General features: G+C 48.5%; 1 protein-coding gene across 1 annotated transcript; it reads right to left on the reverse strand.

Moving 5' to 3' along the window:
- Positions 1-15023: 15023 nt before the first annotated feature.
- Positions 15024-57440, reverse strand: Blk (BLK proto-oncogene, Src family tyrosine kinase). The gene is made up of 13 exons (XM_021658424.2): positions 56982-57440; positions 31218-31323; positions 29897-29948; positions 28297-28390; positions 27385-27483; positions 26111-26214; positions 22863-23009; positions 22395-22547; positions 21537-21716; positions 20404-20480; positions 17676-17826; positions 16881-17012; positions 15024-15732 (listed from the first exon to the last, which is right to left on the reverse strand). Exons 2-13 carry the CDS (start codon positions 31320-31322, stop codon positions 15527-15529), a joined length of 1500 nt encoding a protein of 499 aa, XP_021514099.2. The 5' UTR covers position 31323; positions 56982-57440; the 3' UTR covers positions 15024-15526.
- Between the last annotated feature and the right edge of the window lie 12427 nt (positions 57441-69867).

Consider the following 69867-nt stretch of genomic DNA (forward strand, 5'->3'; position numbering starts at 1 on the left):
GGGAGGTGAAGGTGGTGGCCACAAGGCTACAGAGACAGGAGAGGGACTGGAGGGGCAGGGGTGGACGGAGGGCCAGAGTTAGGACCCCCCCAACCTGCACCAGCACCCTCATTCTTTTCTCTGTGTGTATTTATGTGGGCAGGCAGGCAGAGGTGTATGTGTGTGTGTGTGTGTGTGTAGGCCATAGGACAACTTTGTTGTTATTTCTTAGGAGCCACCTACTTTTAAATTTTAATTAATTAATTAACTGATTAATTAATTAGCATATGGGGGTTTTGCCTGCATGTATGTTGGCACGCCACTGTGTGCCTAGTGCCTAAGGAGGCCAGAAGAGGGCATCGGAGCACCGGAGACTAGAGTCTTCTCACGGAAAGCAGGGTGTATAAAAACTGCAGTGTTCCTAGAGGGCTTTCCACCAAGAGGCCCTACAGTGTGGGTGTTGCGGGCCCACCCCCACACACCAAGGAGAGAAGGGCAGGCCTGGAAAAGGATGTGGATGTGGATCCCAAAGGGGAAGAGAGAGAGAAAGAACGAGAAAAGGAACTTGGTATCTGGGACCTCTGAGAACTGCACGACAGTAGAGTCTGCTCTCAATCCCCATGGGCCCCAGTTCGTGCTCACAGGTGAAGGCGCACCCTAAAGCCTGCTGAGGTGAGATTGACAAGCCGGGGTAGAGCATCCTAGCCACAGGAGGAAGACTCTTCCTCGATGAGCTTCTCAGAGGAACTGATACAGAATTGCTCCCGCAAGGGCTCCGGTCTTTACACCTGAGCTCCCATGCTCCTTTGGGACTTCCAACTGGCCCACCATGATGCTTCTAGAACCACGTGCTTACCCTGGGAGTCTTAGGTCTGCATCCCAGGGAGCAGCAGTCCCATAGCCGCTGACCCGTCCTCACACCTCCACCCATCCCAGCCAACTCCCTCAGATGTAAAGACCAGACGAGGTGGCTCACACTGAGTCTACCGTCTTCCGGGGCGGCTTCACCGGGAATGGGAGCATCCTTCCCTGCCAACAGTGTGACACTTCCAGTTCCCCAAACCCCAGACCTGTGGTCTCAAGGGCCACATGTTTACAATGAATGCTCTGTGTTATTACACACTTATAAACAAAACAGAGCAAAATATTTAATAAAACAGTTTCCTTCCCCAGTTGCTGTTTCTTGAGGAGAAACAGCTTTAATCAAGAAAAGGTTGAAGACCTGCATTTATGTTAATTACCCCCCCCCCCCCGTCCCTACAAAGGCAGTACTATAGAAACTAATGGCATTTCTTCATAAAAGCCAAGAGATGGTGAAGCCCACTGCCAGGTGAATGGATAAAGAAGATGTGGAAAGCTATGACACAGTCACAGAAAACATGGAGTCCTGACATTAGCAGCAACATGGCTAGAAATGGAGGACTTTATGCTTAGTGACATTAGCCAGGCACAGAGAGACAAATACCACACCCTCTGGCTCACTCACCCATGAACTCTAAAAGCGTTAATCTTGCGGTTAGAGTAGAGCAGAGGTCACAGGAGCTGTGTCCAGCTCAGCTCCTGGACTTGCCTCAGCTAGGCAAGTGCTCCCCCCACCTCACCCCCGAGCTACATCCCCAGGACTCTCCTTACTTTTTTGTTGTATTTACCGAGTTGCCCAGTTGGCCTTGAGCAATCGCTATATAACAAGCAGGCCTTGAACTTCAGTTCTTCTGCCTCAGCCTTCTGAGTAGCTGGGACTGTAGATCTGCAGCACCAAGCCCTAGCTTGCTTGTCTATGGAAGAAAGGAAGTCTGCCATCTTCTCCAGCCTTCATGTTTGGCCCACATGATACCCTCCTTTGCCTGGTCACAGCCATCACAAGCTCCCCTTTCCCCCAGTTCTTCTAGCCAGTGTTTCTGACCCCAAGTATGAACCTCTCTTCCCTGGGACATCCTTCTCTGGTACTTAACCTCTCTGCCTGGTGGGGACCTCAGCCCCGCCCTGAAGAGCTGCCAAGGGTTCCCCCTCCTGGGCCCAAGAAATAGGTAAATTCTCCATTTAGATGTCAGAGAAATTACCCAATTCCCACCTCACCAGCCACCTCTGACAGCTCTCACCACATTTGTGGTGATGATGGACTGAGTCTCCTTCCCCTGGAAGATATGCCCAGTCCTAAGACTGGATAGCAACTATCAGTGAACCATATATATATATATATATATATATATATATATATATATATATATGGGAAATTCTGGGTAAGAGGGATTTTCACACCTTTCAATAATCTGACCTACCGACCTGAGTCCTACCTGAGAAGCAAATGCAATTTGAAGCATCTTCCAAACTTACCTGATCATTGCTTCATTTTCTCAACGAGTTGGTCACCCAAAGGATTCCAGGGCACACACCTTGGGAACTGGTGACTTAATCCTTCTGCCTCCATCTGAGGCATCCTAACCAGAAGATGCAGAGAATGGTCTTGGGATGATGTGACCAAGGCTCTGGTGTTATACATTCTACCACTTGATTCATAACCATGAATCACTACATTCATATCCCCTCCCTCCCTTCTAGAGAGAAGGTTTCCTGATGTAGCCCAGGTTGGCCTCAAATTCCATCTTCCTGCCTCTACCTCTACAGAACTGAGTTTACAGGTGTGTGCCATTACACCTAGCTTTCTATTGCCATCATAACCTGAGTGTGCCTCTGCTCCATCACCTTGGAGCTGAGTGAAAACTCACAGGACATCCAATGAGGCCACACAATGCTTGGCAATGTGGTCCTTTGCCATGGCTTCACTTTTGGTAAAGTCATCCTCAGGTATCTGTTTCCTTCTTGTTTATGTGCATAACTTGTGAGTTTTGCCAACATTTGTCAATATTTTCCCTCAGTCCTTTTGCTGTCAAATGCCTTGACTTTCAGCTAGGTCCAGCCATCTCTAACCTGCTTTATTCTTAGAAACACAACCATAGAAAGTGGCTCCAATATGGTGGTTCACACACATGCCTGGTGGAGCCATTCTCACTTTACAAGGCCTCACAGAGACCATGGAGGAAGAGGACTCACAGATTCTCAAAGCATTTCATCTGCATTGATAGTAACTCTGAGGTGACTGGGTCCAGTTCAGCCCTGACTCTCATCCAGGACCTCTAGCCCTGGCCCCCAGCCCCAGCCCTGGGTATCCTCACCGGTCTCCTTAACACATTGCTTAGGGGGAAGAATTGGGTACTGTACTTGAGGTTACCCCAAGGGAGAATGTTCCATGGGTCATAGAGAGCTGAAAACCCAACTCAGGGGACTAGAGGGACCATTTTTCAGCTACTGCTGAAGATGCGGTATAATCATTGCCATACACAGACCAAGGCACAGAGACCCCGGGCAGTGAGTTCTGCCTCAGGCCCTCATGGCCAGTATGTGTCCATCACTGCATGTGAGCCTTATCCACAAGTCTTGCTGCAATGGACAGAATGTCTTTAGTCCCTCCATTAGTGCTGAATTAATGTGGGCTCTTCGGGAAGCAATTAGATTTTGAGAGTGGAGCCCATACGAATGGGGTTAGTGCCCTTATCATAGGGACCCAGAGAGCTCTCTGATCCTCTTTCTACCATGTGATGACACAAAAGGTGGGCAGGACTCCAGCGTGCTGGCATCCTGATGTCCACTGTTTGACGTGACAGACTTCAGTTGTGTGGAAGCCACCCTGTGAGACCTTGTTATAACAGCCCCAAGGGATGAGATGCCGAAGGCTCTTTTCAAGCTGTTGTCAAGCAACTGTGAGGACTACAGTTCAGATTCCCAGAAACCCACGTAAAGCCAAGTGGACATGGCAGCCCGCCTGCAATTCCAGCCTCGGAAGCAGAGACAGGGGTTCCCTACAGCTCTCTGGCTAGCAAAAGTAGCTGCATCAATGAGCCCTGGGTTTGCCTGAGAGATCCCGCCTTATTGAACAGGGTAGAAAGCAATCCAGGATACTCCTGATGTCAACCTTGGGTTGCCACATGTACAAGTATACAACTGCATGCATGTGTGCAAGCACACATACAGAGATACACACACATACACACACACACACAGAGAGAGAGAGAGAGAGAGAGAGAGAGAGAGAGAGAGAGAGAGAGAGAGAGAGAACAAGGTGTAAGAACGGCACTAGGACTGGTTTAGCCCAGCTCCAAAATGGCCTTTCAGCTTCCTTGTTCTCTTCCCCAGCAGATGCCTTCCAGACTGCTGCTCTGGCCCATCCCTTATCATCTTGGAAATGGACATTTGGAGAGGCAGAACTCACTGAGCGTTCTCTATTCCAAGGTCCAGGGGTGGACACTGTGCTACCCAGTGCCTACAGCTACTCAAGACTGGGTAAGAAGGAGCATGATTCTCTGCTTGCAGAAAAGAGTCTAAGGTTCGCGGCAATCCTGTGGAATCCATGGGGGAGGGGATATGAGAAACATCACGACAAGCTGTGGGGACAGAATTTGGGAGGGGGAGCATCTCTAATGCATCACACACACAGGTTCCGGTGGGCATATTCACAGGGGACCTGGTTCCTGGGCAGCATCTCCATGTTGAGATGCTGCAGACAGGCCCGAGGCTCCCGGGTGAGGGCAAGGTGCTTCTGGGTCCATGCAAAGCAGCATGGCTGTTTAGTGTTTACACCATCTCCTGTGAGATGAGAGACCTGAGCCTCCAGCCCCGCCCCTCCCAGCAGCAGGGAGAGTGGACAGCTGTCAGCCCCCGCTGACCTGTGTGACCCAGAGCTCTCACAGGGAGACAGTCTTAAGGTGGCTTGAGACCACCCATGGTGCAGCCAGCACAGGGTGGCCAGAGAGCAAAGAAAGAAATGGCAGGGATATTCCTCAAGCCTTGGGCCAGTGCAGGGCCCACACCTGAGGCTCTAATGGACAGGGTTTGAAACCCTAAATCACATTTCCCGAGCTCTTCCACACAGCATCCCATTTCCCTGGCGCAGGTACTATTAGGCTTCATATTGGACAGCTAAGGAAACTGAGGCACAGCACAGTCAGGGTAAATAACCTGCCTGAAGTCACTATTCTGCCAGGAAGAAGCAGAAGTAGGATTTCCAGGCAGGTCTATCTACCCTTGGAGCCCACATCTCCTTCCACAGGCCCCTGACAAAGCCCAAAGGAATTCCCCTCAGGACTTTATACCTAAGCCTGGGTCCAAGAACCCTTGTCTAGCCCAGAAACTTTCAGAGAGAAGTGAGGAGGCTAAGCTTCCTTGGGATTGGCAGATAGAGTGCTCATCACCCAAGTCTTCACAGCACACTTGTCCAGCCTCAGGTGGGTGGAAGCAGCTATAGACACGGCCATTATTTCAGGAGGGTGGTCACAGCTGCAGTGAAACTCCAGAGAGAGAGAGTTGTAGCATCACTAAGATGGCCAAGGTCATCTCCTGCAACCCCACCACAGTGCCTTTGAGTTGAGGATGCCTCACTGTAGAGAAGGGTCTGTCACAGGCTTCCAGGCTCCTCATCTCAATCCAGTTAAACTAAACCACACCATGTTGATGTATTTGCTTATTAGCACTGCCAGGGCTGGGGATCAAGCTCAGGGCCCCATGTAAGATCAATGCTCTGCCACTGTGCCTCAACTCCAAGCCCTTCAGTTCTTTTTGCCAATATGCATGGCAGTTCCAGATGGTCTAGCCCAATGCTTGAGAGCATCGTATGACCTAAGAGATTCTGATAGGAAAAAAAATAAAAGTCCCAACTGGAACCCTCATATCACACTGACTTCAGTGCCTCCCACTCAAATGAACTCAGCCGTTGGCAGAAAGATCCCCCAGTATCGGGGGAATGAGGTGCTCAGTCTGTCAGCCCGCCTAACCAACTGAGCTAAAGAGGAGCAGATACAAACCCAGAAATCAAAAGCCACGGCAGCCTGGTGTTTAATATGGCCAACCCCTGCACCTCAATTTCTTCTTCTGAGCCCTCTCAAAGGGGTGTAGATCAGAGTAACATGTATGAGGTCTCCAGCTCCGTGGACTGTAGCCTCCCCCTATCCATTTTCTCGGTATGTTCTGTCTTTTCTACCAGACTGTTTACAACTAGAGGCTTCGTAAGCACAGTCAGATTTGTTAGTGGGGAACTATGGGAGATGGCTGCCCTCTGCTCCAGTTCAGCCCTCTAAAACAGATCCTTGTCACCCACACATCCCTCCCCTAGACCTGTTCCTTATGCCATGCGCACTCTGACCCTCCATGACCTGCTTTCCTCTCCCATGACATACCCACCCTTTCACTCCCCATAACCCATCCATGCCTGTGACACGCCCTCCTTGGTAGCGTGCCCACCCTACCCTCTGACTCTTCTTAGGCACTGAATGGGGTCTCTGCATTGTCCGCTGCTCTGGGAAATGATCTAGGCAACATACAGCTGCCATCACTGCCTTCTGAGAGAATGAAGATGGTGGAGGGATTTCCCTGAGTCAGCCCTTTCAGGCTTCCGTCATTGTCCCCCACAGCAGGGCGACATAGCCTAAGCAGGTAGGAAGACTAGTAACGTCTCCAAACTAAAAACCAATGTGCAAAATATTTGGGTGGCAGCTATAAATCACAGAAGTGACCAGGGCACCACGAAGTCCTCCAGCACTGAACGCCTAAAGGTCTATGCTTAGACTTGGTGCATCATCTTCCCCTCAGAAATGGCAGCAGAACGCAGAGGGGGCTGAGATTCCAAAGTCAAGTGGAGGCAAAACTAAATCTCTGGGACTCGGGTGACATCTACAAAGACAGAATTGGGCTGTCTGGACTCCTCAGATTTTCACCCAGGATTTTGTCCAAACCCTAAACCCCTGCACACTTCTCTGAGAGGCTGTCCTACAGGGCCCTCTACCTAGAAGCCATGCTAGCCCTTGGGGTTGGGGGTTGGTGGAGCCTGAAAGTAAGGCTTTCTAGAAGATAAAGTTGACCCAAGAAAGGCAAGCAGCATTGCCAGGGGCTGGCTTTTGGAGAGTAGGCAGCCCCTAGACAACTTCAGCAAGTCCCTGGAGGCTCCATAAATTCTCACCCCAGAGTGAAAACCTCTGGCTGGCTGGCTGTTTTACACCAGCTTGGAAAACACTATTTCCCCAAGAACGGTCTCTAAGAAACTCCACTTCAGTTTGTCATAATTAAATAACTGGAAGAGACATGAAGGGCATTATACAGTTCTTTCCATTTTAAAATGAGGAAGTAGAGGTGCAGAGATCAGCAGTGACCTGATGACAAAAAGATGATGGTGAAGGTGATGGTGATGATGATGAAAATGGTGATGAAGGTGGTGATAATAGTGGAGATAATGGTGGTGGGAGTGGTGGTGATGACAATGGTGATGAAAATGATAGTGGTGATTGTGATGAAGGTGATAATGATGGCCATAATGGAGATAATGATGATGGCAGTGATGGTGATGATGAAGGGACAGAGATGGTCCATTTCTGACACTAGGAGCTAGGCTGGGCTCTTGGTACTAGAATTCCCGGATTTCCCCAAGCTAGCACACCTGATACTTTCTTTATTCCCATGGGAACTTTTACTGCTCTTGTCTGACAGTTGGGACAGTGGGGCGGGCAAGTGACCTGGCTTAGTGCAGAGAAGCCTGGGTACCATGAAGCCCTACCAGGACTTTGATTTTACAAAGCGCCCTCTCCACTCCCCTCACTGCCTCGGAGCTCAGTACACTTGCATTTGCAATTGACTGGCTTGCTAATGACATTTGTGTAAGTTCTACTTCTCCTTGAGACCAACTTCACTTCCAAGGAGAGAGAGACAGAGCAAGTCACTGGTGGGGTGAGGGGCACAAGAGGCACAAGACACATGGCATTGCTGTGACTCACTGGGACCTGAGCACAAGTCCTGGTCTGCCCATGTGTACGTGGCGACAGCGCCCTGGGTCCCGATTTGGCCACATGTTTTGTGGTCACTCAGTCCCTTGCCATCCCTGAGCATTTCTGCTTCCGTGAAAACGCACTCTGGGATCTCCCTGAGAGGACTATATAAAGATGTCACTGCTTCACTAAGCGGTAGGTACACAGTAGGGGCACATTTAATGTCTGGTGCCTAGGAAAGGAGAGAGACAAAATGACAGCTGTCTTTGAGACGTGCTAGGTCTGGTGGGTGCCTTCAAAAAGGCCCCTCCACACACAAGGACACTGACCCCAGCCCACCACACCTTTGCCTGGGGCTGGGAGACGAACTTCCTGGACCTCCCACCTGCTTTCCCTCGCTGAAAGAGCAGAATGCTGATAACACAGAAAGGCAAATGCAGCGGAAATGGGCTGATGTGGGGTGGAGCCAGGCTGGTAGACAAGGTGGGGTATTGAGCTCCAGGGTGGGACTCAACCCCTGTGGGGGTCACACCATCCATTCTCTGCCACCAGGCGAGATTGCACAGATCCATCCATCATTGCCCTGGCCTTTTCCTTCTCCAAACCCATTAGTGCACCCACATAGTAAGACTCTGGGAGGCAGGAGGGAGTGAGCTGACAACACCCTCTCCCGGGAAAGCCCACCCACCCCCTTCCCGGAGGCAGGAGATTCACTTGATTTGGCATCATGGGGCCCTTCACCTCATACTTCTGTAAGCATGAGGTTGACAGATAGAGTTGTGCATATAATCAGGCAAGATATTATTTCTGCTTCCCACCCTGTGTCGCTGGCTCACATCTTCCTCTCCCCACACGCTGAAGAGCCCATTCCTTCGAAAGCAGTGGCTTAACACCCCTGTCGCCATTTTATCCCTGAACTCTCAAGGCACTGAAGGCAGGCCCCGTTTGTCTCTCTTTGGAGAAAGGGTATGCTTTGCTGAAGGGGTAGCTTTCTCGAAGCACGATAGCCTCACAGGTGTGTGCGAGCACGCACAGGCTTCTGAGCCTGGTCAGAGCGCTCACATCACCTTACGACATCACCGGCTTCCTGCATCTTCTGCAGGGCGTTGTCCTGGCGCGAATACCACCTTGCTGTCTTGTGGCAGAATGTGGCACACCTGCGTTAAGTTGGCTTTTTCCCTTGCGCCGATGCGCCGATGCACCGACCACCGTCTCCGTTTCCAGGCTGTTAGGGGCTCTCTGGGGGCACTGCCCCACGCTAATCAACCCCTTGTCCGCAGGGTGTTTAGGAACAGGAAGCCTCCGCCCCCGCCCCCGCCCCCATCGCCACCCTTGGGTTTTCTTTGCAGTAATCCTTTGTTATACAGGCACTGCAAATATTTTCTTCCCCGTGACACTTACCTCAACTTTGATCAGAGGTCACTCAGGGAGTCAGGGCATCTGCTCCAGGCTGTTTAATCCATACTTCCCCCAACGCTGTCTGTAAAAGCTTAGCGACCTTCTCCCGGGGCTGCAGGCTGTGGTACCAAATGACCACTGCCACACCCAGCCCCTACCTGGCCTCTGCTTACAGAAACGCATTTGCCAGAGGGAGGCTGAACTTGGGATGGCCTTGCAAGCCGGCTGGAGCCTGGGCTTGTGGCAGTAGTGGGATTCTTTGTCTCAGCAATTCCCGAGCTCCAGCCTGTACCGAACCCTGCTCCACTAGGTTATTCGGATTTAATGTGTCACTGTCTATGGGCCGTGGACAAAGAGTAAAATGCTGTCTCCTCCCCACCCCCAATTCAATCTTATAGCACAATGGCGCCTTTCCTGAGCCAGGGGCTGGGGGGCATAGAGGGAAACAGACCTGCCTACCCAGCTCACCAGGGGGCAGATCCTGGCCAAAGGGGCCTTCCGCTACTCCTGGATTACTTACTCATACACATCCAAGCACTGCCTGGTATGTGGGAGTCGGGGTGGGGCGGGGTGGGGCCGCTGTGCAACACCGGGGCCAGAGAAGATACTAAGGAGCGTCATCAGCTGTCACATGGGAATCCGGGAGGTGAGTGAGAAACGGCTCCATGAAAAAAACGACACCAAGCTAACAGAATTCCATGATCACTCTCTGCCTGGGCTCCCCGGGTTGGCTGGCTGGTTGCGTGTGAGGCATGAAGCCTGCGAGCACACACACTTGCACAAAGCTGTGTGCCCGGCTATCGCCACCTCCAGAACAGGCTGATGTGTAGTCTCCTACTCTCTGGAGAGTAGAGGGCGCAGAGCCCAGCTGGGTCTCTGACAGACCAGGTCCTAGAGGTGCTTGGGAAAAGGCCACTCACAATCCAGGGCAATGACGAGGAGGTTAATTTTAACCGCAAGAGCAGACCGACCTTGGTACTGGCAAGGGCTCCAATCGAGATGGCCCTAGATGGTACCCTGGCCCCCTCTAGAAGGCAACAGTCTGAGATAGTGTACTCCCCTCGGCCTCCTGCCTCCCCCCTCCCTGCCAGCTGCTGGGCAGCGTCCCCTCCACCTCATCAGTCCTCAGGAATCTTCCTCCAACCTCGAGACAGGCTCCTGTCAGTTTGTCTGTGCCGCCCACACAAACCCGGTGGTCCGGAGGCCAAGGTGCAAGGTGGACATGAGGGAGAACAGACCAGGGGTTTGGGGGAGCTGGAATCTGGCAGGCTAAGCCCCTGGGGCTACTCCAGGGAGGGTGCTGTACGGCCTGGCTTTCCCCATTCAAGGGTGTCCAAGGGAAGAGAATATGAAGTATTGACATCCAGCTGCATGGAGAAGCTTGCGTCTGAAGCCTTCTGAACAGATTCCCCATGAGACAGAGAAAGAAGAGAAGTAATTGACTAGGCTTCCCCAGCCTAGTTGAGGCAGAGTCAAGGGGTGACTCCTTCATAGGTTCCTTCATGGCTGCAAGGGAGGCAATCACATAAGATGAGCGCTGAGTTCGGGCCCTGGGAACTCGGAGACCATCATCCAGCCAGGCTCTAGCTTTTTGTGTTATCTGGTTTCATGTCTCCCAGGACGCTAGCCGAAGAAGGCGCTGCAGAGTCCGGGAGAGACACAGTCCACCTGTTGGGGTCCCAGCTAGGGAGACTGGTAGGAACCCTAACTTCGGAGTCTCGGTTTGTTCCTGTGAAGAATAAGAGTAGGACTGCAGCCTACACCTGAGGGCTGCGGAAGTGGCCTGAGAAGAACATGTATGAAGCAAGGCACAGTGACACACCGGTGGTACACAGGTGCCGGGGGAGTGTCCCAGCATTCTTGTTTGGGAGCACAGTATCCTTGCCTCATGGAGGGGAGAAGACAGAAGTTCTCCTTCGGAGGGGCCCTGTCTTATTCCTGGATGTTTCTCCTCAGGGTTAAGTGTGACATCAGAAGGTGAGAAAGTCACCTCCTTCCATGGCAACTAGACATATGCCTTGTGTACCCACAAGTTTAACTCGACAGAGTGTCCTGGACACTACCCCGGTGATGTCAGGCAGAGTTGTGACTCTATGAATCATGGGATGGTGACCTCATGGAGAGGGACTCTTTGTGACAGGGCTGACAGACACTCCAGCCAGCAGCAGAACCTGTCAGGCTAGAGGGCCCTGCAGTGACTGCATCTCTCTTTCTTGCTTCCTTCCTGTCAATTTTTTTCATGAACCCTCAGCCTCATTGTTGACCTGTGGTTTGCTTGACCTCTATAAAAAATATTTTCTGGACCCTCATTAGGCTTGGGGTATGTGCCTCCTGCTCCCCATTTCTCATATGTGTGTTACCCTTCGCTGCTCTGGCTGCATCCTACAGTGTTAGGTATTCAGCTAGTGTCGGGAGTAAAAGCCCTAATTCCACTTTTTAGGGGTACAGTGGTAAATCACAGTCTGGGTGTCTCTTCCTGTATGCTGTCCAGATAGGTAAAGACATCAAGCCAGACTCAGCACAGGAAGGCCCTACAAACTGCAGCGCCTTGCTGGCCCAAGCGCAGCTCCTATGTAGGAGTGACGGCCCTAAAGATGCCAGCCTGTGCTCCTAAAGCGCCACCTAGTGGTTGGCTAGGGACAGAACTTCTCAGTGAGTGGCCAGTCTGATTGCGAGGGCTCATAAATGTCCATTTCATCACATATTTCCATTCTCTGAAGAACCCAGAGCTTGCAGCCATCTGTCAGGAAGAAGCTGAGGTAAATGGCTAAGCTCCAGGTCCTCATGGAAACTCCTTACTTGGCCTCAGTTTCCTACTTGTGAGAGGCTCAAGCTAATGTTGGAATAGACAAAAGGTTTCCAAAAAGCATTTTGGAGTGAGACTGTGGTCCAGTATCCGTTACAAGGCAACCGTGGAAGACAGACAAGCCAGCAAGGACTGTGTGAGATTGAAGGAACTCACTTCTCCCTCTCCTGACTGCGAGCTGCCTAACCCTGATGTTCTTTCTCCAAAGATGGTTGCCTCTTACCAGCTGCATGGTAAGATAACTTAGCCTCTCTGTGCCTCAGTTTCCTTTCTGTAACATGAGGACCTTTCAGGGTTGCATAAACTGGCACTTCATACTCAATACTGACTGCTTATAAAGGTCCCATTTGCTTGGCATGAGGAGTCTAAATAGTGTCAGGTGTCAGCCTTCCTTTAGCGATGTTCCAGACTCAACTGGGTTATAGGCTGTGCCAATGGGCCCATGGGAGGTCTAGGTATCTCTCTTGTTTCCTGGACTGTCTCCTGTACTGCGTCTCTCTGTCTCTTTATCAGTTTGAGACAAAGCTTTCGAACAAGACACAACTCTTGACTGATAGTGACAATTCTGAGTGGGAAAGTGAGCATGTGTATACCAGGTCTCCCTGGGGACATCTTGCGAGAATCCCTGGAGGCTCAGCAGTGGGACCCCAGGACAGCGTGGGGCTAGCCCATCAAGCCAAGACTGAAGAGGTGTGGTCAGGACCTGTACAATTGGGCCTCCCAGCCAGGTCTAGGGCACTCCTATGCCTAGCATCCAGGGACAGCAAAGTGCAGAGGCACTAGGCCTGGGGAGGTTAACTCCAAAACACCTCTGGGATGAGGGCTTCAGGGCACCAAAAGCAAAACAACTAGAGTTATTATAAGTAAGGGAGGACTGCCCAGAGCACAAGTCTTGTGAAAAATAAAACAAAGCTAAAGGACAGAAAGCCAGCCACATGTGCCGTGAAGATGAACTGGAACTCAGGACACAGCAGACGAAGACAAAGGATGTCTCGTCTGCAACGGTATATTGATTTCTCAGAATCAAGCCTCAAATGGCCATTTACTTTAGCAGTGGGGTCCTGAAGATACACACTTTCATAGCTGGGTTATCACAAAGTGTCTGGACACAAAATGTCTACATACAGACAAGTGGATGAAGATAGAGTGTGAGGCCTACTAAGTGGAATATTACTCAGCCTCGTAACAGAGTGGGATTCTGACAGACTCTGGCCCTGGGCTTGCTGTTGGGCACAGGAGCCCCAGCCAGCCCCACTCCATCCTCAGAGTGCCCTTCAACAGAGGTATGCCTCCACGATTGACACACAAGAAACCAGTTCCTTCCTCAAAGTCACAGCCCTGGAAAGTGCCGCCCGTACCCCCAGGCCCTGGATAGATGTGAAAGGAGCCCAGCAGAGTGCAGTAAGAGTGGATGGAGCCCTGAAGGGGGCTGCATGCCCAAGAAGGGGACCCCAGGAAGTGATTGATGGCCTGCAGTCACCCAGGGCATCCAGATCAGAGCCCCCAGGCTGTTCTGTGGCTGTAACGCTGCTATGAGCAGACATTTCTGCAACTTCCCTCTAAGACAGGCTCTGAACTAAACGCCTCTCACAGGTGGCTTGTCGCCTCGAAACCTCACAGTACGCCTGGTGTGTTCCCATTTCTCACATGAGGAAACTGAGGCTCAGAGGTGTAAAGCATTGTACCACATATCCTGAGGGAGCAAGTGCTTAGACTAGAACTCAGGGCTTACCTAAGCCCAGAGACCCACTATAACTCGTTTTGGAGGTGGTGTGTCCTGGTTCTGAATAAACAAATGCGTGCCTCAGGTAAGAATGGTCCTGGGGTCCCCATGCTCAGTTCGTATCCTTCACCAGAGCTCTGGGCAAGGTGGCAACCATCACATGACCAGCTGTCTCACATGGCCATCGCCCTCCCACTAGCAAGACAAGCCCAGCCTGCCTGCAGCTGATGTTTTCCCCTATTCCTATTTTCTCTGCTTCCCCCTTTCTCCTTATACACCCTGACCCCACTCTCCTGTGTCACTCTCTGGTGAGGGTGTGGAAGGCTCTTTTGTCCCGTATAAATTCATGAACAAGAACACGCAAGGGAATGTTTGTTCAGGGCAGGGAGAGTGTGCCTCCTTGTAGACTCTTCCTGGTCTAAAATGGCTCCAGCCTCACCTGGCCCAGGGGAAAGACCAAGGCTTTGCCAGAGAGCGAGCCAGCCTTTGGTGTCACCTCTATGCCAGAGCTGGGAAGAGCTGCAGGGCATCCACGTGGAGCCAGAATTCTTGGGCAATAATATTTCTCAACTGCTTACTCCGCTCGGCTGCCCAATTCTTGATCTTGCCCAGCCATTAGTGCCAGCTGCGGATGTTTAACTACGAAGCTACAGGCTGTGAGGGCTCGGTGAGAACGCTTGCTCTGCACTCGTGAGGACCCGAGTTTGAATCCCCAGGGCCCATGTAAAGTGCCAAACATGAGTGTGGGTGCCTGTAGCCTCAGCATGCAGGGAAGCTTGGGGCAGAGACACTGGGTGATTCTGAGGGCACAGGACGACTGCAAAGTGTGAACTCGGATGTAAACTGTGTCAATACCAGCCATTCAGGAGGAGCAAGTGTGTTCACTATTGCAGGGTGATATTATCTAAAAGGGTTTATGGAGAAGGGACCCTTTCTGCTTATTTTTCGATGAACTTAAATTGTCCTCTTCCCCCTCCAAGCCTATATAAACAAAATAGGATGAATGTGAGATAGAAAAACAAATGAGAGGGCCACCACACTTGGGGAGACCAGCACCCATCTCATGGTTTTCTGGTCCTGAGGAAACTCAAGGTTCCTACTTCCCTGGAGCCCAGGAGTTCCAGACACAGGTTTTGTGGGGTGAGATCGCCACCTGCTGGCCAGACAAGACAGCGTCACTCGTGCCCAGTGTCCTTTGCCGAGAGTTGGGGATGCACGGGGGTGTGTATGTTTTGGGGGTGTTCAGGGTGCTCCCCCTCTCTTACACAAATCTTGTGTACCACATCTGATTGTGTCACTGGTAGAGACCTGGAAAAAGGCAAAACTCTCATGACTTTATTATAGAAAAGTCCCAAAGTGCGGGGGCACAGCCAGTGGTTCCGGAGCAGCAGACAGGGAGCCACGTGAAGGTCAGGGAGGTGGGAGCTCTGGTCACGTGCCACCAGCCACCCTCTAGGTTATGACAGCCTTACTGTCCACTACTAACAGCTCAGACTCTGCTCTCAGTGCCCTGGCCGGCCCGAGCACAACCGGAGGTCAGTTCTTACACAATCCTTCCTTGTTTTACATGCAAGGAATAGGAGGCCCAGAGTCGCTAAGTAACTTGTTCAAAGTCGCATAGCTGGTGAAGGGTGGACCAAGGCCAGGGTGAACTAAAATTGGGCCTTGAGAGTCCATGTCCCGCCACGAAGCCACCTTTGTCTACCGGTTCCCTCACCCGAGAAGCAGGTATGCCAAACCTTGACAATACAGCCTGTAACCCGAAGCCAGCACCCCGTGGGAGGAGGCAGGGAGCCTGCAGAGCCCATTTGGTTGCTAGGGCTGCAGTTCGTACTGGCCCTCCGTGGCTGTGTAGAAGTCTTCCAGCACGGACTGGAGGAACTCAAAGGTGGGCCGCTCCTCCGGCCTGCCTCGCCAGCACTCGGTGATGACGTCACGGTACAGCTCCGGCGGGCACGTCTCTGGACATGGCATTCGGTAGCCGTGCTCCAGGCTGCGGATGACCTCGGGGTTGCTCATTCCTGCAGGGGGGTAAACAGGGTGCTTCAGGCCAGGGGGTGCCCCCAGCCGCCGGCCCTGGGGGCCGTAGACCAGCACTAGAAGGGAGAGGGCAGGCTCTGACACGCGGTGGCCAGTCTAACCCTGGCAGGTCACATAGGTGGCAGGATGGTACCACTTTGCCTTTTCAAATAGGGTCTTGTACAGCCCTGGCTGGCTTTGAACTCAAGAGAATCTGTCTCTGTCTCCCAAGTGCTGAGATTACAAGCTTGAGCCATTACACATCTGGCTCTGGGGCCATCTACCCTCTCTACCGGCTCCCCCCGCCCCTGTATGTGTGTGTGTGTGTGTGTGTGTGTGTGTGTGTGTGTGTGTGTGTGATTACTGAGAGCAGAACAATGGGCAAAGGCCTCCAGTGCCTATCATTGTCTTCATTCTTGTTGAGACAGGATCTCTTTGTGTTATCTGCCACTGCATACTCCAGTGGATTTTGAACTTCCAGGGCCTCTCCTAACACTGCCCCCACCTCACTGTAGGAGTGCCAGAATTACAGACACGCTCTGCTGTGCCCAGCATTACCCCTGGGTTCTGAGGAAACAGGGTCAAGTCCTCTACACTTACCTATCAAGCACTTTGCCCCGGAAGCCATCTCCCTAGCCCCAGTGTCATATTTAAGGATGCCTTTGGCTTTGCATTGTTTGGAGATGTAGGATTGCCCATGATCACAGGCAGCTTCTCATGGCTGTGACCAACATAAGTGTTCACTGGAGGAAGGTGCTGTGGGTAACAGCCGCAGCTGCTGACTGTACCCTCCTGACTTGGGCAGGAGTCCAGGTCCGTGCATCAGGACCAGACTTTGGCTATCTAATCCTGAGCGATGAAGGTAAGTGGGAAAGCTTGTCTTCAATCTACAACAAGCCATCCCTAGCATTCACCATGTTGGATTCTGGGGATCCATTTGAGCTCTGTGCAAGGAAAAGGATGAGGCCCTGTGACCCTGAGCAATGCTGGCAAGGAGACAGAAGCTCACAACCAGAATGCAGGTCTGGACTTTGGTCCCTGTGACAGGATCCTGCTCTCGCCAGTATGAGGTACCTATAGGTACTGGGCCTGGGAAGTCCCCATCAGGATGCCCCGGGAGGATGGTGTGCAGTACAGGGGCAGTGCCTACCTGGATAGGGAACGCGTCCATAAGTGATGATCTCCATCAGCAGGACTCCGAAGGACCACACGTCAGCCTTGATGGTGAACACCCCAAAGTGGATGGCCTCTGGGGCAGTCCACTTGATGGGGAACTTGGCCCCTGCCAGGGAAGTGCAGGAGCTCCAGAGACTGCCAACCTTCCACCCTCATCCCGCAGCAGCCCAAGTACCTTCCTGCCTGCCCTCACTGGGGAGGAGGTCTTGCAGGATGTGGGCACTGGATACATAAGGATATAGGAAGGCATAGTCACTTGCTACTATCCTAGTTCTGAAAAAACAGTGTTGTTGACACCGATGGGCAGTGGCGGTGAATGCCTTTAATCCTAGGCCCTGGGAGCAGAGGCAGGCAGATCTCTGAGTTCGAGCCAGCCTGGTCTACAGATAAAGTTCAAGGATAGTGAGGGCAACACAGAGAAAATTATCTTGATAAAACCAATACAACAACAACAACAAAACAGGGTCACCCCTAGGTGCTTCTGTCTGGCTTATCGTTTTGTTTGGTTTTGACTTTTTTGGAGACAGGGTCTTGCATATCCCAGACTGCCCTCAAACTTGATAGCAGCCAGGGATAACCTTGAACTCTTGATCCTGATGTCACCAGCCTCTCTCTACTCATCCCCAACACCAAGGAGACATACCAGGGGGCTCCAGGGAGGTGAGAAGTTTAAAAGCCTTTTCGTCTCTGTCTCTCTGTGTCTCCGTCTCTCTGCGTGTGGTGGTGGTTGGTGCTAGGATTGGGACTGGGGAGAGAGGACTGTACTCACCCTCTTGGGCAGTGTATTCATTGTCGATGATCCTGGCCAAGCCGAAGTCAGCGATTTTGCAGCACAAGGTCTCAGACACCAGGATGTTGGCTGCCCGTAGGTCGCGGTGGATGGAATTCATGCGCTCTATGTAAGCCATCCCTTCTGCGACCTGAGGGGACGGGCCCTTTGGTGAAGGGCAGCAAGGACGGAGCCCCAGTGTGTATGTGGGGCCAGCCTCCCCTCCCCTGCCAGCTGATGAGGAACAGGGCTGGGTGAGTAGAAAAGACAGGAGGCGCCCACCACTGCCCATGAGCTCAGGACAGCAGAAAAGGGGTCAAACAGCTAAGCTGACATCGCCACTCCTGTCCTCCCTTTCCAGGCAACTGTCTCCAAGGTTCTGTGGGCAAGGAATAGCAAGAGGAGGTGGGGCTATGGACATCCTCTATGAAGAGGGAGAAGAAAGGATGAACAGGGTGTAGGGGGATGGTGGAGAAGGACAGAGCTGCTCCTTCAGTGGACACTTTTCTCAGAGCAGCCAACCATGCCTTGGAATTACTAACGTCCAACATGCGTTGTCACTTCCCTTGGAGGGTCACTTCCCTGGGAGGTCACAGTTCTGACCTGAAACGTGAGAAGCCTTCTCTAGGACACAGAGTTAGGGTCAGTGTTGAATGAGCTGACTGTGGTTGCAGCCCTACCTCTGCCCCCACTCCTGCTAAGCACTGGGGGAGTAAGAGTGGAATCCAGGGGAACAGAGGCTCTTACAAAAGAGGAGCCTTGCCTGTCCCAACCACCTGCATGGGACCATCAAATCTTCAGTCACTCACTGGTGGACAAAGTGACCTCAGCTCTCACCTGCTCCTGCAGGAAGCCGACCTCTGAATGGATCCTCCTGAGGTATATATAGTAGCAGCTCCTCTCCTACGGAGCCACTACCCAACCCCTGGTCCCATGTCTTCTGTTTCTACATGTTTTGCCTTATGCACAAGTGTCTCCTCCTTTATCCATTTACCCCACTCAGTCATTATGCGTTTGCTGGTGTGGGGCTGTGGGGGCCAGGCAGTTGGAGACTAAACAGCTTCTCCAGGCAGCACTGGTGGTGTTCACTTTGTTAACTAACACTTACTGATCAGCTTTAGAAAAAACAAAACAACTACACAGACATAGAAGACAACAGCAGGCCTGTGGAAAAGATGCTACAGAGGAAAGGGGAGCTGGGGCTCTCTGTAGCTCTCCTCCGTGGTGTTCTGTACCCGAGGACACTAACAAGACTTGTCCATCCATTGGTGAGTGGTAAATAGCCCAAGAACAGAGCCAGTAACTCTTCTTGTCCAGGAAAACCTTGGTAGACATGACCTTTGGCAAGGGCGGGTCCTAGACTGGGATTCTGCAGACAGAAAGAGTCCGTCCAAGGCTGTATGCACAGAAGGTATGGCAGGGCACGGAACAGGAGCACCATTCTTGTGGCTGCAGAGGCCCCATGGAAAGGACTCAGTCTTTCTCTTTGTGAAGTGGGGTTAAAACAGAACAGACAAGAGGAGAGAAGGAAAGGAAAGGACAGACTTCTGATCATAAAGTACCTGCCTCAAAGCCAGTCTCCAGGGTTACTTTTCTGCGTCTATACTGCCAGTTGCCCCCATAGGTCTCTGCTGCCCCAGTGGAAAAAGATACTGTGACCTCAGTTCCTGAGTTGATAGCAGCTGCAGATAATATGGGTCAGGGTAGGAAGTTAAAGTGGGCAAGTGGGTTAAAGTGTGGGAAGAAGGCTCCCCTTTATAGCTCAGTGTGCGTTAAGAGAGTGTCTCACAGGCTGACCACAGACCACAGCTTTCTTGCTGAGAGTTCCAGTTTTAACAGTCACGCTCAGAGCCACCAGATGTGTCTTCCTGCCGGTTAGAACCCTCAGCTAGAATCTCTGGGGGGAGAAAGATGCTGTCCCATCTTGATTTCACTCTCTCCCAGCAAAGGCTAGAGAGTTCTATACATTTACCCAGAAGGAACCAAAGGCCAGTCCAGGACAACTGAGGCCTGACACTTGAAATTCCTGATGTGGGTGTGTGTGGTGGTGGTGGTGGGGTGTCTCTAGAAAGTTATGTTCCTGCTCATCCGGCTGGGTCCAGTTCCAGCACTGCACCAAGACTTAGGGGTCCTGGGACAGGATGGATGTATTGAAGAATGAAGTCATAGCAAACCATGCCTGCTTACATGCTAAATAAAATTCTTGCCTATTCGAAGGCTTTCCAAGTACTCATTGCCATCTCTACCTTCCTTATCTTATCCCATTGTGGCTGCCCAGAATTGGAACTACATTTCCCAGACTTCCTTGCAGCCAAGTGTCTCATTGAAGCAAGTGGTGTAGGGAGGGCATGTAAGACCAAATGTCTTACATTTGGGATATGTCCCTAGAGGAAAGAGGTAGGTTATTATCTCCAATCTCCTTCTTGCTGGCCGAGAAGAGGCGAGGTGGGTCAGATGGCAAAACTTCAGCAGCCACCTGACATAGTAAGGTGTCATTCCACGCTAAGATTCTTTGTAGGGCAGAAGACACCAGCAGACAGGGCCTCTCATCTGTTCACCTCTAGGTGTTTATACATTTAGTAATCACTACTTCAGGCTTCTGTCCTTCACAGCCCAGCCTACATCTGACCAACATAGCCTCTCAGCAAAGGATTCAGTATGGTCATGAAGCACGGGGAGGGGGAGGGTATCATGCCTCCAGGCTTCTTCTGCTTCTTAGCTCACCAACCTGAGCTGACATGTCAATCAGTCTTGGAAGGGACAATCTGCTACCTTCATCCGTCTTCAGAAAATCCAGCAAGCATCCTAGGAAAAGAAAGACAGAAACTACAAAGTGCCTAGATCCTGGCTCAGTTGACCTGACCTTATGGGTGAGGAGCCTCATGCTTCATAGAAACACTAACTCCCAGAATTCCAAAAGTTAGTTCTCAGCCAAGTTTAGGGACCAGTCTGTGGTCTCTTGGGTCAGCAGAGCTGGGCTGGAATGCTAAGGCTGATGTTCTCTCCCAGCATGACATTCCCACGTGTCTTCCTTGGTCCACTCACTCTCCTCCTTGACAGACTTCCCCTGAGGACCAAGCATTAACTAAACACCAGAAGAGAAATCTGGGGCAGGTCACAAATGTGGCTCCTTCACAGAGCCCACTGTCAGGTAGCTGTTCCTGAGGCAGGCACCTAGCATAGCCTGTGATGTAAACCTCCCTCCCCCTCCATGAAATTACTATAATTAGCATGGTCACACCGAGGACCTTTAAGAGGAAAGCTGATGTCAGAGCCATGAGGAATGAGGTCTCTTTCTCATTCCATCAAAGGCTGAACCAGGTCTCATCCCTGGCCAACTGCCCACCCCCCAGAAACAGGGTAGCAGAGGCCACCCTGCCCCATTTCCCTGGTTAGCCATACTGTGAAATGTCCACAGGCTTGCAAAAGTTCCCATGACTGTGAAGAGCTGCAACTGGGTTCATTAGATCCACTTTTGGATGTGCAGGCTACAGCCCTTCCTGCTTTGCAAGACTCTGTCCATCTTAGTGTGTGTGTGTGTGTGGGGGGTGTCAAAGCAGGATGTGTGTGCTGCAGCAGCAACAACAACAACAAAAAATGAGGTTGTGGAAACACGGAGCACACTCTGGGAGTGGAAAACACGCTCCAGAAAGCAACACTGGTGCTCTGGAAGGCCGAGCGTCCCCTGAGCCGAGAACACAGCTCTCTGAAACTACTCCACCTTGTTTCTCAGTCTCCCCTCTCATAAGACAAAGCTTACAGATCCCCCATAGGAACCCCCAGGCCAGCAAGCCCACCGCCATGCTCCGCTCTTGTTTCTGCCCCCTAAGCCCTGTCCTATAGAAGGAGAGAGGACCCCACCTCTGGCCATGTATTCAGTGACGATGTAGATGGGCTCCCTGGTGACCACGGCGTAGAGACGAACCAGCCTCTCATGCTGCAGGGTTTTCATCACGTTGGCCTCCCCCAGGAAGGCTTCTGGAGACATGGTTCCCTCCTTTAGGGTCTTGATGGCTACCTTCACGTTATTTTTGTAATAACCTGACAGGGCAGGAGAATGAGGAGCCATTCAAGCATCGAAGGAAGCCCTTCAACACAGATTCAAGCCCCATGCTATGTGGACCCAAGGCCTGAGCTGGAATATGCAGTTCCAGGAAGTAGGAGGATGATGAGAGTTCATATCTTGTGTGGGACACCAGCCTGACTCTGAAAACCCCATGATGAAGCCTCAGGTTGTGGTGGGGTTCATGCAGTCTGAGGACATGGGATAACACCCACTGAAGTGTGTAAGGCAATGGCTTGGACTTGCTCTTCCTGGAGATGCTGAGCCTTGGTAAGGACCAGGTCTGCAGCTCCAGATAGAGGCGCCTAGGTTCTGGGTGTGAGACTCTGGGAGGCATCAGAATGGATCTCTGAAGTTGTGTCCCAGACAAATGAACCAGAGCAGAGCATCCTACTGAGAATGAAAGAGGATTTGGCTTAAAATTTGGGAGAGCTGGACTCGATTCTCTTCTACCAAAGGAAGATAGAGTAATGTCGTGGGTCCTTTGGCAGCTGGGCTTTATTAGCTCATCTGTAAATGTACAAAACAATCAGCTCTGCCTCTGTCCCTCAGAGGCATCTCAGCAAAGGAGATGTGCTGCCCATATCTGCCTCCCACGGCCACGTCAGGCTCAGAACAGAGGGTCCAGAGAGGGAACTTGAGATGCCGCAACTCACCCATCCAGACTTCGCCAAACTGCCCAGACCCAAGTTTCCGAACCAGCCTGAGAGATTGCCTGGGGATTTCCCACTCATCTTGGGCCCAGAGGTTCTTGGGGGCTGGGTGCACACAGGGCAGGGTCAACCTCTGACACAAACCGTCTCCTTTTTCTGTGTCAGGGAAGAAAAGAGGGGCCGAAGGTCACTAGGGTAGACTTCCCTTAGGAACCACGCTGCCCCTAACTGTGCTCCTCTTTCCCACTGTGGCGGGCAGGATTTGACGTCTTGGATCTGCAGGCTCCGAGACGGCAGGATATTGCTACATTCCAAGTAGCCCCACACCAAGCATTAGGCTACTGATCTTGAAATCATTAAAGCTGAAAGTTGGCAACTCCCTAAGTCTGGCTGGGAGCACACCCACCCAGGTGATTCATACACTTTAGGAGCACACAATAGAGAGCCCAGGATTTCCCCAACACCTCTTACTAGAATAGTGCTGCACCAGTGCCTGGAGGGTAGGGAAGGTGGTTCGAGGGGAGATGTAATAGCCACCGTCGTCCAGAGAGCGGATCTTATAGTGTTTGACAATCTCCCCCTGGGTGGTGACATCCTTCACAGACAAGGAAAAGGCACCTAGAGGGTTAACCGACACAGGAGAAGTGAGGATCAGTAATGTGAACCCAGGGCTACGGTTGGGGCTGGTGATATCTGAAGAAGGTTCCCCAAATTCCGCATTTCGTTCTCAGCCATCTCAGCACAAATGCCCTTTCCTTTTGTCCTAACTCTGCTCTCCCGCAACACTCCTTATCGGCTCTCTGACCCTGACTTCCCCTCAAGTCCCTAAGCTGCCAGGGAATCAGGAACTCTGGAGCAGGCAGGACCATTTCTCATCCATACACGGGTCCTCTGTTGGAGTGCCTGGGATACTGAGAAATGAAGGGCCGCCGGAGGACTTGGAGCCTTAGTATCCTTGGCTGATGATTTCCCCAGAGAAATGGCCAGTCAGGGCCTGCAGTTCCATGCCCCTCCCAGAAGCATAGAAACCTATTCCCCCTTTGGGGAATTCCAAATTCACACTGTGGTTTACAGTCTATGCTGACATTTTCGTATAGACAAGGAGTTAACGCCTAGGAAGGAAGAATTTCCCACTAAGAAAATCCTTTCCTTGAGCCTTTATAAAACGCTCTGCCCAGCCCTGTGGGCACTTTATTTGCAAAGTGAGGACACTGAGTAGTGGTCACTAGGAGAGTTAGCAGCAGACTTGGGGGCACGAGGGGTGCACCCCACCCTTCCCCACGGACACACTTTTGAGGAGCAGTCCCACCGTCTGCCACGAGGGGTCAGGCCTGGACACCTCACTGAATGAGGACCTTTGATAATTGTGCTGATTGTTTTGGGTGCTTTCCTGTCATGGCTGTCCTCATCTCAAGACTTTGCTCCTCTTGTGTCTTTCCTTGTCAATCTCTCTCTCACGCAACCTACTTGCAAAAGGATGCGGAGAGGCCGCACACCTGTCCAACGCACCGTGAGCTTGCCACAGCCCTCGTCCCTGGATCTTAGCCCTAGACTGGATTCTGCAGACTTCCCCTGCTCGTTGCCTCAGTGTCTAAGGGCACAGAGCTGGCACTCCTGAGCTCACTGTCTGCACACCACCAGAGTGAGGACAGGGGCTTTTCTTGCCAGAATGCTGAACCTGTGTAGGTGCCTGTATATGCATTGCCAAAGCTCTTCTCACCTTTACTAGATGCAGCTCCTGTAGCTTAAAGTGCCCCAAAGTCCTGCCTACCTTATGGTAACGAGGCATTCTTAAAGAGCACCCCAATACCATCAGCTCCATGTCCATGGGACCTGGGACCTCCTGCCTTTGGGAAGTGTGTGGGCTGCCCTGGTTATACAGAGACATATCTATCTATCTATCTATCTATCTATCTATCTATCTATCTATCTATCTATCTATCTATCTATCTATTATTTTGGAGCAGGGTTTCTCTGTGTACTCCTGGCTGCCCTGGAACTCACTCTGTAGACCAGGCTGACCTCAAACCCAGAAATCCATCTACCTCTTCATGCCAAATGCTGGGATTAAAAGCATGCTTTAATCAATGTGTGTTTAAACATTTATTTATTTATTTTTATTGTATATGTTTGAATGTTTTGGGTACTGGGTGTCTGTGTCCTATATGTGTGCAGGGCTCAGAGGCAAGAAGAAGAAGAAGTCAGATTCTCTGGGATTGGAATTGCAGACATTTGTGAGCTGCCATGTGGGTGTTAGGATTGGGTCTGGATCCTCTGGAAATGCAGCCAGTTCCCTGAACCACTGAGCCATCTCTGTAGCCCCACCGTTTTCTTTTTAAAGTATTATTTCCATCCTTTTAACAGTTTTGACAGTGTATAAGGAGTTATACTTATTTTCACCACCACTACCTTCTCTCATCTCCTTGCCTCTCCCACTAATCCCTTCTTCACAGACTCTTTAACCCTGATAGTTGCCACCTACCTTCCAGCTAGGACACTAGTAGGTCCTCACATAAATACAAATAAGCAGCTGCTTGATAAACCAACGGATATCTGAGGGGCCACATGGAGCTTCTGGGGCAGCATCTTGCTTGGCTTGCAAATAAAGGCTGTGGCTTCGCAATGTGGGGAGGGACTCTGCTTGGGGAATTATGAGGAGCATGGGTGTGCACATGGGGAAATTCCACAGCGTTGAATGAAAAATAACAACAGTGGGACAGCACTGGAGAGGGCCAAAAGGAAGCTGATGTTAACCCAAGGGAAAAGGGAAAAAACTTCTAGGTAAGCTGATCATCTCCCAGGAAAGAAGCCAGTGGGGGAGTGAGCAGGCTCCTCTGTATCTAGGGTAGTCCACCTTCTGGTTGTAGTTATATGGTATTTACCTATCGCTCTGCCTAATTTATAACTGCTCACATTTTCTACATGCATTTTCCATGCTTCATGTTTTATAATAAAGAGAGACATTAAGGAGCTGGGGTGTAATTCAGTTGGTAGAGGGCTTAAGTAGTGTTTACGGGCTCTGAGTTTGAGTCCCAGAACCACCAAAAAAAAACGAGTGAGGCCTTGTCTCCAAAACAAAGCAAAACAAAAGACACCATGAAGGAACATCAACTGGATGTGGTAGGCCATGCCTGGAATCCCAGCTGTCAGCAGAGGCGACGGAGCCTTAGGAGGTTAAGGTCAGCCGGTCTAGACTGACTCTTTCTAAAAGGAGAGAGAGGAAAGGAAGGAGAAGCAGGGATCTGAGGCTGGTGGCAGCAAGTGACCCAGTTGCAGACAGATTTGGATCCCTGAGCCTGGGGTGTTGGCCCTGATTTCCTAATTCGCCAGCCGAGGCCTCGTCTACACCTGCACACAAGCCACTTCCCAACCTCCTGGGAGCTGCCAGCCTCTGACTGACACACTTTTTAAGGATTTTCTGAGCTTCTTGACTCTTTGGTTCCAAAATGTCGCTGGAGACCGAGGGCTATATTGTATTTTTTTTTCTCAGCCACCATCTGCCTCAGTTTACCAGTTTGTGACCACCATAGCCTAGGAGCTTTTCACTACCCATGCCATACACATCCCAGTAGTGCCGGCCTTGGGGCCAGGAGAACAGCTGGTGTGGACAGCCTCAAAGCCAGCTCCCAGGCCAGGACATGGGACAGAAGCTATCCAGAAGCCCCCTCCCTCCCACTTTAGACTGAGGCCTCAGTGGGGGACTCCCCAGGACCATGCACCTTTATTGCTCTCACTCTCTCTGATGAGGAAGGAACCGGCCTTGTTCATCGGAGCCAGCAACTGCCGCTCGGCATCCTTCCGGCTGATGGTCCTGAAGAACCATCTGGAAAACAGCAAGAGCGGGTGAGCCTCAGAGCTGGTGATACTACCTGAGACAATCCTGGGGTGTTCCTCGCACCCTGTTCAGTCAGACGCCCCCTAAGTCCCTGCAACCCCGTTCCGTCCCATCTCCTGTCAACTTCTAGGCTCATGGTTCCCCTGAATGAAATGAGAGCATAGGTTAGGCGACCACTAATAGAGGTCACCTATTAGTGACCTGATGTCACTGTGATTTTGCCATTTTCTTGCCATCTGAGTGAATGATGGCACCGCCAGAGGCTTTCTGGACCTGGATTCCTTACGAATCACCCATCTTCAGCATGGGGCTTTTCGGCACTTGTGGTCAGATCTAAAATGCTCCCTGCAGGCTTGCATGTGTGTGGTCCCCAGCCTGTGGTGCTACTTTGGGAGGTTGTGGAGCTTTTGAGATATGAGGTCTAACTGGAGGCCCTCGAGTGGCACCTGGGGCAACAAGCCAGCTCAGCTTCTTCGCTGGAGTTATATCCGCTTCCTGGTCCACTAAGATGCGAGAGGTACCCAGCTGTACATTCCTACCGCCACGAACCCACCTGTGTCTTTCCCACCATGGGAGACTGTCCTCTCTCCAACAGTGAGCCAAAAGGAATCCTTCCTTAAACTGTATTTTTTTTCCAATAGTGACAAAAGAAATAACTAGTTCAACACGGTTCTGGGGAAAATCGCAGGGCCCACAGTGTGTGGGAAGGAAGGGAAAGAGGCAATGTCACCACTGTGAGGTTGGGCATGCACAAGTCTCTGCACCAGGTGAGGGAGTAGGCTGACGGCCCAGGTGGGCCTTTCTCATGTGTGGAGGTTGGTGATAAGAATGCTGAGGAACCCTCTGAGGACTGAGCCCCAGGGCCTGTCTCTGGAGGTGGTGAGGAGTGATTGAAGGGCATAGAACCTTGCTATAGATTCTGGAAGAGACAAGACACTGGGGATAGTCGCATCCAGAGAAACTAGAAAGCAGGTGGCTTTTCTTTCAGATGGGAAGATGGACTCCTTGGCATCCTTCAGAATGGGAAACAGTATCTGGAGCCTCTAATTCCCAATCCCTCACCAATAGCCACTATTAAGCTCATTTCCTGGCCCTGCCATATCCAGAGTGCCTAGAGCAGCCCTAACACCTCTGGCTTGAGGCAATTTATCCACCTACTTTTCTACTTCCAGGGTCTCCACTGGGGCCACAAAGTTGCTGGGAACATAGCCTTCTCTTCCTGTGATGAGCGACCTGGCCAGCCACCAGTCTCCAGTGCTAGTGGGAAGAGGGAGAGACAGAAATATGGCAGAGGCTCACACAAGACGCGTTGGGCGGCTCCCAGCACTCCCCAACAGATTCCAATCTGGTAGGAGACTGGATGGCGGGGCCAGCCAGCCAGCCTGGTGGTAAGGAAGTGCTGTGGGAGTGTCACACCTGCTGTGTCAAGCATGAGACCCTAGGTCATGGTGCAGAGGAGGAAGGGAAGAGTGGCCTGAGGACCATGTCCTTTACTAAGCAGCCCATGTCTTAACAGATGATGGGACCTGTCCAAAATTTATGGGATGAGTTGGGACTGGCAAAAAAAAAAATAATAATAAAAATAAAAAATTTCAACACAGTTGCTGACAAGGGAGGAACTGGAAACCTATGTAGGGTTAAAGGTCAGGGCACTTATATGGGTTCAGCCCAAACCCACTGCAGAACTTTAAGAACCAAATCAGACCTTGGGGTTCCATGGTGTATGCCTGAAGGATGGAGGAAGGGAGGGGAAAGCACACAAGCAGGCACTGGAAGATGTTCTGAGAAAGAAAACAGGAAATAAGCCAAAGCAGGGTTACTCTGTCGGGGGTCACCTGAGGTTTCTTGTTAGATTTTTAACAGCAGCCAAAAGCCTAGAACAGAAACCACCGTGGCAGAAAGACGTAGAGGGAACAACAAGGGCTCAAGCTTTAAAAAAATGTTGGAAACAGGAGAGAGACATGGCAATAAAGTTGACTCTCAACAGGTGCCCCTAGGATGTGGTGGGTGGACTAGGGAGGCGGGCAATGGTGGAGGGGACCTTGCTAACAGGGGACAGTAGAAATTTACCTCTTCAAGACCTGGAGCTTCTCTCCCTTCAGTATCTGCAGGTCCCTGTCATTCACAGCGGCATAGTCAAACAGGGCCACCACAAAATGCTCCTCTGGAAAGAACAAGAAAGAGATGGCTACCTCCAGGGTTCACGACAAAAGTGGAGGCCTGGGGAACAGTGCGGAACAAGCCATCTCCTGGCTCCCAGGAGTGTTAGTGACAGGGAAGCCACATGGGACTACTCTTCCAACAACGAAGAGGGAATTCTCAGGAAGTGACACCAGACCCATGGCCACTCTAGGAGCAGGCTGACTCTTATTGCCTATCCCATCTTCCCTTCAGATCTAAGGACCAGACAAAAATTTGGGAGGGCAGCCACATGGAGGTAGCCATTGCCAGCCTTCAGAGGACTGTAGGCACAAGTCTGGGAGCCAGTAAATGATCTTGCATTCAGCTTGCCTCTGAAGCATAGCTCAGCATCCCTTCCTATCATCTATCCCAAATGTCATGTGACCACTCTAGCTCTTCCCTCTCTATGGTCTTGGTGCCCAGAGCTTCCTGGTGGCACCTCTGGCTTTCAGCACCTGGTCCTCGTGGCTTTGAGCCTCTCTTGGAGTGATGTTGATATGATGGTGGCCCTGAGTTTGCAGAAGATACAGGAGCAGGGCAGACTACCTTTGAAACGATCACTCTTTGACATCATGGTTCCCTGAACACCTGGCAGAATCTCTTGAAGACTTGTAGCTGGAGTGGTATGGCCTGAGGCTGGGACCTTTCCTTGGTGGGAGGAGGTTTGGCATGAATGACAGGAGTCCCTCACAGTGGTAAGACCCAAACTCTTTTGCTGAAGGTGGTCAGTTATTTCCTTCCCTTGAGCCTCCATCCTAAAGATGGACAGGGACACCTTCTGCTAGGAAGTGAAGGATCGCCTATCTGATGGGAAGATTGGTGTCCTTAGCCAGGCAAGGGACACCAGATGACAACACTGACCAGTTCTAGCACTTTGCTCATAAAGGTGAAAGACTGAGCTCTTCCAGGACAGGAGAGGTGTGTTACCCATAGCGACACCTTCTCCCTCTTAGAATACAATGGTCTGCGTGCTGCATGATCCACATTGCCTGTGAGTGAGTGAAGGAATGGTTTGTGTGGATGGGGGGTGGGGGATACTATGGAAGCTATCTCTGAATGTGGCCCCATCCAGGCGGCCCTGGTCCGTGAGGAGGCTCATTCATATGTGACCACCAGAGTGGAGTCTGGGATGAAGGAGGTAGCATGGGGGGGGCTAGACAGTTCCCAAGGGTTACTGATTGTAGATGGGAAGAGGGAGGCAAGAAGGTGTCTTCCGCATGGACCAGACCTCCCGAGAGGAAAGGACCCAGCAGCCCTGCTGCCCCGTGAGTTTGGGAGCTAGAGTTTCTAAACCAGGCCTCCACAGTGTCAGATACACCCCTGTAACTCTTTCCTTCATTTGTTCTCCTTTATAGCTTGTGGAATGTTGTTTTGTTTTGTTTTAAGCTCCCAGCTTCCCCCACTCCTTTCCAGTCCTACAGGGACCACCAACTGCTCTGGTTCTAACACACGAGGTGGCCTGGAGAGATGCTCTGATACCCATTCTTACCTTGATCTGGGTGCTGATTGGAAGGTGGAGGGGCAAGGTGGTTGAAGACAACCTTGGGCAGAAATATGCTGAGTTATTGAGCAGTCTGCAGCAAGGATAGATGAGAGAAAACTGGAGAATCAGTAGCCCAGATTACCTGTGAGGACCCCCTCTGAGGAAGGAGCATGGTAACTGCACAGGAATACTTAGATACTTTCTGTATGCACTACCCCAACTCCTTGGAGCAATGCTGTCACCCCAGGCCATGTGCCATCCTTGCCTTGACCATGCGTGGAGATGCCCAACTTCAAAGGGGGAAAAGCCCTGTCACCTCATTTAAAAACCTGGCTCTACTATTAAAGAAGACATTGAAGCCAGGTGTTTGTAGACGAAGAAAAATATTTTAAAATGTATTTCCCTAAAACTCAATAAATATTCACAGGATGTCTATCCCATGGGTAGACTTCTTCACATGTGTGCCCAACCAGAGCACAAGGATATGCCCAGAATAATAATAGTCACACAGAAAACATTTTTTTATCATGACAATAGCCATTAGGATCCGTGGCAGAACAATGAAATAAATAATGAGCTATATCTACCATGAACGGTTTGATTAAGCCTCACAAATGCTGTGCTGGAGCCAAGGACTCTTATCTCCCTGGAACTGAAGCCCAAATAAACTTTCATCTCTGAGCTGCCTGAGTAACAGGGTTTTGTTACTGTAGCTAAGGCAGCTACAAGAAGACCAGCTGTCTCGAACTCCTGCGACTTGCCTATGATGGACTGCAGTCTAGAATCATGAACTAAATGGATGAAGAAAGGGCCTCAGGGCAGAAGCTCAGTATCTCTATCTCTGGCAAGTGAAATAGTAAGGAATTGTCATCTTTCTAAAGTTGGTATGCATTACACAGCTTTTAAAAGTTAAGTTCTAGGATTTTATTTGTTAGTATGTCACTTCTGGAAAATAACTTGGCCTAAGTTTGAATTTGCTCATATTCTCATTCATTCATTTATTCATTCATTCATTCAATAAACACCTCATTGTTTGCAGAGTCTTGTGTGATACTTGGATAGCTAGAAGAGAGACCAGGGTTCATCTATGAAAGGGAACACTCAGCTTTTGCTCCCATCAGCTCTCTGTTGGGATTTTGGTAATGCTCACAGTGACAGAAAGGACAGGACATGGGTCCAGGTATGACTCCAATTGCCCCAAACTAATAGATTTGTGACCAAGCAGGAAATGAGATGAAACAGTCATCTAGAAACATGAGCCCAAAGGCGCTGGTTCAGGGAGTGCCTTGTGCCTTAGACTCTTCCCTGGAAGGAGTTGATCACTTACCAGGGGTGGCAGGGGTGGGGGAGCCTTGCTCTGGGTGTGGACCTTCACAGGGCTCCAGCCCCTGCCCTTCTCGCTGACCTGCCTCTTGCTGCTCAGCAGCCCCATCCTGCAGGGAGAGCACATGGCAGACGGTGACAAGAGACGTCCAGGCCCTGGATCCCTGTACCCAATCCCCTCCTGCTTAGAAATATGTGCCTGTAGCTCTCCACCTCAGAACATGGGGAAAGAAGCTAAAAGAGCTAAGCTAGCATCCTTTCTTTTTTTTTTTTCCTCAGTGACCCAGAGAGGGAAAATGACTGTGTTTAGGACACAGACATCACCTGGCACCGGTCCCAGTTTCTCAGAGACGGGAGCCTGACCCCCTGTCTGGTGGTCTGGGTTTTAGTCTTATTTTGCCACTGTCTTGTTATGTCACTGTGAAGTTCCCCTTCCTCCCTGGACCCATGTCTTCTCTGTCAACGGTGAGGTTTTATGTGAGCTTGTCTAATAGGGCGGTCTGCAGCTGCAATTTATAGATGAGGTGCTATATGCAGAGGACAAACTGACAGACGGTATGGCAGGCGCGGAAGACCAACCATAGCTGCCCGGTAACATCGGAAATTTTGTGTAGAGGTCAAGCAGAATTCCACCAGAGCAGAGGGAGGGTGTGCACCCATGCTGTTCCATGGAGCCTGACTTCATCCAGTAGGCACCAGCCCGCCTTCCAGGAAAGGATGGGAGGAGGGCCTGAGTGTGTGCACACACACTTTGTGGGTTACCTGAAGAAGGCTGGCGGATGTTTGTTGCTTAGAAACAAACTTGACCCCCATGAAGACTCTCACAAAAGCTGAAAGGTCCCTATCTGACACCGGGGAGGTGTTCAAAGCCCGAAACTCAGCTTCAGCCAAACAGGGGATGTGGTGAAGGCAACAGTTAAAAATCAGAGAGCAGAAGCCCTGCATTCACACCTGCTGTCATGGTTGAAGAGCACTCCACACTTCCAATTTTGGTATTTGCGATAGCATCGGTGCCTGGCTGCCATAGTCCTTGCGTCTGAAGCAAGAGAGCCAAGGAGGCTTTAATGTGGCACGAAGAGCGGCAGAGCAGCAGCTCGGATGCTGTGGCCAGCTCACACAGGAAGCAGGTGACCCTGCCAGGACAATTCAGGTTCAAGTTTGGATCCCTACTTTCTCCCCTATGAGGGATGCTACCTGCCCACAAAGCTTTGTGAACAAATCATTTCACTTCACTGAGTCTGTCTTCTTGCTGGTGGAAGGTTTGGGTCCATTCTTAGCAGACAAAGCCTTCTGAAGAAGATATCCTCAACTGCAGCCAAGAGAGTTGAGTAATGGACCTCCCATCCGGAATAGGAGCTGAGAGCTCTGGAATCCTCCACTCCATCTTGTCTGTTTGGCTTGTCTCCACAATCCATTTCCGGCTGGTCACAGATGTATTTTTAAATATTCTTTCCCGTGACAATTGGCTGTGTCTATTTGTGTAAAATAAGGGGAAAGTGCACCAAAACATTGAAACGATCGTGTGCACACCACTGCTCCTGGGTAAAAAGAGTTGTCCTGACACCGCTTCAGTCCCTCACTGAAGCGCTCCTGTCTAGTCTCAGGACACAGAAGGTGTTTGGGCAGGTTGACACATGAAGAGCAGACAGGTAGATTTAAAGTTCAGGACCAACAGCTGCTCCGTGATTAGCAGGAATGTTAAGTGGCCCACGGGAGAAACAAGGAACGAACAAAACGCAAAATAAACAATTTGTCCTGTTTTTGTTTCTTTTCTGTTTTGGATTAACACAGATGGCAGCCTGTTTTTGGATGCCGGTGAACTGGCGAGCGGCCTGTGGGGTTCATGATGCTTCCCCTCCCCAGGGCTTTCTAATTTCCAAGGTGGTCCTCAGGGGTATTGGGATTGTCTGTCTTTTCTTGGGGGAGGGGCAAGGTTTGGTATAGGAGCCTGAAAGTTTGGTACTGGATTGAAAGGTGGTGGTCAGTGGGAGTTCCTTGGACCCAGCAAAGCAAAGCAAAACAGAGCCCTTTGTGTGCCTACACTGGCACCACTAATCTAGAAACCCATGCTTGTTTTTCTAGAAACAGGGGATGTCTGCTTGAAAACGAATACCATGAATTAAGCTAGGGTACATGGCTTTAGATCTGCCTGTGATTCATACTTTTGAGGGGCAGGGGCTGTCTGGCAATAGGTGCTCTATTTGCCTCTCATGACACTCCACCCGGAGAACCCTGTTCTGGGGGCCACGCAGCACAGTACGAAAGGGTACAGAGTGTAATTGTTCACCCTCCAGTGAGTCACTTAGGAGTTCAGTGTGTTAATTGGAGTGGTGATTATTTCTATTCCCAGGGTATTATAAAGACTGAATTAGTATCGCTCATTATGAGTGCGTCTTAAAACAGCGCCTAACTCGCCTAAATATCTAATAGGCACTGTACCGTTATGCTAGAGACAAGAACAACCAATGGTCACAGTCCCTTCAGTAACCAGGAGAAGCGTTATTAGTCCCTTTCAGCAGATGGCACTTAGGGATGGCAGGAATCTTTCTGCCATCATGCAGTCAGGAAATAACAACCCAGGCCTCCACACAGATACGACTCAGAATCGTTCCCTCCACACTTGAACTTGACCCAGCAAAGCCATGGCAAACCAAACCGTGGCTCCCAGGACTCTACAACCATTGGTTCTTTGGGTCTCAAACATCCCATCCTTGATAGTAGTGTGCTGTGTCTTACACAGCAGAAGGTACAGGGCTCATCCAAGACTCAGCCAATACTTATCTCATGCTGGCTTCTTGCTTGTTTTGCCCTCGAGATTCCAATACATTTATATATAATGCGTGATTACTGTTCTCCCGCCACAACTTTGACTAGTTTCCATGGCCCTTGATTTATAAACCACAAGTCCTATATTTTGAACAAGTTCTATATTTTGCACTTTGCTTCCTTGGTACGGTTCATAGCATGCTCCTCTCTCTCTCTCTCTCTCTCTCTCTCTCTCTCTCTCTCTCTCTCCCTGTCTTATATGTGGAGCAAAAACCACAGGTTCCATTTGATTCAGATGCATTCTTTCCTGGTACAGACACTCGCTGAGGTGATGTGTGCTGTGTGGGACGCCCACAGTGTGGTGATGCTAAGAGGGGTCAAAGCTCGGGTAGCTGTCCCCTTATGTCCGTCAAGAATGTTCTCACCAATACTTCAGCTCATTTTTCACTGATAGTTACAAAAGCTAGTACCTTGATTTCGTAACCCATTTCACATTTGTTAGTTGGAAGTTGAGATTTAAAAAAAAAAAGCCAGAAAATGGGAACTTGGGAAAGACACTGCCAGTCATAATCCTACCACAGGCAGGTGTTTTCCAAAGGACATTTGAAGCAGGAAACGTGTTCAGATAATGAAGATTTTTTTTTTTTTAGCTGGATTGTAGAATGTGTGTTAGAATTATTTAAGGGAATGCAGTCCAAGTTGTGTGCAATACTTTTTAAAGACTTATCGTTTGGGCCTGGAGAGATGGCTCAACAGTTAAGAACACTGTTCTTTCAGAGGACTCTGGTTTATTTCCAGCTTCTACATAACCAGCAACTCATAACAACTGTAACTCCAATCCCTAGGGCTCTGATACCTTCACCTGTGGTGCACAGGTACAAACAAACAAACATATATATATATATATATATATATATATATATATATACATTTTTAGAGAGCTGATCACTTTTGATAGTGCCAAGTTGTCTTCCATCAAAGGATTAACCAACCCTGTGTCTTGGTTAATTTTATGTCAACTTGATACAACCTAAAGTCATCTGAGAGGAGGGAACCTCAATTTAAAGAATGCCTCCCTGGATCAGGCTGTAGGCAAGCTTTTGGGGCATTTTCATAATCAGTGATTGATGGGGGAGGGCCCACACCATTGCGTGGCACCACCCCTGTGCTAGTGGTCCCGAGTCCTATAAGAAAGCAGGCTGAGCAAGCCATGATGAGCAAGCCAGCAAGCAGCACCCCTCCATGGCCTCTGCAGCAGCTCCTGCCTCCAGGCGCCTGCCCTGTTTGAGTTTCTGTCCTGGCTTTCTTCAACGATGGATGTTGACGTGGAAGTGTAAGCCACATAAACCCTTCCTCCCCAAGCCGTTGTGGTCATGGTGTTTCATCATAGCAACAGTAACCCTCACTAAGACACCATGCCCGATTCTACTTAGCTCCCGAGTAGTCAATTTTTCTAGCACGAGCAATGGGCCTGGTAGCAAGACGTGGCTTTGTGCCATAGCACTGAGTGAGTGAGGACCTCTGGGGGTGTGTGTGGCCCTGTGTAAGGGGACAAACTATCAGTGACAGCCGAGGCACAGTGAGCGGAAAACCGAATCTTTCCTGCTGTGGAAATGCTTCCCACCCCTTACTGCGGTAAAGCTGGTAGAGAAGATTTTTCTGATGATAAACAGTTTGAGGGTTCCAAGCAGAACTTCAGGGTGGAAGGTGACCTGCTTCTATGGCTGCCTGGACATGCCCCTTTGTGGTGTTTTAGCCGTGTGTCACTCTGAAGCCTCGGAGAAGCCTAATGCACGTTGGATGATTATACGCACAAATAAAATTCCTTTATGTGAATCAAAGTTCTTCTTGGCGAGACAGGCCATGGAAACTTATATTTAAAAAAAAAAAAGCTTCCTCATTAGTGATCATGGAAACATATTAATGATCTACTCTCCTGTCAGCATAGGTACCCTCATATTTTGCATTAATAGCACAAGGCTCGTAATCTACTCTTCAGTGATTAGTTTCTTGTAACTTTTAACAAGTTAATGAAACATTAAACCTGGAGCTCATTAATTCTTAGTGGAGCTGGTTCTTTGTGTGGCAAAGGATTCTGAAACCATGCTTGTGCAGTAAGTATCTGACCCCAAGCTCCATCCCAAAAGTTCTGCTACAAGGTGGGGGTGAAGTCCAGGATCTGTATCTTAGGATGTGATTGGACTGATGCTACTTCTCATAGATGCTTTTATTTGTCTTTTCTTCTGGAGAAGGCCTGCAGCTCTTTCTTTTCATTTGCCATAAACAATGCTAATTATTTCTTGTCTATAAGTGAAATGCCTTTTTTTCTGTCCTCCATACAAATATTTCTTATATGTTGCTATATTTCTTGCATAGTTTGCTGACAGAAGAAACAACTTCTCTTTCTGTACCAGCTTGTACCTCTGGCACTTCCCAGCTTGCAGAATATTTTCCCGCACACTCCTTTCTTTACCCTTTTTCATCTGCTCACCTTTCTCTGAAATAATTATGAGAAGGACAGTCTTGAAAACCCAAAATAAATTACTGACAAATAAGATTGGATGATATGGATGGAGCTTGAGCTGGTGATCTAAGATACAAACAGAAAAAGAAATCAAAGCAGAAACTAATCTAGGAGATCAGGCAGGCAGCAAGGATGTCTACACTCACCACTCTGATTGAGTGTCATTATAGGCATCCTAGCAATAAGAACGGGAAGCAAGGAATAAATAAAGGTGCTCTTTACTCACGGACAGCTTGGTTCTTTGCATAAAGAAATCCCAAAGAATAACCAACAGATCTGCAGACCTGGAGAGATGGCCCAGTGGGTAGGGCACTTACTACCAAAGCTGGCAAACTGATTCAGTCCTCAGAACATGGTAGAAGGAGAGAAACGGCTCCTGCAAGTTGTTCTCTGACTCCCATGTGAGCACTATGGTCCCTGTGGATGTGTGTGCACACGTACACACTGAATAAGTGTCAATAAATAAAAATAAACAAATATAAAACTATTTTTAAAAATCCCCCTAAATCTCATACAAACAAATTTTCTTATGTACTTGCGATGAGCAATTGGAATTGAAATTTAAAAAAAAAGCACTCTCTACATTAACACCTAAGTATCTATATTTGAGTATAAATCTAATGAAATGTTTGCTGAGAGTATGTGAAACAAACTACACACCCTGATCGCAGAGCTAAGGAAATGGAGCTCTATTTGGTTCATAACTACGAAGGCTCAATCGCCAGCTGCGGGTTCTTGAGCACAGATGAAATGCAGCAAGGATCCTCGCCAGCAAGTTATTTTGTTGCTGTTAATGGGGTGATTCTCAAGTTTCTACAGAGAGAGAAGATCAGAAGAGCCGACATCTAAAGGAAAAGAGCCCATCCTACCAAAACGTGAGCCTTACTCTCAAGACACAACGTGGTATTGTGAAAGAATGGACATGAAGACCCATGGACACCATAACGAGCCCACTGCTCTGTGACAAATGACCAAGGCAATTCACCAGACCAAACGGCAGTGCCTCTTAAGAGTTGTGTGGGAGCACTGGATACCACAAGTCAAAGGAACACCCTTGTTACACTTAGTCAGGGAACAGCTCTCATAAAAATGACTTAAACCGGATCAGGAACCCAATTACAATGTATAAAACTTCTAGAAGACAACATGGGAGAAATTAGGAGCCCTTGTGTTTGGCGATATCTTTAAAATAACGTTTATTAATTATGTTGCCTGTCTGTGTGCATGTGTGTGTGCGTACACATGTATGTGTGTATGAACCTATGTGCATGTGTACCTTACCTCTGTGTGTATGAGTGTGCATGGTGTATGTGTGTATGCATGCATGTATCTCTGTGTATGCACGTGTGTGTTTGTGTGTGTGTGTGTACACACTCTTGTGAACATAGACACACCTATGGCATCTGTGTGACAACCTGTGGGAGACAGTTCTGACCTTTCATGATGTGGGTCCCAGGGTTAGAACTCAGGCCATCAGTGAGCACCTTCACCCCCAATAAATTTATTACCAACTTACTGGTAATAAATTGCCTATTATTTTTTCATCTTATTAATGATGAGAAAGGGTCTCGTGAGTCCAAATCAGAACTAGAACTCTTAACTGTCTTGCCTCCACCTCCCAAGCACTGGGGTTACAGGAATGCACTACCACATCTGGTTTGGTAATGTCTCTAAGTGAAACACTTACAGCGTGAGCCACTGGAAGAGGAAATTTACTGTTGGACTTCCAGTTATCAAAGAGAAATGAAAGACAATGAATACAGAGAGCCTGCACATGTATAGTCAGGCAGCATTACAAGTTAGTTTGCAATAGAAACAACAAAAAAATGTCCATTAACTATACAGGGATTTAAAAAATGGACGCAATGAGCCACGACATCTCCAACAATACGAGTGAGTCTTAAGAGCACTGCGCTTTGAGACAGAGGCTGAATACACAAGAAAACACGCCACATGCTGGGCGTGGGATACCAGCGGTTGCCAGGGATAGAGGATGGTGAGAGGAGCAGGATGAGCTAGGGATGGAGAGACGGTTTACATGTGTTGCTTTAAACCATAAAGTCAGTCACTGAGTATAAAAGGTAACTGATGAAAATGGAAGAGCTGGGGAAGGGAGGGCTTGGGTAATGGCAGGCCAGGAAAGAGGCCACAGGGCACAGGCCTTCCATGCCTTTATGAGTAGCTACCACTGAGGTGCTGGAATTCACACTGATTGGTTTATACTGTGTGTGGTTATGTGTGTAAGTGTAGAAGCCAGAAGGTTTCCTAAGCTGTCATTCCTCAGGATCGATCCACTTGGATGTCCTGGGCCACTCACCAAACAGGCTAGGCTGACTGGCCAGCAAGTCCCAGGGACCCACCTGTCTGTCTTCCTACCGTTAGGATTAAAAGCATTTGTCACCAGACATGGCTTTTTCACATGGAGATCGAAGAACTCAGGTTTTCATGCTTCTACAACAAGCACTTTAGGAACTAAGCGATCTCCCCAGCCTCTCAGACTCACTGAAGTTCTAACTGTAGCAAAAACAGATACTGATGATGGTGGCTCACACCTTTAATCCCAGCACTTGGGAGGAAGAGGCAGTCGGATCTCTGGGTTTGAGGCCACCCTGGTCTACATAGTGAGTTCCAGGACAGCCAGGGCTACACAGAGAAACCCTGCCTCAAGAAACCAAACCAAACAAACAAACAAAAAAGCCAACACCATTCAACCAACTCCCCCGGCCCCCAAAGAATCTATTATCCTTTGCTTCTAGGAGAAAGCCTTAAGGGGTGGCTGGCAGGCAAACTTCTGGTTTTCAGCTGACATCCTTTGGGGCCCATCCAGAAAAACAAAACAAAACAACAACAGAACTTTCTCGTGGATAGAGTACACACTTGTGACCCGAGGCTAAGTAACAAATGCATGGGTGAAAATTAGTTGTTCAGTAAAAGAGACGGGCACTAGGACGGTAAAACACCCAAAATGCATTACTGTTAAGCAGAGGAAATCCCCAGGTGGTTTTTATTACATGATCGAGATGTGTGAAAAGAATCAAGAAGGGAGCTTGTACGTATCTGAAGATGTAAAGAAAATATGTGGAAATCTATGGAATCAAATCAAGCTGCTGACAATGAAAGAGTTCTCATCTCTGCAAGGGCTGTTGCAGCCTTCCTAAATACCCTTGACAGAGAGAAAGCAAAACAAAGAAAACCAGGCAACCACTGGATTTTTAAAAAACAGAGTGCCTGTCCTGAACCCATCTGAAAAAGGCAGAGGGACAGGAGAAAGGCGATACCCTGCCTCCCGCCAGCTCCGCTCCCTCTTGCAGAATGAAACCTATTATGAATCAAATCAACATCCTCTCTCGTTTACACGGTGATTTGTTTTTACCACAGGAAATTCAGAAAATAACATGGGAGATAAAAATTATCCCCAACGCCATCATTCAGAGACAGCCATTGTTAACACTCTGGTATGTTATTTTCCAAGACCATTTTATTTTTAAAAAAGCAAAAAAAAAAAAAAAAAAAAAAAAAAAAAGGGATCATTATCTACATCTACATCCTGATATCTACATCCTGTTTTGTGACCTGCTTTTGAAAGAACCCATCATGGTCATCCGTTCGTGCTGGTATCTGCCTTGTCTCCTTCATTGCTTGTCTGTCTATCAAGCCTCTTATTATTAGAGCTTAGTATTTCCTGTCCCTTCCATTACACGCCAGTTTACATCCAACATCTTTTGCACCCCACATGTGTGTGTAAATGTCCTGGGTTGAGCTGTTGATGCTCACTAAATCCCTCCACTAATTTTTGTCAAGGTTAAATCCCTGCAGGTAGAATTGCAGGGGTATAAGCAGGGGGCTTCCTCCGCCAAGTCACAGCAGTGTGGGGACTTCTATCCCCCTGTAGCAAAGCTTCTCGCCCCCTGTCCTTTCCAAGTCGGTTTATTAAAAAGCACTCTTTACCCTTCAATTTCACTTTTTTTGTTAAGTAGATAATATACGTAGATAATCTGAATATTTGGAGATTGTACCCTCAAAAAGGAAAAGCCCCCAAAACCCCAGCAGCAGGCCGCGGATGTGGCCTGTTGGTGATTCTCACTTAGTGTGCGCAAAGCCTTGAGTTCCACAAAGCCTGTGTCGTGGTGCAGGCTCCTGATGCTGTTGGTTGGAAGGTGAAGTCAGAAGTTCAAAGCCATCCCCTGCTGCCTGAGTTTTCTCTTACATACCACCATACTTCCAACACCTTTCCCACCCCAGACACGTGTGTGAACGTCCCGGATTGAGGTTTTAATTCTCGCTGAACCCTCTCCCTAATTTTTGTCAAGGTTAAATTCCTGTGGGTGGACTTGCAGGGGCACAAGCCTCTGGGGAGCGCAGGGTGTTGGGAGTAAACTGGTGTGTAGGAGTTGAAGGCTAACCTAAGCTACGTGAGGCCTTGTCTCAAAGACAAACCGAAACCGCCTAAGATCAAAAACCCAAAAAAACAAAAAAAAAAAAAACAAAAAAAAAAAATCCAAACAAACAAAAAACCCCTAAAACTGAGATTACAGTAAGTAAAAATAGCTACACCAATGGAAAACCAGTCACCACTAACATAACCAGGGCCGTTACACATACACACATACTTAAAATATCCAGACCATTTATCTCGCTTGATAACTTAATTATTTCTGTGAACACTACCCTGTGAATTAAATTTATAAGTAAATATAATTTATTTATATTTATTAAATAATTTAAAATTAAGTAATTAAATAAAGTTTAATTTATACGTAAGTAAATAATAATTTTGGTGGAAGATTACTGCCATTCTACTTATTTACCATTAATTTATATAACTCCTACTGGGTCAAATAAGTTCTTTTCAACCTTTGGTGATTATAAATAAACCTATTGTAAACAAACTTGGGAAATATATATTGAGTGGTTTGTGCATTTGAAAGAATTGTAGGGGAGGAGGGAGTGGTTTATGGGGGGGATACAAAGTGAATTAATAAAAGTTAAAAAATAAATAAATAAAAATTAAGAGGAAGGAAAAAAATACAGTCAGAAAAAAAAGAATTGTAATTACATTTCTTGGTTGATGGACTGATTGTGTGTGTGTGTGTGTGTAGGTCAGAGGACAACTTGTAGGAGTTGGTTCTCTCCTTCCACTGTCGGGGTCTCAGGGATCGAACTCAGGTCCTCTTGCTTGGCAGCAAGCTCCTTTACCCAGTCATCATCTCAAACACCCTTGTGTAATATTGTTAAAGTTGTGATTCTGTCAGTAGGGTTCAGTATCAAAAACAGGCACCTTTTTTAAAGGCTTTTCATCTGTGATGGTCAGATTGATTTATACTCTCGGCACTGAAGAAAAAGCTATTTTTTACTTCCTTGTCAATGGAAGAAAGGAAAGAAAAAAAAAACCCTTGCTGTTACAGGAAAAGTGGTAAATAAGACTGCTGTAACGTGCTCTTATTAAAATCTATCACATTTATTAACCACAGTTTCTAGTGCTTCGACCTTGCTTTCCTATAATATACTGAGGTTTTTATGCGACACGTATGTACATGTCATTCTGTCGCATGGTGTAGAGCTTTTCTCAGTTTAGCTTTTGCATCTTTCTTTTGTTTATGGTGCGCTGCCACAGAGGCTCATTATTTTATCCACTCGAGCTGGTTGGTCTTTCTTCTCAGTCTTTTATGCAGAATGCTGTAACTGCTTGAAACTTGCTCACTATCAAAAGTAAATGTTAAAATGTTTTCCTCTTGTGCCTGTGCCCGTTGATGCCCCTCACACTATGACTCTCTTCAGACAGAAAAGGGATCTTGGAACTACAGCCACCATTGTTACTACCATCTCATTGGCGGCTGTTGGAGCTACCACCGGGGCATTAGCCATGAGTCATACTGGGCAGACTGCTCAGACCCTGAACAATCATTTAGCCAATGTAGCTCATGCCTTAGTTGTACATAAAGGAATTAATGCTCAACTAAAAGGAAGCTTGATGGTGTTCAATCAGAGGAGTGACCTCGTGCAGGAGCAAATTGATACCCTATGGCAAATCGCTCAACTTGGCTGTCAATGAAAATATGCTGGACTTTGAGTCACTAGCATATAACATGAGAATTTTTCCTGTGCTGCAAATCTGTCTAAACAATTGTCGAGCTATATTTTAGGTAATTGGACTGGAGAATTCGATACTACGATGGAGCAGCTGAGAGTGGCCATTGTCACAGTAAATTCTACCAGAGTGGATGCAGGACTAGCCACAGGATTATCATCATGGATTGCTGCAGCCATGAATCATCTGAAGGAATGGGCGGGCATGGGAGCGTTAGCAGGCCTTCTGGTGTTGGTCTCCTTGGTTTGCCTGTGGTATATATGCAAGATTAGAGTCTCACAACAGTGTGATGCAGCCATGATCATTCAGGCCTTTACAGCCATTGAAGCCATTCTCCCCAAGCATGGTTGGATACCATAAAAAGCTAAAATGTTACGCTCAGGATGCGAGGCTAAGCACTGCACTCAGAGTCAGCTGCTTTGGACCCAGAGAAGAGCATGTCTGGTTGCATGCGGGTTGATGCCCCAGGTCCCGCCTCTGAGAAAAAGGTATCGGACGGGTCTGATGCTCTTTGGGTGGATGACACCTAAATGAACATCGGTACAAAGTCCCAATTTATTTCTAATATCAGAGATCAGACCTCTACTCTTGCCTGATGCGTCTAAAACAAAAAGGGGGAACTGTAGAGAGCTGCGGAATGCTATGCCTTAAAGATGGAGCTGGTTTCTGTCTTCCACCTTCCCGATGGTGAGTGCTCTCTGTCATGAACAATTCCACATTTGGCTAAGGCTGAGGATCTGGCTTGCTTCCATGTATGTGGACCTATCTGCATTGCCCACGTGGCACGCCTGGGTTGGCTACCCAGAGGCTATTTAAGCTGTGGGCTGGCTTTCCCCAGGGTCCGAGGATTGTTCAAGGTTCCTGAATAAACTGCATTGAAAAAAAAAAATCATTGAGAGAATCACAAAAAAAAAAAAAAATGTTTTCCTCTTGCTTGTTATTATTAAATGTTATGCCTGCAGAAGCAGGCATGTGGAGACCCAAGGACAACTTTGTGCTGTTCTCTCCTTCCATGATGGAGAGAATTCCGTGTCCTGAATTCAGGTGGCCTGAGTTGTATTATAAGCGCCTTTACCTGCTCAACTGTCTCACGGGCCACAGAGATTTTAAACATAGGAAAACAAACAAACAAACAAACTTGCAGCAACAATGCCACAGTGCTAGTGTAATTGACACTCATAATTCATTTTATTCACTTTGTTTTCTTCTCCGACCCGTCAATTTTTGTGTCATTCATATGGGCGCACAAATCAGTTCGATCATTATCTTGTCTCTGTTTCTCCCTAACAGTGATATTTATCCTAAAGTCGGTGGGCGTTCCATCATGCTGGTTTTCTTCACAAATGGCATGTGCCAGTTGTCATATATATACATACATATATATATATAGCTATATCTTTTGCTTTGTGTTTGAGACTTTTACAAAAATGGCTTTATATTCTATGCAAACATTTTGTGATTTGCTTTTGTTTTTTAAATCGTATATTTTAGAGGTTTAACTTATTTTTTGCCTAACTTCTTCCAGCACACTAGGAGTCACCTTGACCTTTCTCATTGTGTCACTTTATTCCTACTGGGCAGCCATTTAGAAATGTCTCCTCATTTCCAATCCCAACTCAAACAACACTTTACCTAGAAGTACATCAAACAAAGGTTATGCAAACTTGGATGGAGATATGAACTTTGTTGAAAGATACTTCAAAAGTGTTTTTTAGGAGAGGAGAGCGAGTCATTGGTTGCTAGCTAGGGCTGCAGTACAGAGATGAGCCTTCTCCCCATAGCCTCCAATAGGCGAATGGGTTGACTGTCACTATTCTAACAGAAACTGTACAAGATGTTTCTTAAACTTGGTGGATGATAGAAATGATCGAAGATAGAAAAAAATGCACAAAGGAAAAGAATAAGATGTCAAAGAATTCAGTAAAGGCTGCAATGCCTTTGAGCTGGCAAAGGGGTTCACATAGGGAGGGACAGAGACACACAGACACATGGGCACCCATGCCACAAACACCACACACCGCACATACGGAAGCATGCTAGACACCAGACAGACACCATGGATCACCCGAGAGAAGGACACTCAGTGAGTGCTGCTATGACAGCTGATGCTTCCATCAAAGCGTGAAACTCTTCCCTCCCCTCACAGCTGTGCCCTAATATCAAATCGATGTCGAGGAAAGATTTAACCATCAAAGGCAAACTTTAAAACTAGTGGAAGGGAGGATAGGAAACTAAATGAGGGTGATCATTGAACTAGAAAGTCAAGAATGTCATAATGATAATATTAATAAGAATTTTAAAATCCCCCATCTTTCTCCTAACTGAAATCCTATCACATATTCTTGTCTGTTCCTCAAGGCCTCCTGGCTGTCCTCTGCACAGAATCACACATAGAAACTATCCCCGCACAGAAACCATGCAACTTCTTATTGCCAAGACTTTATTACTTACTCTTTCCAATTTATTTTTCAAAAATAATTTAAGAATAATTTAGAGAAAAAATCCTATATTAATTTTATTAGCATTATATTTATGATCATATATTATTTTTAAGTTATGTTAATTTATGTATGTGTGTTGCATGCTTTCACACACATACCACACAGACACTAATCATAAAAAAGGAAGCATTTCTCCTTGAAATCAATAAGGTGAATTCATGTACAGTCTCTCCCCCTTTCTTACTTTGAGATAGGCTCTTACTACGTAGAACACACTGTTCTCAAACTCACAATCCTCCTGCCTCAGCTTTTCAAGTGCTGGTATTAAGGTGTGACCTCCCCACACCTGGCTTGGCAGTTCATTTTTTTTTTTTTAATACAGCTCAAAACATTATATAAAAATAACTATGCACTCATTACAAAGATGAACGCTAACACAGGAAATTATACAGAATAGCATCTCAGTGGTTTTCATATACAGAGGCAAGCTCTTGATTATTTTAATGTTACTTATTCCTTTTTGGAGAAATGTGCGGGGGTTTTTTGTTGTTGTTTGTTTGTTTGTTTGTTTCATTAAAAGGGGCCTGCGGGAGGAGAGGTACTGGGTGGGGTGTGGCGTGTCCTGACATGACAGTTTGCAAACTCCAGCCCATTTGCCGCTGTCTTCGTCTCTCCTTCCACGCCTGGAATGTTGAGATGTAATGTTGAGATGGTGATGCTTAGTAGCTCACAGCATCTCACAGCTCCGTAGTGGAGCTGAGCCTGACAGAGCTTCTGCGGTAGCACTCACTGGCGCTTAGCCCACGAGACTTTGCTTTATTATCCCTCAAATTTTTATGGTGAGCTTCTTTCTTATCATGCAGACTTTAACACGCTTCTACAACTATCCTTGCTGTGCGTGTGTATACTTGTCTAAGCATTTGCATGTGTGCACTTGCCTTCAACTGACGTGTGCACTGGAGTTGATTACTGCATCTCCCCGCGCTTTCTTTAGGCTTTCTGGGTTCTCAGAAGGAGAACCAGTTTGAACCAGTTTCTGGAAAGTGCTTCAGGATCCCTGACCCAAGCTTCCAAGCTGCTGGTCAGAAAGGCTGTGACAGCAACCACTGCCTCCTGTGATGGCATCACGGTCTCTACCTCCCAGGGCAATCCCAGACATGGTGTGATTCCTCTCCACAAGGATCCCATCATCCCTCAACGAATGCTTCCGAGAGCTGGGATGCAGACAAGTATTGGGGCCAGAGAACTCATGTTCAGAATGACATGGGAGGAGAGCCAAAAGAAGACAGTAGCAAACAACAGTCATTCCCAGCAGAGGCGAGTGCTGTAGAGAAAGTCAATCAACCATACCAAAGGGGCTGGACTGCTCAGATAAAAGCTCTTCTAGAGTCAGATGAAAGTCATCACGCTTGGGTCTGAATGGCAAGGAAGCATTGCTGGGCAGGGGGGAACAAGAGGCAAAGCTTAAGTGTGGGCTCAGCATCATCTAAGAGCAAAGGTGGCACACTGGAGGACAGGGATGCAGGGATGACAGAGGAAACGGGGAGGAAGCCCAGGAGGAGCTGGGATTTCATTAATAACACCAGGATGCCCCACAGTATGCTTTTAAGAGCCGACATACCTCTTACAAAGATCACTGCAGCTGCTGCGTGGAGAAGAGATTGGGAATGAGAGCTGAGGGCAGCGGTCCTAGGCAGGCGGTGAAGCAAGAGGCTGTGGCTGGAACATGGGTGCTGTCAGCGGATATGGGGACATGGATGGAAACAGTGAGGTGCCACTGATACCGACAACGTGTGATGACCTTCGAGGGAGGGGCCGGTTGTCTGCAGCGGGAAAAGCTACCTCAACCCTTCTGAAGAAGATTAGAATCTGTGTTCAGAATCAAGAGTTCCATCTCCTGCAGGCATCTGAAACCCCAAACACAGAGTAAACCCATGAAAGCAAGAGTCCATCTAGGCAGTGTGAGCTCGTACACAAGCCATGACTGAAATGCAATTGAGCCCCACAACTCCCCACAGGAGCCTGATTTAAGAGTCTGTGCCTTGTGCATAAAGGTAGCTGGTGCCATGTGAGACTCAATGCTGGGCAATGCAGTCACCAGCCCCCCTGGGACCTGGAGGTGGAGATGCAGTTTTAGGCCTGATTCATGAAGCTATTGGTTGTTGCCCGAGTCTCTTCATCCAGCTTCAGTGTCTACATCTCTGAGGGAACCCTAGGGTGCTTCATCCCTCCATACAATGACAGGGTCACAGAGCCAGCCCAGCCCAAATCATCCTCTGACGACTCTTGAAGCCCTGACCTGCTTCAGGAAGCACACACTCTTCATATCATGGAAAATGTGCTTCTTGGCTCCCCCGAGTCTCCCCCTTCTCTGACAGGGGACCCTGGAATCAAGTCCAGCTGATTGGGGATTTGGGTAATGGGACCGTCTCTATGCAATGGGGCCAAAGGCCGTGCCAGCCTCAGTCCTGCTTTGCTGACCACATTCTCTTCCACACAGTACCCACATAGCATCTAGGATTTCTCTTTTTTTTTGGATGGATGAGTTAATCAATCAATTGACTGGTCAACCCAGAAAAACCCAAGCATGATTTAAAATGGCCACTTCTTCACCTCCCAAACACCCTACTGCCGCACAGACTGTACACTCTAACCTACAAAGACAAAGGCACAAAGAAGTCGCTTATCTCCAGTTGGAGTCTGTCTGCACACTGGCAGGGGTCATTAGCCATTCCTTGGGGCTGACACACCGACTCAGTCACAAGCTTGCTCTACATCACCGCATCACGGATGGCCGAGATGCAAATACAACCAGCTCACTTTGACGACAGGACCGCTTGCTGTATTTTGAGAAGTCTTTCCTTTCAGTTAGGACTGCCCGTTTTCAGTAGTCGTAACTGGGGAACTTAGCACAGATTTCAGGAGGAGTGGGAAACTGGGTGTGTCCAAGCTTGGTGCCTCAGGCACACACACTTAAAGGAGATCCAAGACAAGATTACAGAGGAAGGAGATCAGATGCACCTAAGAAGTCACTCGGCCAAGGAGTGGGGCAGGAGAGTCTGTTGTTAATAAAAACAGCTATCTGAAAAGGAAGGAACCTACCATTGCCATCAGGAAGCCAATGGACTAACAGGCTGACATATTCTACGGGGTGGCTGAGTATTTGTGTTTGCTCTCTTGCATTTCAGAAGGTTTATTTTTGCCCCTCCCGCCTTAGCTGATAACATTTCAGTTGGGTGTGTACAGCTCACTCACAGTAGGTACAGCCATCACCAGACACGAGCAATGGTGAGTTATTTCTGACTCTCGGGAGAAAAATGTGAAGCTAGTGGAATCCAGTTTAGTCTAAAAAGGCCAAAGCATTTTCTTTAACTAAGAAGCATACTTACAGGGCTGTGGATGTAGTTCAGTTGGTAGAATGCTTGTGTAGCATGTACAAAGCCCTGGGTTTGATCCCCAGCACCTCATGAACTGGTTATGGGAGGTGGAAATGGGAGGATCAGGGGGTAGGGATGGGAGGACCTTGAGTCAAGGTCATCTTTAGCCTCACAGCAAGTTTGAGCTTAGTTCGAGCTACTTGAAACTCTGTCTCCATAAAATATTTCAGGGCTCACAGTCTCCTCAGTGACTGTGATGAAAATGAAAATATTGTCCCCAGAAAATATGCTTCCCATAACCATGCCCGCTCTAAAATGTGACCGCTTTTTATTTTTGAAGTATACTAAAAGGGCTTATGTTTATGCTTAAATGTAAAATTAACATATAAAAACTTTTAAAATGGAGATTTAGGGACTGGAAAGATGGTTCAGTGGTTAAAAGTACTTGCTGCTCTTACAGAGAACTTGTGTTCAGTTCCCTGCGTCCATATGGCAGCTCAGAACTTTCTTCAGATCCAGGGGATCCGATGCCCTCTTCTGGACTCCGAGAGCACACACCTGGCATATCTCCCCACCCCCAGAGAGAGAGAGAACTTTTTAAAATTGGAATTTATATGCTAAATTTGGCACCCCCTTTCAGGATCCCTTTTCCTGGCAAAGGCTACACCAATTCACAGACTTCTGATTAAGAACAAACTAGCCCAAAGCTCTGGGGGTTGTTTCCTTATGAGTCACTTCATTTCCCAGGCAGGAAACTATGTTCTCTGGCCAAAGACCACAGCACAGCACTGGCCAGCAAATACGGTTGTCAGGGAGCCAGATGACAGAGCATGAAACTCTCAGCCACCGTCGTCAACACTTACAATGCGGCTCAATGCCAGCCCCATTCTGTCCCCAATAAGCATCTTGTGTTCCCAATTAATTGCCATTCCTTGGAGAGATTAGAGAAAGACGGCCTTCGGTTGCATGATGCAGCTCAGAATAGCTATTTCGTTTTTGAATTTCGGCTCTCTGTGTAATGGTTAAAAAAAATTAAATCAAAGCAAGCTAGAAGTCCAACATTTATGCAACCTTGAGAATGACCAAGAATGTGCCAAAGAGTCACAGGAAGATGCTTATGTTATGATAGAAAGAGAAGGAGAAAACAGAATCAAAGTAATGTCCCTCACACATCAGCGATAAACTATACCCACAGTAAATCAAAGTGAGCAGATCTTAGGACCAACATAAGCAAATGCCAGCCGAATTGGAGTTCCTGTCTGTTTTCAGCATTACCTTTGGGGTTACATAATTTTTACAGATTTGAAGTCAGAAGACAAAGGATACATCTGTGTCAAATTAGCCTCCCCTCCCAGTGGCTCTCCTTCCCTGGTCTCAGCCGCCTTTTCATTCTGTGGCTTCCCTTGAGACTGAAGTAGGCAGCACCAGGGCAGAGCTAGCAGAGCCCACCCCTACTCCCCCTACCCAGACTCAGAGGCCACAAACCCCAAGCCTAGCATCAGAAAGAGCAAAGAAGACAGCACCGTCAGCATTTTCAGTGTTCATCCGGGTTCCCTTCAGACCCCTCCCGGCTTATGTCCTCAGAAGAGACTGGCTCCTGGAAATGGGGGGTGGGGCAGGGCTCCCATTTCATGGGGTTTGTGAACTAGACATGCTGTCTTGTTTTTCCATGCCAGCAGAGCCTCTGGTGTTCACATTCACATCACACACAAACAGACTGACATTGGGAGTCAGATGTAAACGGCTTGTCTGCGGTGACTGATCTGGGGTGAGAAACGTTAGTCTCTTGGCTGCCAAGACCCTGGCCTGGCTCAGCTTCTGCTTGCATCTGTGGTCCTCATGGTATCCCCATGAGAGCATGAAGTCAGCTACTCCCACAGAGGCTACTGAGAGAAGACTAGATAGGTTCCTAGAGCAGGATCGGAGGGAAGGAGACGGCTCCAATGGAGAGAGGCTCTGAGAGCTGGTTAGGGGGCAAGGTCAGATCTGAGTGAACCTGCCCTCAGGTCTGGCCTCTGAGCCCTGCTGACCTCCTCTAGTTGGGCTCCCAAGAGCTTTTCTCTCGTGGCCAGCACTTCAGCTAGGGGACATGAGCAAGAGTGTAAGGGGCCCTTTCTACTTTCTGACCTCAGGGTTCCTTTCACCTCTGGACACACAAGTGACCTGGATTCCTTTTCTGCTGGCCTAAAGCACAGAGAGGGCCTGGCGGACAGTTCCAAAGTCCTATCATTTGGACTCCTGTTGGAATGAATGATTGACATGCAAGACTGACTTCATAACCACTCTCACTTCCGTGCTCCTCAGGCCTGGCATGATGTCTGGGTCTCTGACAGACAGCTGCAGCGTTGAGAGCCAGAGGCAGAGGACTGTGGGGAGAACTTGACCCCGAAGGTGTCAGGGTCATACGGAGGGACCATTTCGGGGAAAGAACTCACCGGGAGCCTGAGCTACCCTGTAGCCCAGTGGAACACTAACAGCCCACAGGGCAGAGAAGCAGGCTCAGCAGCCTCAGGTCCCCAGGCAAGCTGGTGCCAGAGTCCCCTGAGGGTAGAAACTCCCTCAGCCAGGGATTGTAGGTCGCTGCTGGTGGTCTCACGTGAGCATAGCCCGGGGCTCATCACATCCTGGCTCCAGACCGCTCAGTCTCTGTGTACAGGCCATGCTGTAGCCTGTCCTCAGCCCTCACCTCTATAATGATCCACAACACCCCTCCCCAACTCCCATTCCCCCACCTTCCCCTCCCAGCCTTGCCACTGTGCTAAGGTGCAGGCTAATGTTGGATCCTAAGGACACAGCCTGAGTGCATCTCAGCCCTGCTCCTTCCTGGTTTGGGGCCCCTGGACAGGTTCCTGCTACCATCACAGGGCTGTTTGGGGGCCGGTTCAGAACAGGGCATCCTGGTATGTTTCTAGGTGCCCGAGTGCTGACCACTCTTCACTGTTTGACCTGAGTGCATGCTGTACCCTCAGAGCCATTAAGGTCTGATGAGGTGGTTGAGAAGGAGCTTAGTTCACCCCCCTCCCTTGAAAAGTACAGTGGGAAACAAGCTCAGAAGAAGGAAGTTGCCCAGCCAAAGCACCAGGCCAGGTCTCCATTCTAGAAGTGCAATCTCAGAGACGAATGAGCCCAGTAGGGCAAAATACACCTTCAGCTCTCTCTCTCAGCTTCTGGCTCTTCCTTCAGTCTTAACCCCAGGTGGCCATCTTGTCCGATCTATATCATCAGCACCCTTTGTCTGGCCGATCCTAAGCTGCGGCTCTGCTATATGTGTGTATGTGTGTGTGTGTATCATCATGGACTTTAGAAACTACCCCCGTTCTCAGGTCAGCTTCCAGAAAGTACTCAGTAGCCTCTAACCTGAGCCTTGTACTCTGGCAGGGCCAGTGGGCCTCCACCTTCGAAGTCTCCTTACCCTAAACCTTTGCTAGGCATATGAAATTGGAACAGGACTTTGTCATCTACAAAGTTCACTCTCGAGAACTGTGCAACAGAGTTACATAAATAAATAAATAAATAAATAAATAAATAAATAAATAAATCGATCACAAATCCCACCTCATAATGCTTTAATTACATTTATGGTTTTGTGTTGGGGCTGCATTCATAGCTGGCCACAGGCTGAACATGACTGCTTTTGAACATCGACTTCCTAGTTGGGCATGGTGCCGCACACCTGTGATCCCAGCACTCAGGGAAGCAGAGGCAGGCGGATTTTTATGAGTTCCAGGCCAGCCTGGTCTACAAAGTGAGTCCAGGACAGCCAAGGCTACACAGAGAAACCCTGTCTCAAGGAGGGGCGGGGAAGGAGAACAGCGACTTCCTCTAAAACTCCCATCTGCAGTGAGGTGATGCCTTTATCCTCAGCCAGCATGATCACATCTGCCCTTCTCAATGACAGGCCCTGCTGCACTCAATAGTTTCCATCAGCACCCACTCGCATCTCGACACCTCACAATGGCCCAGCTAGATGCCAGAGATCTAGGATGGATCCCAGGGGCAGAACGGGTGCCAGGATCTATCTATCTATCTATCTATCTATCTATCTATCTATCTATCTATCTATCTATCATTTGCCTGTCAATCTATCTATCTATCATCCGTCTATCATCTATCTTCTCTATCTCTTTGGAGATAGAGTCTTACCATATATCCTTGGATTGGGATTCAACAGACCACACTAACCTTGAGCTCACGGAGCTCCACCTTCCTCTGCCTTCTAAACACTGGGATTAAAGATGTGCACTGCTATGTCTAGGTGCTTTTTTCTTTAAAAATATTTCTCCTATTCGTTCTCCAGCTCTACTCATCTCGTCTGCTGTCTCTTCTCTACCGTCTGCCTATCTCTTTCATCACTTCCCGAATTCCAAGCCTGCACGTATGAATGGGATTGCCAGGCCTGAGCACCAGAGAGCAAGTGTCCCTGCCCATCCCAGAAGTTAACAACACTCTTCGCCCTTCCAACAGAACAGAGCCATGCCATGCTGGAAACCTGCCCAGCCTCCTGCTTCCTACTGGCAAGGCGAACAAAGACCTCTGAAGAGAGCACCTCCCTACGGCATGCTAAGCGCAGGACAGAGGAAATAGGAAAAGTCTCCCTCTGACCCAGGAGATCTCCCTCTGACCCAGGAGCAAGAGGCAGAGCTGCGCCCCACCCACAGGAATTGAGCGGAAGTCATCCATCTGCGGACCACGTCAGCAAACCTTGCTGCCTAAAGGAAGTCTATGCAAACCCAAAGGCTCTTTATGCAAGAGTGCACACACTGTACCATAGACGACACCAGCCCCCAGAGGCCCTTTTCCTCATTCCTTGTAGGCCTTTTTCCTTCACCACTTATTAGTGGCCTCTAGTCAACAGCTACAGGCTCAGAGAGCTTGACGGCGCCAGGAAACACATCAGAAGCCCACAGTCTTGAAGGTCAGAAGTGATTTAACCCATGAAGCCCAGAAAATCGAAAGCTATTATGGAAACCACTGTGGGTTTGTGAGCACAAGCATTCCCTGCATTTGTTGTGCAGACCAGTCATGTGGTGTTTTTCTCTTATTGGTCCTGGGCAGCATCCCAGGTGTCTGGTGTACAGAGGCCAGCAAGATGGGGATGTCAAGGCCTCCCAAGAACTTCTTGCCACAGGGTAGGGGAATAGCATCCTTTTGGTGAGGGAAGGCTGGGAGTCCCACTGTCACCTTGAAGGAGACTATGCTTTGCAGTAGAACCTGTATTCTGCCTTGTGGTTCTGTCTTGGGGTGTGTCTGGCGCCCCGGTCTTTCCTTGGAGGGGGCTATGGCTACTGTTTGACATGTAGGAAGCAGAATGCAATCAGGCTAATGTCTCACTCTCCCCCAGTTGGCAGGTTCCACAGCCATGTCCCTGTTCAGACCTCTGTACCACATTACCCCAAGGGCAGGAGAATGTGCCAGAATTTAGGGACGCCCCTTCCCCTGTATGTGTGGAGTTCACCACAGATATCAGTGACAATTAAAGCTTGGCCCTTCCTCCTCCAGCTCTCTTCCTCATGTCCTAACCTTCCCTTGCACCCAGCATTTCATTCTTGCTTCTTTCGTACAAGAATAGTTTGCAAGCCTGGTGGCACAGGCCTGGATCCGAGCCACTCAGGAGACTAAGGATGGAGGGCTGTGAGTTCCATGCCTGTCTGGGCTACAGAGCAAGGTGAAGGACAGCCTGAACACTCAGCGAGACTCCGTCTCAGAATAAAAGGAAAACAAGGGCCTAGGTTAGTTCAGTGCCACAAAATGTTCCTAGCAAGCATGAGACCTTAGGTTCAATCCCTAGTCATGGGGAAGAAGAGAAGGAGATGGAAAGGGAGGGGAGGTAAGGGGGAGGGAGGGAAACAAAGGAAAGGAGAAAGGAGGAGAGAAAAGGGAAGGAAAAGGTGGGAGAGAGAAGAGAAGTGGGGGTAGAGAGGACAGAAGGGGAAGGGAGGAAAGAAACAGAGAAAAGGAAAAGTGGTTTTACAGTACCTTTCATTAGCCCAGCACCATGCTGGGTGCTAGGGCCCAGAGGTGCCTAAGGAAAGCCTGTTTCTGACCCAGGAGAGCTTACATCTAAGGAGGCTGGTTGGCAGACCTGCAAGGCAGAGCCGAGCATATGCTGATTTTTGTGGGGACAGATGAGGACTTGGAGCGCTGTGAGGAATAGTTCTAAGAATTTGGGGGGAGGGGCTGTCCATGAGAAGGTAGGAGAGGATTCTAGCATAATGCAAGATAGCCCAGAGCAATGTGAGCTGCACTAGTGGCTCAGGCTAGGTTGTAAGCACTGCTCTTCTGTTTTGATTTTCATCTCAGTGCTGTGATTCGCCTCTAAGTGTTATCTTCCCGCAACCTTATTGGTCTTTTTTTCTTCCTCTCCAGCTTCTGAGGCATCGCTAATCTGGCAGAGGCATCGCTTTTGAGGAAAGTGCATCTGCTCTGCCAGGCCTGCAGAAGATAAGCTGCAGGCTGCTCTGTCCTCCAGCCCCTTTCCACACACCTGAACCTTAGCGGCAGGCCACTGGCTGCTGATGGCAGCCTCTGGTCCCCGTGCTCCACCGTTCACTCAGACGTGAGCATTTTCAAACACAGACCGGAGCTGCTGGGCCAGCCACGGACTCCTGAGGGATAGTGCAGCCCAAAGGACGACTGGCTCCGTTTGGCTGAGAGGCGCTCTGCCGCCTCCATCTCTGCCTCCCATCTCCTTCTTTAAGAACAACTGGGCTCAGGAAGGCGAGTCCACACCGATGGTGAGCATGGCAGAGTGAGTCAGGCTGTGCCCAGCCCCACAGCCCCTGACGTGAGGCAGGGCTCAAAAAATGCACACCCAGCAAAAGGCAAACAGAGGAAAAACACAGTGAGGAGCAGGGAACACAGTGGTGGTCTTGGAATAGATGGAGGATCTGAGAGAGAGACAGAGACAGACAGACACAGAGAGAGAGAGAGAGGCAACGGCCTCCTATGTTACAAAAGGTTCAAAGAGAAGTTTCTTCAGGAGTACTGCCCACATGGCCGTTTCTGTACTGAGGCAAGAATGAGAACAACTTTCTTTTTTTTAAAAAAAACTTTTTATTTTGAAACAATTCTAAAATTGTAGAAGAATGGCAGTCACCAGAACTGATGATGCTAATACGGATACAGTGGCACCAGAGACACTAATTTCTAACACTACCACCCCTGTTTGCTCTTTTTTTGTGTGACCATGACAGTCTCAGAGGTTTACACACTGTAGCAAGCCCCTCAGCTTGGACCTGTCCGGTGTCTTCTATAGTTGGCGGTGTTGCAGGTTTGGGGAATGAATTGCATGGTGGCAGAAGTTCAGGGCAGCAACGCGTCTTGTCCCTGGTGAAGCTGATTTTTGGTCACTTGGCTAAGCTGAGGCCTGTAGTGTCACCTCCTGTACAGCTACTGTCTGCGCCTCTCATACTCTAGGCCCAGCCCCCCACCCCCACCCCCACCCCGTCAAGGTCGGGGGAACTAGCCTTCCCACCTGCAGGCTTGTCAAGAAAATCCCTCACAGTTCCAGGTCATGGCAACACTGTTCCTTCTGTTGTGGGCCAGTGAAGATGGAATCAGTGACCAGTTGCAAAGTGAATAGAGAAGCTGCCAGAGTTTTAGAACTGTGTGTCTGTGCGTGTCCGTGTGTTGTTCGGTACGCCTTGAGGTTTTTTTTGTTTGTTTGACAGGATTTCTCACTGGAGCAAAGATCACGGAGTGAGAGAGACTAACTGGACTCCGAGCCCCAGGGACCCTTGTCCCCGCCTCCCCAGGACTGAGATTACAAACATGTGCCACCCACGGCTAAATTTTTTACATGTGTGCTAGGGGATCGAACTCGTGTCTTTGTTTTCAAACCAAGCACTTCACTGACTGAGCTGTCTCCCTAGCCCAAGTCTAAGATATATATATAATATATATATTAAATATATATTTAATATTATATATTAATATATAATATATATAAGGATATAATATATATAATATATAATATATATTAAATATATATATATATTTAAATCCTTTTAAAACGTGTTATCAACTATTCTTTCCTCGGGTTGCCTTTACTGTCAAAACATTTCTTGGCTAAAAAGGTCATTATGAAGTCAGTTCCACCATCCCACCTCCTGAACATCCAAAAAGCCAGACAGTTTCATTCAAAAACAAATAAGGTAGAGAGAGCGACAGCCAGACCTTGACCTTGAGCCAGATGGTGTGTGTGTCACCACCGACCTTGCCGGGCTCTGCCCAGCGGCTTCCTTTCTAGCAGGCTGGGGGACCTGCCTGCGGCCCCACAGCTGGTCTTGCCCGTCCCCAGCTACCTTGTCCCACAGCACATGTCCTCTGTGGGACCTTCATTACCCTTTCCTCCTCAGAGCCGCAGACACGCAATCCATCCTGGGTGGGTGAGCTTTTACAAATGCAAAGACCTCCCAGGAACCAAACAGCGGGTGCCTTCCATAGCCTCATCCCGCAGAGCACACAGATGCCATTGTGACACCCACAGTTCCTGTCCACTGGCCCATCCCTCAGAGCCCCGTTCACGTCATGGAGAGAGACGAGCTGCCCAGAGGCCAGCTGACAGACCTACCTCCTGGGCTTCAGTAGCTTCTCACCATGGCTCTTCAGATCTCTGGGTGCACGTGGTTGAGAAACCTTCTAGCAGTGACCAGGAGTTCTGGACCCAGTTAGGAAAAACCAGTCCCATCCCCAGATGGATTCTTCTCCTCTCAGTGTGCTTGTGGCTTCCGGCCAGCAGCACACAGGCATGTGCGTGCCCCTTGCTGTGATCGGACCTCCATCAGCCGCCCCAAGGAGCAGCTCAATGTGAGCCCCACCCTCCAGCCAAGCCTTCTGGAGGCTTCTGGTCCTCAGCCCCAGAGGTGTTCCTGAAGAAGTTCCACAGACACCTGACCTTCAGCCGCACCGGTCATCATGCCCTCTGCCGCCTCAGTTTTCTCAGGGGTTTTGGTTTCGCCACATGATTGGCGTCTTCCCTCAGCTGTTTTGTCAGGGGCAACACACCTCCAACTAACTCTAGGAAGGATTTTTCAGTGGGCTCTGTCCGGGCCACCTGTGGGAACTAGGGCTGTGTCCTCACAGTCTGTTGGTTTCGCTTTGCTTTTAAATGATGCTAATATTAGTGAGGTCACAGGAGACTGTGAGCGTTCAGTGGCAGGATGGGTGTGACTAGAGTGTACAGAATTGGTGCATAATGTACAAATCCCCCATGTTTGGTAGTGCTGGTGCCAGTGTGTGATTCTGGCCTCAGAGTCTCTTTAACTGACCACTTTATTTGACAATGAAAACTAAGAGAAGAGACAGTGACATGACAGGGGAAGGACTGTGACACCATGGTTGGGTGTATCCTTTCCCACATCGGTCAAGGGACAAATGGAGCCAAGAAGGTTGTTGAGAGGAGCTGCTGGCCCAGCTGGCATCATGGACCATTGATCACCTGCTCATTTAGGCCTCTGAGGGAGCCAGAAGGAAGGTCTTTCCTTCTCCTTACTGTCTAAGAGCCTTGATGGAGTGTGCCATAGGTCTACCAGTTTCTACATCACAGGCCATAACCTGTCTTCTTCTAGAGCTTGCTTTTGGGGAGTTTAGGGCTAAGAGCACTCACTGCAAGTCCATGCAGGAAAGAGCTATCAGAAGCTCTTTGCAGTGGGGCATGGATCTCTTGGGTTCTAAGGACTGTTGTTTGTCCCCAAAAGTTTGAAAGGAACACGTCTAAATGTTCCTGTCCAAGTATTTAGGACAGAGTAAACAGCCGGAGTGTTCAGCTGCAACAAACAGGCACACGCATGTGAAAATCAAAGGAACATCTCATAAATCATTCCTCAGCTGTCAGTTTGTTTGTTTGTTTGTTTGTTTTGTAGGCACGGTTCCTCATTGGCTTTAAACTTGCAAAAATGGATAAGATTGCTAGCCACTGAGCTCCAGGAATCCTCCTGTCTATGCTTTCTCCAAGCTTGTATCATAAGCACACACCAACTTTTATTTTTAAAGTGAGTTCTGAGGGCCATACTCAGTTCCATCTGCTTGCAAAAAGAGCACTTTTCCAACTGAACTATCTCCTCAGACCTTGAGCAGAGAATGTTTGGACCACTCTTGTGCACCTGAACCTGAGGCTAGGGGAATATGAAGGGAAGTCAGGGATCCAGTTTCCTCTCACACTGGTTCATCTATCCAGGGATAGAGTGGGGGAGATGGGAGGGTTTGCTGAGAGGAGAGAGATATCGATTTTTTTACAGCTTTGGCCTTGGTATAGTCTAAGGAAAACTCACCCTTCTGTTTAACACAGATGTTGGAAGTACACACACACACACACACACACACACACACACACACACACACGGATTCCAGCAACCACTCAGAAAAGAGCAAGGAAATGGTGTTGCTGCTGGCTTCAGATGTCTGAGAAGTGAAAGCTAATTTTAGCCATTTTTACCCTCACAAAGTCTCAGGGCCCCTGAGAAAACTGGCGGGGAAAGGACCCAGGGGAGATGGTAAAGGGTGAGTATCAGGTTAAACAGTTATAAAATGTCAGACATTTTGTCAAGTTAGGGATCCTCCAAGAGGTCTTTTCCAGGAAGGACTAAGAGCAGACCCTAGCTCTGATGTTCCTGGATCTGTGTTCAGCCTGGCTGCCTCCCTCAGTCATTTCCCCCCTCCCCCATTTATTTTTGTGCGTTTGAGGTGACTTATGCAAAACTCAGGGCTCTCTTTCCATGACTCTACACCAACCTCCTGATAACAACTCATTATAGTTAATGTGAGCAAGAGAATAGTCAAGTTGAAAAAAATGTTAAGATAACCCAAGCCAAGATTCAGCTCAAAGATGGTGGCATGAGACATGAGAGAGTATATGGAGGCAACAAGTATAATATTAGAAAAAATTGTCAACAAAACAAACACAAAGAACACCATTCAGATGGCTGGGAAATGACCAGTCATTAAGAACTTCTATGGTGCCAGGATGGCTACTAATCTTTGGCCTTATTGTGTTCCCCATCCCCCAGTGTTAAGGAAAATCATAGGTTTGTTAGTACCCCATGGTAGGCTTGGTCCATAGGCCAATGAAAACCAAGTAGAGGAAGCAGGTTTGGGGTGGGGGGGTGAGTGGAGGAAAAAGCCTGCAGTTATTGGGTTAAAGGTTATGTATATAGTTGTAAACAAGAAGTGGGAAAAATTGCAACCTTCCTGGAGTGAGGTTATAGCTTTGATCCAGGGTGAAAAGAAACTCATCCAGAAGTGGAAGATCCTTCAGGCAAGGTGGCTGTGATGGAGCCAAGATAACAAAATCTCTTTACACACCCCAAGCAAGCATGGTTGAGGCTGTAGTGGCTGGGAAGGTGGGGGAGGCCCAAGAGAGTACAGCCAAAGTGAGACCAAAGAGTGGTGGGAGGTCTTGATGTACCGCTGGTTCTCCAACCACGCCCGGCTCGGGTAGCTGAGTGCGGAGGACTTCTTGTTCAAGATGTCTGAGCATGCTCTGTTAAAATGATTGTCTTATAATGCAAAAAAGAAACTAGACTGTTGGAGGGATCCAGACTAAAAAGTAAAGCAAAAGGGTTGGAGAGATGGCTCAGTGGCTAAGAGTATTTGCGACTCTTGCAGAGGACCTGCATTTGGTTTCAAGTCCCCATGTCTGCTGGCTCACAACTGCCTATAACTCCAGCTCCAAGACGACCCAAGACCTCTGGCTTCCACAGGTGCCTGAACACACATGCACAGAGGCACAGACACACATACAAATCATTGAAAGTAGTAAAAAAGTAAAGTAAATTCGGACACTGCACTGCACAGAGATAATAAAACAGCATGCAGGGGCTCGTTTTGTAAACTAAGTCCAACTAAGTTTCTAAAACCAAACACCAGGAACTTTCAGGAGAATCAAACAAAACATAATCATTGTGACACATGCCCAGTTTTCAACAAAGGTTACCAAACATGAGAAAAACAAAACAAAACAAAACAAAAACAAAAAACAAGTGACCAGAAAACAAGGCAAATCCATCAAGAAAGTCTAAGAAGACTTGGAAGTTACTATAGAAGATGTTCATGGAATTAAAGGAAGATTCTCAAAGATGTAAAGTGTTAAATTTCATGTTGATTCATCAGCAAATAGGTACTCTCAACAGAGAAATGGAAATTATAGTAGATAATAATCAAACAAATAGGCTGAGGATAGAGCTCAGTGGTTAAAGAATTTTCCTAGCATACACAGGCCCTGGGTTTGATTCCCAGTACTATAAAAAATAATAAACAATAAAGAGGATTTCCAGAGCTAAGAATTACCAAAGCTAAAGCTGAAAAGCCATGAGCGAGGCCTGTGCCTACAGCTGAAAGACTGGGGACTGACATAAAGTCACATTACCTGAAAAACTACAGTTCAGTCTCAGAAGGGTCAGATGAAACAGCACAAAGTGTGGGCCCCGGGGAGCCGAAATGGTGCTGGGTGGAAGGTTAAGAGAATTCTTTCCTGCAGCGTGGTTACCAGAGAAAGAACAGCGGGCTCCCAGTGCAGGAAGGGAACTCCTTCTGAAGTCACAGGTGCAATGATCCTTTGACCACATTGTCTCATTCCCCTAGACTGCTAAGCTTCTGTTGAGAAACATGCTTAGAGTGAACTGTGGGTTCCCTTGTTTCTTTCCCTTATTGCTTTCTCTTCCTCTCAGAACTCTCTTTGCTTCTGGCTTTTGACAATTTATTACAGCGTGCCTTGAGGTAGCTGTCTTGGACTAGTCCTCTTTGGGATCCTTTGAGCTTCATGCATCTGGATATCCATTTCCTTCCAAGTTTTAGTTTCTGGCCATCATTTCTCTAAGTAGTTTTTCTATGTGTTCCTCTCTTCCTCCCCTTCTAGGGTTATGACAGGGTGTCTGTAGGCTTGCTGGATGCTTGTGGTATTTTCCTCCTCTGACTCTAAATATCTTATCTTAGGGTTTGCTGACTCTTTCAACATGGTGAGGTCTTCTGGGGATGGTTGTGATAAAAAAAAGTTTCACTTTACTCTGGGTGTTCTTTAGCTCCAGAGTTCATTTCCTACTCTGTGGCATCTCTCTGTTGAACTCCTAGTTTTATTATTCAAGCACCTTTTTCTAATATTGTTCAGCTGTCTCTTTTCTGGCTGAGCTTCTTTAAAACCATTATTTCGAATTTTTTGACAGGCATTCTGAAGAGCCACATTGCTTTAATTGGAAGTTAGTTTATTGTGTCTTATGGTGGTAAATGTTTCGTGTGTGTGTGTGTGTGTGTGTGTGTGTGTGTGTGTGTGTGTGTTATAGTCTTGTGTTGGTATCTGCACATTTGAGGAGGCAGACACCTTTTCCCAATGAGTGGACTGTCTTTGGTAGGGAAAGATCTTTGCCTAAGAGCCACCTCAAAGGTCCTGGCTAAGTGTGGTGTGGGAAATGCCAGGTTTAAGGATATACAGGGAGATGGTGTCCAGAGAAGTTGATTGGTGAGTGGATACTGGTGACAATAGGGCCACTAGACAGGCACCAAAGCTGCAATGCTTGCATCCATGAGTATGTGCTGGAAAGTTCCAGAAGACCAGTGAGGGGAGCTTTGGCTCTAAGAAAGCAGAGTTGGGTAGGTTCTGGGCAGCCCTGTTAGCTTTGGCCTTCAGTGGCAAAATCCGTGAGAGACCACAACAGCAGCAAAGGTGCTAAGATCCTCAGTGGATCCCAGGACTTGCATTTTCACACATGGAAGAAAGTCCTGGCCAAGGAGAAACCTCTTAGTTTCTCAATGGCCAGTACTGAGCTGTACTGGCCTGGGGTTGGGACAGTGTACTCAAAATGCTTTCTGTGCAATTCTTGAAGTCACTCCCCAAGTTATATGCTCCTCTGAGGGACTGTGGCTTCCTAACTACTCCAGAGCTCTCCAGGACCTATTTTCGTCTGTGGTCATTGTGAAATCATTGTTTTTTTGTGGATAAACAAAGGGTGGGAACTCCCAGACTGCCATCTTGCTGACATCATCTCACCTCTGTTTCATTTCTTAAATGTTAGTTTGACCAACCAAGTTGATTTTCAATGCTTCTCAAGCCTCAGGACCCACAGAGCAAAAGAGAACGCTGGTGTGGAGTTTTGGGAAAGGAGTTTGTTAAACACAGGAAGAAGCTGAATCCAACAGGGGAGGTGGTGGGCTGTGGTGTGAAGCGGAGGTCCCAGTTCATGAACCATGGGAGTCCCAGTGTGCCCCCCAACTGTCTGAACCTCAACTTCCCCATTTTTTAGAATTAAGACAGTAAAAACAGCTCTTGGGGTTATTGTGACAATGGGTCTGTGAAGTATCTGGCCCTCAGATGTACTCAGAAAATGTTTATTACTTCTAAGCATCACAAGTCTTTTCACACGAGTCCTTGTGGGTTTCTTGATGGCTAAGAGCTTGGAGCTGCCCTGCCTCCTTGAAGAGCACTTCCCTGTCTTAAAATGTGGGTGATATTAACATCTGTCTTTCAAGGTTTTCGGGTCCCTAGCGTGGTGACCCCACCAATGTATGTCAGAGGTGACTCTCACCCGGGCCCCATCTGTCTGTGGCTGCAGGCTCTGGCAGCGGTCTGTCAGCCTGCTCGCTTTACCTCAAAGTGCCCCCAGGAAATTGTCCTGGGTATATACTTCTCCAGACCCCAGGCTCCATTACAACCTCACTTGGGAGGGTCAGCCTATTGGTGTGAATGGTGTGAGACTACTCCATTCCCTGCCCCAGGCAGGAGCTCCTATGAGTCCCTCTCCAGCAGGATGAATGTAGACTCTTCTGCCCGTCTCCATGGCTAGCCCCAAAGGGTCAGGACACTGGTGGTCTAGACAGTCACTTCCTCTGACCAATTCTCATGCTCTATTCCTTCTCTCCTGTGACCACTGCTTTGTTTTCTTGACTGCACTTGTCACTCTCTAGAGGAACTTGTAAGGAGACTTTGTTCATTAGCTTATTTGATTGCCGGTGCCTTTCTTCACACACTAGGATAAAGGTCAAAACTCACTAGAAGAGATAGTGATGTCTTTCCTGCTACTGTACCTGTAATAGCCTCCAATGGTCATTTTGATGTACTTGATCACATTGTTGAGTAAGTGACTGAGGGAATTGCCATATCTGGGTCTCACCACCCCAATTTTACAGAGTTAAGAAAGGGGCTACTTTTTCTTAAAGTTAAAAGCCAGGGGGACAGTTGCACAGGGCCAAATTCCAGGCTTTCCCATCTGCAATCCAGTCCTCTTTTCTCTCCAACATTTGCTTCTTGGAAAACCCTTTCCAGAACTCCATTCCACAATCCCACTAATGACTGGTTTTAGAGCAGCCTTGCTGGGAGTGTCCAATCCAGCAGGCTAAGCAGCTGGCCACAAACTAAGCTTTCTTGGTAACTTAAAGGTCAGAAGCCTTTGCATTCAGCCACAGCTAGCCCTCCTGAGACCCCAGGGAACACCCTGGCTACAGGTCCCATCCTGGTGAGCTGTGGTGCAGTCCCTGAAAGCTCTTTCAGGCCTCAGGACCTAGGTGTTTTTCCCAGAGCGGTAGTAGGTGAAGGTACTAAGCCAGAGTCACTCCATAAGACACCAAACACATAAAGGAACAGGCTGGATCAGGGGTTGGGCTGGTCAGGCACAGTGGTTCCAGGAGTTGGAACTGGTGGATTCTCTCTAGGGAAGAAGAAGCCACTTCTCCATCAAGGGCAGGAATCCAGGACACCTCAGCAGCAAGTGGTACCTCCTAATTAACTGCTTGGGTTCTAGATCCTTCCGTACCTGCCACTACATATCACCTTCACTTCTCATTCGTGACTCAGTTTGTTGTTTTGTGCCTTAACAAAATTCCCTGCATAACACACCATAGAACATATTTCTTAAAAGTGTGGAGTTGAGGGAACAAGTCAAAAGGGAAATAAGAGTGAAAAGGTTAAGGAGTGTGGGAGAGAAGGACAAACTAGCCACAGCCTCTTGAAAAACTTCTCTGCTTGCTGAGGGGACACTCCTGACTTTGGGCCTTCTAGAGCCCAGAGTGGAGAGCACACACAGGCTGAGCCACCAGCATCCAGAAGGGAAAAGCAGACCAGCGCCTCTCTGAGACCTACTCCTCTTGGGACTGAAACAGCAAGATCATCTTCCCAGTGAAGTTCCCAAGCGTCTGGCGGGTCTCTTTGCTGGAGACATCATAGACGTAGCCTTTCCAACCCCGGTGGCTAAGCTGGAGAGCAAAGCTCCTTGGCCATTTCCTAGCACATGATAATGGCATGATGTGGGCTAGCAGGGACTAGGCGGGGGATTAAGAGCAGACAGGAGAAGGTATGGCCCTGTGTATAGACCCTTTCTGCCTTGGGGACTTGGTGAGGCAGGCTGCAGGCAAGTCACTTTAACCCCGAGCTTCAGTTTTTCCCATCTACAGAGAGCAAACAAAACTGTCACTTTTGTCTGCAAAATGTGCGGCTGGTGATAGGTTATGAAGTTACAGTTAAAATAACATGGCACTCACTGACTCAGAAATGGCCAGGTTGATGAACTGAATAGAATGATCTACATTTATACTAAAATAAGTTAAAACGTTGGTGTTTTAAACTAATGGAGAAAGGAAAAAATGACCCTGAAAAGAATGTTAAGGGATTTGGATATTTGTACAAAAACAAAACAACAAAGTATATGTTGAGCCTCACTGGTAACTAGAGAAAGAGAAATACCACCGGGTTCTGTCCTCCCCTCCTAGCCTGGCTCTAGGGAGTCAGCTTGGGTGATAAGTCATCACTGTGGGGCCTACTGGTGGGATCTGTGTGGTTCATTATATCCCTACAGGAAGGAAGTTGTGCTGGAGAAGTACAGGGAGGCTGGAGGTCAGCACAGCGAGCAGGTCGGAACACCTGGAATGCCCGTCAGGAAGGGAAGGCCAGATCTGCGCACAGCAGATTCTCAAAGAAGAATCTCAGTTGTCTCAGTATTAGCCACAGCGTAGCTTTCTGGTGGTTCTCAAGCCACACCAAGTCACACCTCAAAGGGTTGCTAAGAAAATTCTTTCTCTCGTTGTCTCTGTCTGCCTGCCTCTGTCTGTCTGTCTCTTTCTCTCTCTGTCTCTGTATGTGTATGTGTCTGAATCTATGTCTGTGTCTCTGTACACACACGAATGCAGATGCCCATGTTGGCCAGAAGAGGGCATCAGATCCCTTGAGCAATAGTTCTATATGGTCCCGGTGTGAGCCCTGTAGAACCAAACTCTGGTCCTCTGGAAGAGCAGGAAGCCCTCTGAACTGCTGAGTCATTTCTCCAAACCGTATCACACTTTTAAAGATTTTAATTTTTAATTATGGGTGTGCAGGGGGATGAGGGGGTCTGTGTGCACATGAGTGCAGGTGCCCACAGGGCCCAGAGGCATTAGATTCTCCTGGAGCTGAAGGTATAGGCAGTTGTGAGCTGCCTAATGTGAGTACTGAGATTGGAACTCAGGTCTCCTGGAAAAACACTATGAATTCTTAAAGATGGAGCCATCTCTCCAGTCTGTAGCATGCTTTTAAAAGCAGTATTCATTACAGGAACATATGAAAAAAAAGAAAAGTGCCAAAACACAAATGGCAATTCACTATGTATGTTAGGAATGTGCATGATTTGTTACTTTTGGGACAGGGGCACTTGGCTTCATTAAAAAAAAAAAAAAGTTTCCATATCTAAAAAAATAAAATAAAAGTAAAATCAAAGGTTCCAAGTGAAAAATCTAAATGCTTGAAACCAGTGGGTTAGTTGATGCTGTCCCAATCACAGCCATTGTTGTTAGGGTTGGGCCTGTGGTACGTATTCACACTCTGCCATTCCCCAGTTAGATCTATTAAAGCCAAGAGTTCCCCCCCCCCTTTTTTTTTTTGAAAAAGGAATGTTCTAGAAGGGTCTAGAAAACCAGTGTTGGGGGACAAAGGGCTCCAGGGGTTCTAGGCGTGATGGCAGACAGAGGACGAATAGTAGATGTCCCCTTCAGAGAGGGGACAGGGAGAAGGAGGGAACTTCACCTCACGTCATTCTTCCTCCCTGTGGCCAGTTCTTCTCCTCAGCTGTGGACGTTACGCTGCCTGCCCACACACATGGAGAGAAGCAGCAGCTCAGCCCCTTCAGCTCCCTGGGCAGACACCTTTCTTGCCTTGCCTGCTTTGGGAAACCGGCTCTGTGGTGGCACAAGGGCTGGGCCTAGAGTTTGCACACTGTGCGGTCTTCTTCACGTCAGAGTTAGGCTGTCTGGCTCTGGGCCCTCAGTTGGTCTAAATTCAGCTTTCCATGGACCTGGGGACCCCACTTTGTCTTTAGCGGTCCCTCCCTTCCTACACCCCTATTTCTTTTCTAAAAACCCTGGCCTCGCCCTACACTTCAGCCCAAAGAAATTTCCCCGCATAGGCTCATGGAGAGAGTGACTCAGGCCTAATCGGGTGGCAGTTTTTCTGAGCCAGAGACTACCTCAAGTCTCCTTCCCTCAGGCGAAAGTACTGGCCCATGAGAGATGATGTCAGGCCCAGGAAATGTGTTGGCCCTGTGTTTCCTTCCTCAGCCTGCTTCAGCTCACAGGGTTCCAGAAGCCAGGTGCAAAGAGCTCTGAGCTCCGCAGCCCGAGCCAGGATGAACAGGGAGCCGGTTGTGTTTTCCCAACTTTTAACTACAGAGCAGAACCACTCAGCACTCTTGCCTGAGTATGAGTGTAAGGCCAGGGAAGAAGAAATACATGAGAGGGACAAGTCAGTCTGGGCAGGGACCCAGACGGCTGCACACTTGGAGCTGGAGGACACAGTGAGGTGCCCGGGCAGGTTGTGCCAGGCTGAGAGCAGAAGCACCGGAGAGGATGCAAGTCTCTAGCCTTAGCCTCTCCATCTATGGCTGTGTTGCAGTTTACCCCTTCCTGATCCCCTGAAGATGGAGACAATATAATCCATACCCCCATTTAGTCCTTAGAAAAGAGGAGAGGTCATAAAGGACCATTGAGAAGAAGGGAGACATCTGTCCCTGGCTTGCTATGGTCAGGTTAGAGGTGGGGGGCAGCCAGCTTCCATTCCACAGCAGAGGTGGAGAAGTTAGTCAGTGAAATGCCTATTGCTTCCATGGACCTCTCTTCTCACCCTGTTTCATCCCTAGTATAAAAGACAAAAGGCTCAGTTTGTCCTCTGCCCACCTCATCATCAGTAAATGCCCTTCCAGAACATGCTTGCATCAGTGAGTCAATACATCTCCCTCCATGCCTTTTGGGGGGAAGTGGGTGGAGGCTATGTTTTGATGGTATTCAAGAGAGTAGAGCTCTCTGAGCTTCTCCCCTCCTTCTGGAGGTTTGTGAGGGAGGTGCTCAGTATTAAAGGCTAAGTTGGGACAGGGACTCCTCAGCCGTTGAGGACCTCTCACTTCCTCTCCTGTTCTTGCTGGGGTAGTTAGTCTAGGGCTTCTTACTCCTTAGAGATCATGTAGGCCATGAGGTCCACTGCCCTGTTGCGGCAGCCATATTCATTGTCATACCAGGAATTAAGTTTTACAAAGTTGTCATTGAGAGCAATGGGAGCCCAACTTCAAGGATGGAAAGGTGGGAGTCACATTTAAACTTGCAGGAGGAGGCAACCTAGTCCTCAGTGTTTCCCAGCATACCCTTTAGAGGGTTCTTCACTGCCTTCCATTTCCCCATTCTTGATGTCATCATATTTGGAAGCTTTTTCCAGGTGGCATGTCAGATCCACGACAGACACATTGGGGGTAGGAACACAGAAGTCCATGGCAGTGAGCTTCTTTTTCAGCTCTGGGATGACCTTGGCCACAGCCTTGGCAACAGCAGCAGATGTAGGGATGACATTCTGGGCAGCCCCAGGGCCATTATGTCACAGCTTTCCAGAGGGGTCCTCTGGTGGCAGTGATGGCATGGACTGTGGTCATGAATCCTTCCACAATGTCAAAGTTGTTGTGGGTGGCCTTGGCCAGGGGGGCTAAGCAGGTGGTGATGCATTGTTGACAATCTTAAGTGAGTTGTCATACTTCTTGTGGTTCACATCCATTGCAAACATGGGGCATCCCTTCCCGGCCTTCTCCACAGTGGTGAAGACGCCAGACCCCACGCCATACTTGGCACCAGCATCACCCTATTGGATGTTGGCAGGATCTTGCTCCTGGAAGATAGAGACAACCTTTCTATTGATGACAAGTTTCCCATTCTCAGCCTTGACTGTGTCATGGAACTTGCCATGGGTAGAGTCAGACTGAACCATGTAGACCATGTAATTGAGGTCGTTGAAGGGGTCAGTGAGGGCAACAATGTCCACTTATCTACAATTGAAGGAAGCCCTGGTAACCAGATGCCCGATAAGGCCAAATTTGTTCACTCTGTCTGATCTTCGCCATCAGAGTGTCAGCCAGGGATGAGGCTGGCACTTCATGAAAAGATGAGGATGTCTCTGGAATGGAGACAGAGAGTCCTTCCTGTCCTTCCTGCCTTCTTTAACAGGAAAATAGACACAGGTGATAGACACATACCATTCATGAGCCTGTTCACCTACACAGCATCTTTCACACTCCAGCCCTGTGCTAGGCACCAGGAACATTCTGGAACAGAAATGAACACTCTACCTTCACCAAACTTACAGAACTTGAAATTTCCAGAAAAGGCAGATGAGAGATGAAAGGCCACAGGGGTGTGTCACAGTATTACCTTGTTCTGGGCGACAGGGAAAATAGGTCCTCCAGGAGCAGCAATTTGTGTGTGTGTGTGTGTGTGTGTGTGTGTGTGTGTGTATGTGTGTGTAGGCTAGAGAATGTATGCATGCACCCTAGCATCTGCAAATATGAACATCTGAGCAGATTTGTGATGTCCAGTCATACATCTGGCTATTGATATGTTTATGTATGTTTGGTCATGCCTGGGATGTACAAATGAGGGCAAGAAACTTTTTGCAGAAGAAGGTTCAAAACAAGGGTCTTGAAGAATTTTACTTGTGTTTTATTTTAAATTGTGTGTGAGGTGGGGGTGGGGTGGGCAGGGAGTGTATAAAATTCAGCCTGCAGAGGCCATAAGAGGGCATCGGGGTCCCTAGAGGTTGTAAGCCTACTCTATCGGTGGTGGTAGGAACCCAAGGCAGGTCCTTTGCAAGAGCAGCGCATGCTCTTAATGGCTCAGCCATCTTTCCAGCCCCAGAACATATATCTTATCTCAGCCTCTGCCTGGTTTTTGTTTTTGTCGTTTGTTTGGCCTAGTCTGCTGTTTCAGACTCTGAGCCCTTGGAGACCTGAGTACTTGACATGCTTAAGCTGGATCAGCTGCTTGGGGAGAGTAGGGTCTGAGAGGAGTGTTTACTATCACACTGAGGCCAGGCTGCCACTCTGGGCAAGCTTCAAAGACAAAGCAATGCCTTGTGAGCATATTTTTAAATGGCGCAGAAATATCCACAGAAGTGGCTGGGGGACACTGAGGAAGGATGGGGGAGAATGAGATCTCACAGGGCAGATGCTCTTGAGGGGGGCTTTCCTCATCCCTCTTCC

This window comes from Meriones unguiculatus, chromosome 9, assembly GCF_030254825.1.
Source record: "Meriones unguiculatus strain TT.TT164.6M chromosome 9, Bangor_MerUng_6.1, whole genome shotgun sequence".
In the NCBI taxonomy this organism is placed as follows: Eukaryota; Metazoa; Chordata; class Mammalia; order Rodentia; family Muridae; genus Meriones; species Meriones unguiculatus.

What these genes read in the sequence shown, in the direction of transcription:
- Blk (XM_021658424.2), bottom strand. Translation starts at nt 31,322, where the DNA reads ATGGGGCTGCTGAGCAGCAAGAGGCAGGTCAGCGAGAAGGGCAGGGGC. An exon ending in ACTGGTGCAGCACTATTCTA is followed by an intron (nt 22,548 to 22,862) that starts GTAAGAGGTGTT and finishes TCCCTGACACAG; the next exon opens with AAAAAGGAGACGGTTTGTGT. An exon ending in TGAATACACTGCCCAAGAGG is followed by an intron (nt 17,013 to 17,675) that starts GTGAGTACAGTC and finishes CTTCCCTGGCAG; the next exon opens with GGGCCAAGTTCCCCATCAAG.